Below are 72,089 nucleotides of genomic sequence, written 5' to 3' on the forward strand. Positions count from 1 at the left end.
CAAGCGTCCCCCTTGTTTTCCCCTTTTCGTCTTCACATTTCTCACCTTAGGTATTTAACAATCATTACAAGCATTTTTAGAAAAAAATTTTTCAGAGTCCTCTCTGAACACCTCTACAACCGTCCCTCTTGTTTTCCCCTTTAGTTCTTCGCATTTCCTACCTTAGGTATTTATAAATCACAGCAAGCATTTTTAGAAATCAATTTTTCACAGAGTCCTCTATGAACACCTCTACAAGCGTCCCCCTTGTTTTCCCCTTTTTTCTTCACATTTTTTACCTTAGGATTTTAACAATCATCACAAGCATTTTACAAATCATTTTTTCACAGTGTCCTCTCTAACACCTCTACAAGCGCCCCCCTTGTTTTCTCCTTTACTTCACATTTCCTACCATAGGATTTAAACAATCATCGCAAGCATTTCACAAATCAATTTTTCAGAGTCCTCTCTAACACTTCTACAAGCGTCCCCCTTGTTTTCCCCTTTTCTTCTTCACATATCCTACCTTAGGTTTTTAACAATCATCGCAAGCATTTCACAAATCATTTTTTAACAGAGTCTTCTCTAACACCTCTACAAGCGTCCCCCTTGTTTTCCCCTTTTCGTCTTCACATTTACTAAATTAGGTTTTTAACAATCATTGCAAGCATTTTACAAATCAGTTTTTCAGAGTCCTCTCTGGACACCACTACAAGCGTCGTCCTATTTTTCCCCCTTTTCTTCTTCACATTTTTTACCTTAGGATTTTAACAATCATCGCAAGCATTTTACAAATAAGCTTTTCTCAGAGTCCTCTCTGAACACCTCTACAAGCGTCCCCCTTGTTTTCCCCTTTTCTTCTTCACATTTCCTACCTTAGGTTTATAACATTCAGCGCAAGCATTTTACAAATCAATTTTTCAGAGTCCTCTCTGAAAACCTCTACAAGTGTCCCCGTTGTTTTCCCCTTTTCTTCTTCACATATCCTACCATAGGATTTTTAACAATCATCGCAAGCATTTCACAAATCATTTTTTAACAGAGTCCTCTCTAACACCTCTACAAGTGTCCCCGTTGTTTTCCCCTTTTCTTCTTCACATTTCCTACCTTAGTTTTAACAATCATCGCAAGCATTTTACAAATCAGTTTTTAACAGAGTTATCTCTGAACACCTCTACTAGCGTCCCCCTTGTTTTCCCCTTTTATTCTTCACATTTCCTACCTTAGGTATTTAACAAACATCACAAGCATTTCACAAATCAATTTTTCACAGAGTCCCCTCTGAACACCTCTACAAGTATCGTCTTAGTTTTCCCCTTTTCTTCTTCACATTTCCTACCTTAAATTTTTAATAATCATCGCAAATATTTTACAAATCAATTTTTCACAGAGTGCTCTCTAACACCTCTCCAAGCGTCCCCCTTTTTTTCCCCTTTTCTTCTTCGCATTTCCTACCTTAAGTTTTTAACAATCATGGCAAGCATTTCACAAATCATTTTTTCACAGAGTTATCTCTGAACACCTCTACAAGCGTCGTCCTAGTTTTCCCCTTTTCTCCTTCACATTTCCTACCTTAGGTATTTAACAATCATCGCAAGCATTTCACAAATCAATTTTTCAGAGTCCTCTCTAACACCACTACAAGCGTCCCCCTTGTTTTCCCCTTTTCTTCTTCACATATCCTACCTTAGGTTTTTAAAAATCATCGCAAGCATTTTACAAATGAATTTTTCATGGAGTCCTCTCTGAACACCTCTACAAGCGTCCCCCTTGTTTTCCCCTTTTCTTCTTCATATTTCCTGCCTTAGGTTTTTAATAATCATCGCAAGCATTTTTATAAATCAATTTTTCACAGAGTCCTCTTAGAACATCTCTACAATCGTCCCCCTTGTTTTCCCCTTTTCTTCTTAACATTTCCTACCTTAGGTTTTTATTAATCATGGCAAGCATTTTTACGAATCAATTTTTCAGAGTCCTCTCTAACACCTCTACAAGCGTCCCCCTTGTTTTCCCCTTTACTTCACATTTCCTACCTTAGGATTTTAACAATCATCACAGGCATTTTACAAATAAGTTTTACACAGAGTCCACTCTGAAAACCTCTACAAGCGTAGTCCTAGTTTTCCCCTTTTCTTCTTCACATTTCCTACCTTAGGTTTTTACAATCATCGCAAGCATTTTACAAGTCAATTTTTCAGAGTCCCCTCTGAAAACCTCTACAAGCGTCTCCGTTGTTTTCCCCTTTTCTTCTTCACTTATCCTACCTTAGGATTTAATAATCATCGCAAGCATTTTTACAAATCAATTTTACACAGAGTCAACTCTGAAGAACTCTACTGGCATCCCCCTTGTTTTCCCCTTTTCTTCTTCACATTTACTGCCTTAGGTTTTTGACAATCATCGCAAGCATTTTACAAATATATTTTTCACGGAGTCCTCTCTACCTCCTCTACAAGCGTCACCCTTGTTTTCCCCTTTTCTTCTCCACATTTCCTACCTTAGGTTAATAACAATCATCGCAAGCATTTTACAAATATATTTTTCACGGAATCCTCTCTAATTCCTCTTCAGGCGTCCCCCTTGTTTTCCCCTTTTCTTCTTCACATTTCCTACCTTAGGTTTTTAATAATCATCGCAAGCATTTTACAAATCCATTTTTCAGAGTCCTCTCTGAAAACCTCTACAAGCGTCCCCCTTGTTTTCCTCTTTTCTTCTGCACATATGCTACCTTAGGTCTTTAATAATCATCGCAAGCATTTTTACAAATCAATTTTACACAGAGTCCCCTCTAACACCTCTACAAGCGTCCCCCTTGTTTTCCCCTTTTCGTCTTCACATTTACTAAATTAGGTTTTTAACAATCATCGCAAGCATTTTACAAATCAATTTTTCTCAGAGTCCTCTCTGAACACCTCTACAAGTATCGTCTTAGTTTTCCCCTTTTCTTCTTCACATTTCCTACCTTAAATTTTTAATAATCATCGCAAATATTTTACAAATCAATTTTTAACAGAGTTATCTCTGAACACCTCTACAAGCGTCGTCCTAGTTTTCCCCTTTTCTCCTTCACATTTCCTACCTTAGGTTTTTACAATCATCGCAAGCATTTTATAAATCAATTTTCCAGAGTCCCCTCTGAAAACCTCTACAAGCGTCCCCGTTGTTTTCCCCTTTTCTTCTTCACTTATCCTACCTTAGGATTTAATAATCATCGCAAGCATTTTTACAAATCAATTTTACACAGAGTCAACTCTGAAGAACTCTACTGGCGTCCCCCTTGTTTTCCCCTTTTCTTCTTCACATTTACTACCTTAGGTTATTAACAGTCATCGCAAGCATTTTACAAATAAATAATTCACAGAGTCTTCTCTAACTCTTCTACAGTGGTCCCCCTTTTTTTCCCCTTTTCTTCTTCACATTTCCTACCTTAGGTTTTTAACAATCATCGCAAGCATTTTACAAATCAGTTTGTCTCAGAGTCCTCTCTGAACACCTCTACAAGCGTCCCCCTTGTTTTCCCCTTTTTGTTCACATTACCTACCTTAGGATTTTAACAATCATCACAAGCATTTTACAAATCAGTTTGTCTCAGAGTCCTCTCTGAACACCTCTACAAGCGTCCCCCTTGTTTTACCCTTTACTTCACATTTCCTACCTTAGGATTTTAACAATCATCACAGGCATTTTACAAATAAGTTTTACTCAGAGTCCACTCTGAACACCTCTACAAGCGTAGTCCTAGTTTTCCCCTTTTCTTCTTCACATTTACTACCTTAGGTTTTTACAATCATCGCAAGCATTTTACAAGTCAATTTTTCAGAGTCCCCTCTGAAAACCTCTACAAGCGTCCCCGTTGTTTTCCCCTTTTCTTCTTCACATATCCTACCTTAGGATTTAATAATCATCGCAAGCATTTTTACAAATCAATTTTAAACAGAGTCAACTCTGAAGAACTCTACTGGCGTCCCCCTTGTTTTCCCCTTTTCTTCTTCACATTTACTACCTTAGGTTTTTGACAATCATCGCAAGCATTTTACAAATATATTTTTCACGGAGTCCTCTCTACCTCCTCTACAAGCGTCACCCTTGTTTTCCCCTTTTCTTCTCCACATTTCCTACCTTAGGTTAATAACAATCATCGCAAGCATTTTACAAATATATTTTTCACAGAGTTCTCTCTGAACACCTCTACAAGTGTTCCCCCTGTTTTCCTTTTTTCTTCTTCACATTTCCTACCTTAGGTTATTAACAATCATCGCAAGAATTTTACAAATATATTTTTCACGGAATCCTCTCTAATTCCTCTTCAGGCGTCCCCCTTGTTTTCCTTTTTTCTTCTTCACATTTCCTACCTTAGGTCTTTAATAATCATCGCAAGCATTTTACAAATCCATTTTTCAGAGTCCTCTCTGAAAACCTCTACAAGCGTCCCCGTTGTTTTCCCCTTTTCTTCTGCACATATCCTACCATAGGTCTTTAATAATCATCGCAAGCATTTTTACAAATCAATTTTACACAGAGTCCTCTTTGAACACCTCTACAAGCTTCCCCCTTGTTTTCCCCTTTTCTTCTTCACATTTCCTACCTTAGGTTTTTAACAATCATCGCAAGCATTTTACAAATATATTTTTCACGGAGTCCTCTCTACACTCCTCTACAGGCGATCCCCTTGTTTTCCCCTTTTCTTCTTAACATTTCCTATGTTAGTTTTTAACAATCATCGCAAGTATTTTACAAAAGAATTTTTCACAGAGTCCTCTCTGAACACCTCTTAAAGTGTCCCCCTTTTTTTCCCCTTTTCTTCTTAACATTTCCTACCTTAGGTATTTGACAGTCATCGCAAGCATTTTGCAAATAATTTTTTCACAGAGTCAACTCTGAAAAACACTACAAGCGTCCCCCTTGTTTTCCCCTTTCATTGTTCACATTTCCTACCTTAGGTTTTTAATAATCATCGCAAGCATTTTACAAATCAGTTTTTCAGAGTCCTCTCTGGACACCTCTACAAGCGTCCCCCTTGTTTTCCCCTTTTCGTCTTCACATTTCTCACCTTAGGTATTTAACAATCATTACAAGCATTTTTAGAAAAAAATTTTTCAGAGTCCTCTCTGAACACCTCTACAACCGTCCCTCTTGTTTTCCCCTTTAGTTCTTCGCATTTCCTACCTTAGGTATTTATAAATCACAGCAAGCATTTTTAGAAATCAATTTTTCACAGAGTCCTCTATGAACACCTCTACAAGCGTCCCCCTTGTTTTCCCCTTTTCTTCTTCACATTTCCTACCTTAGGTTTATAACATTCAGCGCAAGCATTTTACAAATCAATTTTTCAGAGTCCTCTCTGAAAACCTCTACAAGTGTCCCCGTTGTTTTCCCCTTTTCTTCTTCACATATCCTACCATAGGATTTTTAACAATCATCGCAAGCATTTCACAAATCATTTTTTAACAGAGTCCTCTCTAACACCTCTACAAGTGTCCCCGTTGTTTTCCCCTTTTCTTCTTCACATTTCCTACCTTAGTTTTAACAATCATCGCAAGCATTTTACAAATCAGTTTTTAACAGAGTTATCTCTGAACACCTCTACTAGCGTCCCCCTTGTTTTCCCCTTTTATTCTTCACATTTCCTACCTTAGGTATTTAACAAACATCACAAGCATTTCACAAATCAATTTTTCACAGAGTCCCCTCTGAACACCTCTACAAGTATCGTCTTAGTTTTCCCCTTTTCTTCTTCACATTTCCTACCTTAAATTTTTAATAATCATCGCAAATATTTTACAAATCAATTTTTCACAGAGTGCTCTCTAACACCTCTCCAAGCGTCCCCCTTTTTTTCCCCTTTTCTTCTTCGCATTTCCTACCTTAAGTTTTTAACAATCATGGCAAGCATTTCACAAATCATTTTTTCACAGAGTTATCTCTGAACACCTCTACAAGCGTCGTCCTAGTTTTCCCCTTTTCTCCTTCACATTTCGTACCTTAGGTATTTAACAATCATCGCAAGCATTTCACAAATCAATTTTTCAGAGTCCTCTCTAACACCACTACAAGCGTCCCCCTTGTTTTCCCCTTTTCTTCTTCACATATCCTACCTTAGGTTTTTAAAAATCATCGCAAGCATTTTACAAATGAATTTTTCATGGAGTCCTCTCTGAACACCTCTACAAGCATCCCCCTTGTTTTCCCCTTTTCTTCTTCATATTTCCTGCCTTAGGTTTTTAATAATCATCGCAAGCATTTTTATAAATCAATTTTTCACAGAGTCCTCTTAGAACATCTCTACAATCGTCCCCCTTGTTTTCCCCTTTTCTTCTTAACATTTCCTACCTTAGGTTTTTATTAATCATGGCAAGCATTTTTACGAATCAATTTTTCAGAGTCCTCTCTGAACACCTCTACAAGCGTCCCCCTTGTTTTCCCCTTTACTTCACATTTCCTACCTTAGGATTTTAACAATCATCACAGGCATTTTACAAATAAGTTTTACACAGAGTCCACTCTGAAAACCTCTACAAGCGTAGTCCTAGTTTTCCCCTTTTCTTCTTCACATTTCCTACCTTAGGTTTTTACAATCATCGCAAGCATTTTACAAGTCAATTTTTCAGAGTCCCCTCTGAAAACCTCTACAAGCGTCTCCGTTGTTTTCCCCTTTTCTTCTTCACTTATCCTACCTTAGGATTTAATAATCATCGCAAGCATTTTTACAAATCAATTTTACACAGAGTCAACTCTGAAGAACTCTACTGGCATCCCCCTTGTTTTCCCCTTTTCTTCTTCACATTTACTGCCTTAGGTTTTTGACAATCATCGCAAGCATTTTACAAATATATTTTTCACGGAGTCCTCTCTACCTCCTCTACAAGCGTCACCCTTGTTTTCCCCTTTTCTTCTCCACATTTCCTACCTTAGGTTAATAACAATCATCGCAAGCATTTTACAAATATATTTTTCACGGAATCCTCTCTAATTCCTCTTCAGGCGTCCCCCTTGTTTTCCCCTTTTCTTCTTCACATTTCCTACCTTAGGTTTTTAATAATCATCGCAAGCATTTTACAAATCCATTTTTCAGAGTCCTCTCTGAAAACCTCTACAAGCGTCCCCGTTGTTTTCCTCTTTTCTTCTGCACATATGCTACCTTAGGTCTTTAATAATCATCGCAAGCATTTTTACAAATCAATTTTACACAGAGTCCTCTCTGAACACCTCTACAAGCTTCCCCCTTGTTTTCCCCTTTTCTTCTTCACATTTCCTACCTTAGGTTAATAACAATCATCGCAAGCATTTTACAAATATATTTTTCACAGAGTTCTCTCTGAACACCTCTACAAGTGTTCCCCTTGTTTTCCTTTTTTCTTCTTCACATTTCCTACCTTAGGTTTTTAACAATCATCGCAAGCATTTTACAAATATATTTTTCACGGAGTCCTCTCTACACTCCTCTACAGGCGATCCCCTTGTTTTCCCCTTTTCTTCTTAACATTTCCTATGTTAGTTTTTAACAATCATCGCAAGTATTTTACAAAAGAATTTTTCACAGAGTCCTCTCTGAACACCTCTAAAAGTGTCCCCCTTTTTTTCCCCTTTTCTTCTTCACATTTCCTACCTTAGGTATTTGACAGTCATCGCAAGCATTTGCAAATAATTTTTTCACAGAGTCAAGTCTGAAAAACACTACAAGCCTCCCCCTTGTTTTCCCCTTTCATTGTTCACATTTCCTACCTTAGGTTTTTAATAATCATCGCAAGCATTTTACAAATCAGTTTTTCAGAGTCCTCTCTGGACACCTCTACAAGCGTCGTCCTATTTTTCCCCTTTTCTTCTTCATATATTTTACCTTAGGATTTTAACAATCATCGCAAGCATTTTACAAATAAGCCTTTCTCAGAGTCCTCTCTGAACACCTCTACAAGCGTCCCCCTTGTTTTCCCCTTTTTTCTTCACATTACCTACCTTAGGTTTTAACGATCATCGCAAGCTTTTTGGAAATCAATTTTTCACAGGATCCTCTATGAACTCCTCTACAAGCGTCCCCCTTGTTTTCCCCTTTGCTTCTTCACATTTCCTACCTTAGGTTTTTAACAATCATCGCAAGCATTTTAAAAATCTTTTTTTCACAGAGTCCTCTCTGAACACCTCTACAAGCGTCCCCCTTGTTTTCCCCTTTTTTCTTCACATTTCTCACCTTAGGTATTTAACAATCATTACAAGCATTTTACAAATAATTTTTTCTCAGAGTCCTCTCTGAACACCTCTACAAGCGTCCCTCTTGTTTTCCCCTTTAGTTCTTCGCATTTCCTACCTTAGGTATTTAAAATTCACAGCAAGCATTTTTAGAAATCAATTTTTCACAGAGTCCTCTCTAACACTTCTACAAGCGTCCCCGTTGTTTTCCCCTTTTCTTCTTCACATTTCCTACCTTAGGTTTATAACATTCATCGCAAGCATTTTACAAATCAATTTTTCAGAGTCCTCTCTAACACCTCTACAAGTGTCCCCGTTGTTTTCCCCTTTTCTTCTTCACATTTCCTACCTTAGTTTTTAACAATCATCGCAAGCATTTTACAAATCAGTTTTTCACAGAGTTATCTCTGAACACCTCTCCTAGCGTCGTCCTAGTTTTCCCCTTTTATTCTTCACATTTACTACCTTAGGTATTTAACAATCATCGCAAGCATTTTACAAATAAGCTTTTCTCAGAGTCCTCTCTGAACACCTCTACAAGCGTCCCCCTTGTTTTCCCCTTTTTTCTTCACATTACCTACCTTAGGACTTTAACAATCATCCCAAGCATTTTACAAATCAGTTTTTCACAGAGTTATCTCTGAACACCTCTCCTAGCGTCATCCTAGTTTTCCCCTTTTATTCTTCACATTTCCTACCTTAGGTATTTAACAACCATCACAAGCATTTCACAAATCAATTTTTCACAGAGTCCCCTCTAACACCTCTACAAGCGTCCCCCTTGTTTTCCCCTTTTCGCCTTCACATTTGCTACCTTAGGTTTTTAACAATCATCGCAAGCATTTTACAATTCAATTTTTCTCAGAGTCCTCTCTGAACACCTCTACAAGTATCGTCTTAGTTTTCCCCTTTTCTTATTCACATTTCCTACCTTAAATTTTTAACAATCATTGCAAATATTTTACAAATCATTTTTTCACAGAGGGCTCTCTAACACCTCTACAAGCGTCCCCCTTGTTTTCCCCTTTTCTTCTTTGCATTTCCTACCTTAAGTTTTTAACAATCATCGCAAGCATTTTACAAATCATTTTTTCACAGAGTTATCTCTGAACACCTCTACAAGCGTCGTCCTAGTTTTCCCCTTTTCTCCTTCACATTTCCTACCTTAGGTATTTAACAATCATCGCAAGCATTTCACAAATCAATTTTTCAGAGTCCTCTCTAACACCACTACAAGCGTCCCCCTTGTTTTCCCCTTTTCTTCTTCACATTTCCTACCTTAGGTTTTTAATAATCATCGCAAGCATTTTAGAAATCAGTTTTTCAGAGTCCTCTCTGGACACCTCTACAAGCGTCGTCCTATTTTTCCCCTTTTCTTCTTCATATTTTTTACCTTAGGATTTTAACAATCATCGCAAGCATTTTACAAATAAGCTTTTCTCAGAGTCCTCTCTGAACACCTCTACAAGCGTCCCCCTTGTTTTCCCCTTTTCGTCTTCACATTTCTCACCTTAGGTATTTAACAATCATTACAAGCATTTTTACAAAAAAATTTTTCAGATTCCTCTCTGAACACCTCTACAACCGTCCCTCTTGTTTTCCCCTTTAGTTCTTCGCATTTCCTACCTTAGGTATTTAAAATTCACAGCAAGCATTTTTAAAAATCAATTTTTCACAGAGTCCTCTCTAACTCCTCTACAAGCGTCCCCCTTGTTTTCCCCTTTTCTTCTTCACATTTCCTACCTTAGGTTTATAACATTCATCGCAAGCATTTTACAAATCAATTTTTCAGAGTCCTCTCTGAAAACCTCTACAAGTGTCCCCGTTGTTTTCCCCTTTTCTTCTTCACATATCCTACCATAGGATTTTTAACAATCATCGCAAGAATTTCACAAATCATTTTTTCACAGAGTCCTCTCTAACACCTCTACAAGTGTCCCCCTTGTTTTCCCCTTTTCTTATTCACATTTCCTACCTTAGTTTTTAACAATCATCGCAAGCATTTTACAAATCAGTTTTTCACAGAGTTATCTCTGAACACCTCTCCTAGCGTCGTCCTAGTTTTCCCCTTTTATTCTTCACATTTCCTACCTTAGGTGTTTAACAACCATCACAAGTATTTTACAAATCAATTTTTCACAGAGTCCCCTCTAACACCTCTACAAGCGTCCCCCTTGTTTTCCCCTTTTCGTCTTCACATTTACTACCTTAGGTTTTTAACAATCATCGCAAGCATTTTACAAATCAATTTTTCTCAGAGTCCTCTCTGAACACCTCTACAAGTATCGTCTTAGTTTTCCCCTTTTCTTCTTCACATTTCCCACCTTAAATTTTTAATAATCATCGCAAATATTTTACAAATCAATTTTTCACAGAGTGCTCTCTAACACCTCTACAAGCGTCCCCCTTGTTTTCCCCTTTTCTTCTTCGCATTACCTACCTTAAGTTTTTAACAATCATCGCAAGCATTTTACAAATCATTTTTTCACAGAGTCCTCTTAGAACATCTCTACAATCGTCCCCCTTGTTTTCCCCTTTTCCTCTTAACATTTCGTACCTTAGGTTTTTATTAATCATGGCAAGCATTTTTACGAATCAATTTTTCAGAGTCCTCTCTGAACACCTCTACAAGCGTCCCCCTTGTTTTCCCCTTTTCTTCTTCACATTTACTACCTTAGGTTATTAACAGTCATCGCAAGCATTTTACAAATAAATAATTCACGGAGTCTTCTCTAACTCTTCTACAGGCGTCCCCCTTTTTTTCCCCTTTTCTCCTTCACATTTACTACCTTAGGTTTTTAACAATCATCGCGAGCATGTTTAAAAATCAATTTTTCACAGAGTCCTCTCTGAGCACCTCTATAAGCATCCCCCTTGTTTTCCCCTTTTCTTCTTCACATTTACTACCTTAGTTATTTGATAATCATCGCAAGGATTTTACAAATATTTTTTTCACACAGTCAACTCTGAAGAACTCTACAAGCGTCCCCCTTGTTTTCCTTTTTTCTTCTTCACATTACCTACCTTAGGTTTTTAACAATCATCGCAAGCATTTTACAAATCAGTTTGTCTCAGAGTCCTCTCTGAACACCTCTACAAGCGCCCCCCTTGTTTTCCCCTTTACTTCTTCACATATCCTACCATAGGATTTTTAACAATCATCGCAAGCATTTCACAAATCATTTTTTAACAGAGTCCTCTCTAACACCTCTACAAGTGTCCCCCTTGTTTTCCCCTTTTCTCCTTCACATTTCCTACCTTAGTTTTTAACAATCATCGCAAGCATTTTACAAATCAGTTTTTCACAGAGTTATCTCTGAACACCTCTCCTAGCGTCGTCCTAGTTTTCCCCTTTTATTCTTCACATTTCCTACCTTAGGTATTTAACAACCATCACAAGCATTTCACAAATCAATTTTTCACAGAGTCCCCTCTAACACCTCTACAAGCGTCCCCCTTGTTTTCCCCTTTTCGTCTTCACATTTACTACCTTAGGTTTTTAACAATCATCGCAAGCATTTTACAAATCAATTTTTCTCAGAGTCCTCTCTGAACACCTCTACAAGTATCGTCTTAGTTTTCCCCTTTTCTTCTTCACATTTCCCACCTTAGATTTTTAATAATCATCGTAAATATTTTACAAATCAATTTTTCACAGAGTGCTCTCTAACACCTCTACAAGCGTCCCCCTTGTTTTCCCCTTTTCTTCTTCGCATTACCTACCTTAAGTTTTTAACAATCATCGCAAGCATTTTACAAATCATTTTTTCACAGAGTTATCTCTGAACACCTCTTCAAGCGTCGTCCTAGTTTTCCCCTTTTCTCCTTCACATTTCCTACCTTAGGTATTTAACAATCATCGCAAGCATTTCACAAATCAATTTTTCAGAGTCCTCTCTAACACCACTACAAGCGTCCCCCTTGGTTTCCCCTTTTCTTCTTCACATATCCTACCTTAGGTTTTTAAAAATCATCGCAAGCATTTTACAAATGAATTTTTCATGGAGTCCTCTCTGAACTCCTCTACAAGCGTCCCCCTTGTTTTCCCCTTTTCTTCTTCATATTTCCTGCCTTAGGTTTTTAATAATCATCGCAAGCATTTTTACAAATCAATTTTTCACAGAGTCCTCTTAGAACATCTCTACAATCGTCCCCCTTGTTTTCCCCTTTTCCTCTTAACATTTCGTACCTTAGGTTTTTATTAATCATGGCAAGCATTTTTACGAATCAATTTTTCAGAGTCCTCTCTGAACACCTCTACAAGCGTCCCCCTTGTTTTCCCCTTTTCTTCTTCACATTTACTACCTTAGGTTATTAACAGTCATCGCAAGCATTTTGCAAATAAATAATTCACGGAGTCTTCTCTAACTCTTCTACAGGCGTCCCCCTTTTTTTCCCCTTTTCTCCTTCACATTTACTACCTTAGGTTTTTAACAATCATCGCGAGCATGTTTAAAAATCAATTTTTCACAGAGTCCTCTCTGAGCACCTCTATAAGCATCCCCCTTGTTTTCCCCTTTTCTTCTTCACATTTACTACCTTAGTTATTTGATAATCATCGCAAGGATTTTACAAATATTTTTTTCACACAGTCAACTCTGAAGAACTCTACAAGCGTCCCCCTTGTTTTCCTTTTTTCTTCTTCACATTACCTACCTTAGGTTTTTAACAATCATCGCAAGCATTTTACAAATCAGTTTGTCTCAGAGTCCTCTCTGAACACCTCTACAAGCGCCCCCCTTGTTTTCCCCTTTACTTCTTCACATATCCTACCATAGGATTTTTAACAATCATCGCAAGCATTTCACAAATCATTTTTTAACAGAGTCCTCTCTAACACCTCTACAAGTGTCCCCCTTGTTTTCCCCTTTTCTCCTTCACATTTCCTACCTTAGTTTTTAACAATCATCGCAAGCATTTTACAAATCAGTTTTTCACAGAGTTATCTCTGAACACCTCTCCTAGCGTCGTCCTAGTTTTCCCCTTTTATACTTCACATTTCCTAACTTAGGTATTTAACAACCATCACAAGCATTTCACAAATCAATTTTTCACAGAGTCCCCTCTAACACCTCTACAAGCGTCCCCCTTGTTTTCCCCTTTTCGTCTTCACATTTACTACCTTAGGTTTTTAACAATCATCGCAAGCATTTTACAAATCAATTTTTCTCAGAGTCCTCTCTGAACACCTCTACAAGTATCGTCTTAGTTTTCCCCTTTTCTTCTTCACATTTCCCACCTTAAATTTTTAATAATCATCGCAAATATTTTACAAATCAATTTTTCACAGAGTGCTCTCTAACACCTCTACAAGCGTCCCCCTTGTTTTCCCCTTTTCTTCTTCGCATTTCCTACCTTAAGTTTTTAACAATCATCGCAAGCATTTCACAAATCATTTTTTAACAGAGTCCTCTCTAACACCTCTTCAAGCGTCGTCCTAGTTTTCCCCTTTTCTCCTTCACATTTCCTACCTTAGGTATTTAACAATCATCGCAAGCATTTCACAAATCAATTTTTCAGAGTCCTCTCTAACACCACTACAAGCGTCCCCCTTGGTTTCCCCTTTTCTTCTTCACATATCCTACCTTAGGTTTTTAAAAATCATCGCAAGCATTTTACAAATGAATTTTTCATGGAGTCCTCTCTGAACTCCTCTACAAGCGTCCCCCTTGTTTTCCCCTTTTCTTCTTCATATTTCCTGCCTTAGGTTTTTAATAATCATCGCAAGCATTTTTACAAATCAATTTTTCACAGAGTCCTCTTAGAACATCTCTACAATCGTCCCCCTTGTTTTCCCCTTTTCCTCTTAACATTTCGTACCTTAGGTTTTTATTAATCATGGCAAGCATTTTTACGAATCAATTTTTCAGAGTCCTCTCTGAACACCTCTACAAGCGTCCCCCTTGTTTTCCCCTTTTCTTCTTCACATTTACTACCTTAGGTTATTAACAGTAATCGCAAGCATTTTGCAAATAAATAATTCACGGAGTCTTCTCTAACTCTTCTACAGGCGTCCCCCTTTTTTTCCCCTTTTCTCCTTCACATTTACTACCTTAGGTTTTTAACAATCATCGCGAGCATGTTTAAAAATCAATTTTTCACAGAGTCCTCTCTGAGCACCTCTATAAGCATCCCCCTTGTTTTCCCCTTTTCTTCTTCACATTTACTACCTTAGTTATTTGATAATCATCGCAAGGATTTTACAAATATTTTTTTCACACAGTCAACTCTGAAGAACTCTACAAGCGTCCCCCTTGTTTTCCTTTTTTCTTCTTCACATTACCTACCTTAGGTTTTTAACAATCATCGCAAGCATTTTACAAATCAGTTTGTCTCAGAGTCCTCTCTGAACACCTCTACAAGCGCCCCCCTTGTTTTCCCCTTTACTTCTTCACATATCCTACCATAGGATTTTTAACAATCATCGCAAGCATTTCACAAATCATTTTTTAACAGAGTCCTCTCTAACACCTCTACAAGTGTCCCCCTTGTTTTCCCCTTTTCTCCTTCACATTTCCTACCTTAGTTTTTAACAATCATCGCAAGCATTTTACAAATCAGTTTTTCACAGAGTTATCTCTGAACACCTCTCCTAGCGTCGTCCTAGTTTTCCCCTTTTATTCTTCACATTTCCTACCTTAGGTATTTAACAACCATCACAAGCATTTCACAAATCAATTTTTCACAGAGTCCCCTCTAACACCTCTACAAGCGTCCCCCTTGTTTTCCCCTTTTCGTCTTCACATTTACTACCTTAGGTTTTTAACAATCATCGCAAGCATTTTACAAATCAATTTTTCTCAGAGTCCTCTCTGAACACCTCTACAAGCGTCGTCTTAGTTTTCCCCTTTTCTTCTTCACATTTCCCACCTTAAATTTTTAATAATCATCGCAAATATTTTACAAATCAATTTTTCACAGAGTGCTCTCTAACACCTCTACAAGCGTCCCCCTTGTTTTCCCCTTTTCTTCTTCGCATTTCCTACCTTAAGTTTTTAACAATCATCGCAAGCATTTCACAAATCATTTTTTCACAGAGTTATCTCTGAACACCTCTTCAAGCGTCGTCCTAGTTTTCCCCTTTTCTCCTTCACATTTCCTACCTTAGGTATTTAACAATCATCGCAAGCATTTCACAAATCAATTTTTCAGAGTCCTCTCTAACACCACTACAAGCGTCCCCCTTGTTTTCCCCTTTTCTTCTTCACATATCCTACCTTAGGTTTTTAAAAATCATCGCAAGCATTTTACAAATGAATTTTTCATGGAGTCCTCTCTGAACTCCTCTACAAGCGTCCCCCTTGTTTTCCCCTTTTCTTCTTCATATTTCCTGCCTTAGGTTTTTAATAATCATCGCAAGCATTTTTACAAATCAATTTTTCACAGAGTCCTCTTAGAACATCTCTACAATCGTCCCCCTTGTTTTCCCCTTTTCCTCTTAACATTTCGTACCTTAGGTTTTTATTAATCATGGCAAGCATTTTTACGAATCAATTTTTCAGAGTCCTCTCTGAACACCTCTACAAGCGTCCCCCTTGTTTTCCCCTTTTCTTCTTCACATTTACTACCTTAGGTTATTAACAGTCATCGCAAGCATTTTACAAATAAATAATTCACGGAGTCTTCTCTAACTCTTCTACAGGCGTCCCCCTTTTTTTCCCCTTTTCTCCTTCACATTTACTACCTTAGGTTTTTAACAATCATCGCGAGCATGTTTAAAAATCAATTTTTCACAGAGTCCTCACTGAGCACCTCTATAAGCATCCCCCTTGTTTTCCCCTTTTCTTCTTCACATTTACTACCTTAGTTATTTGATAATCATCGCAAGGATTTTACAAATATTTTTTTCACACAGTCAACTCTGAAGAACTCTACAAGCGTCCCCCTTGTTTTCCTTTTTTCTTCTTCACATTACCTACCTTAGGTTTTTAACAATCATCGCAAGCATTTTACAAATCAGTTTGTCTCAGAGTCCTCTCTGAACACCTCTACAAGCGCCCCCCTTGTTTTCCCCTTTACTTCTTCACATATCCTACCATAGGATTTTTAACAATCATCGCAAGCATTTCACAAATCATTTTTTAACAGAGTCCTCTCTAACACCTCTACAAGTGTCCCCCTTGTTTTCCCCTTTTCTCCTTCACATTTCCTACCTTAGTTTTTAACAATCATCGCAAGCATTTTACAAATCAGTTTTTCACAGAGTTATCTCTGAACACCTCTCCTAGCGTCGTCCTAGTTTTCCCCTTTTATTCTTCACATTTCCTACCTTAGGTATTTAACAACCATCACAAGCATTTCACAAATCAATTTTTCACAGAGTCCCCTCTAACACCTCTACAAGCGTCCCCCTTGTTTTCCCCTTTTCATCTTCATATTTACTACCTTAGGTTTTTAACAATCATCGCAAGCATTTTACAAATCAATTTTTTTCTCAGAGTCCTCTCTGAACACCTCTACAAGCGTCGTCTTAGTTTTCCCCTTTTCTTCTTCACATTTCCCACCTTAAATTTTTAATAATCATCGCAAATATTTTACAAATCAATTTTTCACAGAGTGCTCTCTAACACCTCTACAAGCGTCCCCCTTGTTTTCCCCTTTTCTTCTTCGCATTACCTACCTTAAGTTTTTAACAATCATCGCAAGCATTTCACAAATCAATTTTTCAGAGTCCTCTCTAACACCACTACAAGCGTCCCCCTTGTTTTCCCCTTTTCTTCTTCACATATCCTACCTTAGGTTTTTAAAAATCATCGCAAGCTTTTTACAAATGAATTTTTCATGGAGTCCTCTCTGAACTCCTCTACAACCGTCCCTCTTGTTTTCCCCTTTAGTTCTTCGCATTTCCTACCTTAGGTATTTAAAATTCACAGCAAGCATTTTTAAAAATCAATTTTTCACAGAGTCCTCTCTAACTCCTCTACAAGCGTCCCCCTTGTTTTCCCCTTTTCTTCTTCACATTTCCTACCTTAGGTTTATAACATTCATCGCAAGCATTTTACAAATCAATTTTTCAGAGTCCTCTCTGAAAACCTCTACAAGTGTCCCGGTTGTTTTCCCCTTTTCTTCTTCACATATCCTACCATAGGATTTTTAACAATCATCGCAAGCATTTTACAAATCAGTTTGTCTCAGAGTCCTCTCTGAACACCTCTACAAGCGTCCCCCTTGTTTTCCCCTTTTTGTTCACATTACCTACCTTAGGATTTTAACAATCATCACAAGCATTTTACAAATCAGTTTGTCTCAGAGTCCTCTCTGAACACCTCTACAAGCGTCCCCCTTGTTTTCCCCTTTACTTCACATTTCCTACCTTAGGATTTTAACAATCATCACAGGCATTTTACAAATAAGTTTTACTCAGAGTCCTCTCTGAACACCTCTACAAGTATCGTCTCAGTTTTCCCCTTTTCTTCTTCACATTTCCTACCTTAAATTTTTAATAATCATCGCAAGTATTTTACAAATCAATTTTTCACAGAGTGCTCTCTAACACCTCTACAAGCGTCCCCCTTGTTTTCCTTTTTTCCTCCTTCACATTTCCTACCTTAGGATTTTAACAATCATCGCAAGCATTTTACAAATATATTTTTCACGGATTCCTCTCTGAACACCTCTACAAGCGTCCCCCTTGTTTTCCCCTTTTCTTCTTCACATTTCCTACCTTAGGTTAATAACAATCATTGCAAGCATTTTACAAATATATTTTTCACAGAGTTCTCTCTGAACACCTCTACAAGTGTTCCCCTTGTTTTCCTTTTTTCTTCTTCACATTTCCAACCTTAGGTTATTAACAATCATCGCAAGAATTTTACAAATATATTTTTCACGTAGTCCTCTCTAATTCCTCTTCAGGCGTCCCCCTTGATTTCCCCTTTTCTTCTTCACATTTCCTACCTTAGGTTTTTAATAATCATCGCAAGCATTTTACAAATCCATTTTTCAGAGTCCTCTCTGAAAACCTCTACAAGCGTCCCCGTTGTTTTCCCCTTTTCTTCTGCACATATCCTACCTTAGGTTTTTAACAATCATCGCAAGCATTTTACAAATATATTTTTCACAGAGTTATCTCTGAACACCTCTACAAGCGTCGTCCTAGTTTTCCCCTTTTCTTCTTCACATTTCCTACCTTAGGATTTTAACAATCATCGCAAGTATTTTACAAAAGAATTTTTCACAGAGTCCTCTTTGAACACCTCTAAAAGTGTCCCCCTTGTTTTCCCCTTTTCTTCTTAACATTTCCTACCTTAGGTATTTGACAGTCATCGCAAGCATTTTGCAAATAATTTTTTCACAGAGTCAACTCTGAAAAACACTACAAGCGTCCCCCTTGTTTTCCCCTTTCATTGTTCACATTTCCTACCTTAGGTTTTTAATAATCATCGCAAGCATTTTACAAATCAGTTTTTCAGAGTCCTCTCTGGACACCTCTACAAGTGTCGTCCTATTTTTCCCCTTTTCTTCTTCATATTTTTTACCTTAGGATTTTAAGAATCATCGCAAGCATTTTACAAATAAGCTTTTCTCAGAGTCCTCTCTGAACACCTCTACAAGCGTCCCCCTTGTTTTCCCCTTTTCGTCTTCACATTTCTCACCTTAGGTATTTAACAATCATTACAAGCATTTTTACAAAAAAATTTTTCAGAGTCCTCTCTGAACACCTCTACAAGTATCGTCTTAGTTTTCCCCTTTTCTTCTTCACATTTCCCACCTTAAATTTTTAATAATCATCGCAAATATTTTACAAATCAATTTTTCACAGAGTGCTCTCTAACACCTCTACAAGCGTCCCCCTTTTTTTCCCCTTTTCTTCTTTGCATTTCCTACCTTAGGTTTTTAAAAATCATCGCAAGCATTTTACAAATGAATTTTTCACAGAGTCCTCTCTGAACACCTCTACAAGCGTCCCCCTTGTTTTCCCCTTTTCTTCTTCATATTTCCTACCTTCGGTTTTTAATAATCATCGCAAGCATTTTTACAAATCAATTTTTCACAGTCCTCTTAGAACATCTCTACAATCGTCCCCCTTGTTTTCCCCCTTTTCCTCTTAACATTTCCTACCTTAGGTTTTTATTAAACATGGCAAGCATTTTTACGAATCAATTTTTCAGAGTCCTCTCTGAACACCTCAACAAGCGTCCCCCTTGTTTTCCCCTTTTCTTCTTCACATTTACTACCTTTAGGTTATTAACAGTCATCGCAAGCATTTTACAAATAAATAATTCACGGAGTCTTCTCTAACTCTTCTACAGGCGTCCCCCTTTTTTTCCCCTTTTCTTCTTCACATTTCCTACCTTAGGTTTTTAATAATCATCGCAAGCATTTTAGAAATCAGTTTTTCAAAGTCCTCTCTGAACACCTCTACAAGCATCGTCCTAGTTTTCCCCTTTTCTTCTTCACATTTTTTACCTTAGGATTTTAACAATCATCGCAAGCATTTTACAAATGTGTTTGTCTCAGAGTCCACTCTGAACACCTCTACAAGCGTCCCCCTTGTTTTCCCCCTTTTCGTCTTCACATTACCTACCTTAGGTTTTTAACAATCATCGCAAGCATTTTACAAATCAGTTTTTCTCAGAGTCCTCTCTGAAAACCTCTAGAAGCGTCCCCCTTGTTTTCCCCTTTTTTCTTCACATTACCTACCTTAGCTTTTTTACAATCATCGCAGGCATTTTACAAATAAGTTTTTCTCAGAGTCCTCTCTTAACTCCTCTACAAGCGTCCCCCTTGTTTTCCCCTTTTCTTCTTCGCATTTCCTACCTTCAGTTTTTAACAATCATCGCAAGCATTTTACAAATCATTTTTTCACAGAGTTATCTCTGTACACCTCTAAAAGCGTCGTCCTAGTTTTCCCCTTTCCTCCTTCACATTTCCTACCTTAGGTATTTAACAATCTTCGCAAGCATTTCACAAATCAATTTTTCACAGAGTCCTCTCTAACACCTCTACAAGTGTCCCCCTTGTTTTCCTTTTTTCTTCTTCACATTACCTTCCTTAGGATTTAACAATCATCGCAAGCATTTTACGAATCAATTTTTCACAGAGTCCTCTCTGAACACCTCTACAAGCGTCCTCCTTGTTTTCCCTTTTCTCCTTCACATTTCCTTTATTAGGTTTTTAATAATCATCGCAAGTATTTTACAAATCAATTTTTCAAAGGGTCCTCTCTGAACTCCTCTACAAGTGTCCCCCTTGTTTTCCCCTTTTCTTCTTCACATTTCCTACCTTAGGTATCTAACAATCATCGCAAGAATTTTACAAATCAATTTTTCACAGTGTCCGCTCTGAACACCTCTACAAGCGTCCCCCTTGTTTTCCCCTTTACTTCACATTTCCTACCTTAGGTATCTAACAATCATCGCAAGAATTTTACAAATCAATTTTTCACAGAGTCCTCTCTGAAAACCTCTACAAGCGTCCCCCTTGCTTTCCCCTTTTCTTCTTCACATTACCTACCTTAGGTTTTTAACAATCATCGCAGGCATTTTACAAATAGGTTTTTCTCAGAGTCCTCTCTTAACTCCTCTACAAGCGTCCCCCTTGTTTTCCCCTTTTCTTCTTCGCATTTCCTACCTTAAGTTTTTAACAATCATCGCAAGCATTTTACAAATCATTTTTTCACAGAGTTATCTCTGTACACCTCTACAAGCGTCGTCCTAGTTTCCCCTTTCCTCCTTCACATTTCCTACCTTAGGTATTTAACAATCATTGCAAGCATTTCACAAATCAATTTTTCACAGAGTCCTCTCTAACACCTCTACAAGCGTCCCCCTTGTTTTCCTTTTTTCCTCCTTCACATTTCCTACCTTAGGATTTTAACAATCATCGCAAGCATTTTACAAATAAGTTTTTCTCAGAGTCCTCTCTGGACACCTCTACAAGCATCCCCTTGTTTTCCCCTTTTATTCCTCACATTTCACACCTTAGGTATTTAACAATCATCGCAAGCATTTTACAAATAAGTTTTTCTCAGAGTCCTCTCTTAACTCCTCTACAAGCATCCGCCTTGTTTTCCCCTTTTCTTCTTCGCGTTTCCTACCTTAAGTTTTTAACAATCATCGCAAGCATTTTACAAATCATTTTTTCACAGAGTTATCTCTGAACACCTCTACAAGCGTCGTCCTAGTTTTCCCCTTTCCTCCTTCACATTTCCTACCTTAGGTATTTAACAATCATTGCAAGCATTTCACAAATCAATTTTTCACAGAGTCCTCTCTAACACCTCTACAAGCGTCCCCCTTGTTTTCCTTTTTTCTTCTTCACATTACCTTCCTTAGGATTTAACAATCATCGCAAGCATTTTAAAAATCAATTTTTCACAGAGTCCTCTCTGAACACCTCTACAAGCGTCCCCCTTGTTTTCCCCTTTTCTTCTTCACATTTCCTTTATTAGGTTTTTAATAATCATCGCAAGTATTTTACAAATCAATTTTTCACAGAGTCCTCTCTGAACTCCTCTGCAAGCGGCCCCCTTGTTTTCCCCTTTTCTTCTTCACATTTCCTACCTTAGGTATTTAACAATCATCGCAAGCATTTCACAAATCAATTTTTCACAGAGTCCTCTCTAACACTTCTACAAGCGTCCCCCTTGTTTTCCTTTTTTCTTCTTCACATTACCTACCTTAGGTATTTAACAATCATCGCAAGCATTTCACAAATCATTTTTTAACAGAGTCCTCTCTAACACCTCTACAATTGTCCCCCATTTTTTCCCCTTTTCTTCTTCACATTTCTTACCATAGTTTTTAACAATCATCGCAAGCATTTTACAAATCAGTTTTTCACAGAGTTATCTCGGAACACCTCTACAAGCGTCGTCCTAGTTTTCCCCTTTTCTTCTTCACATTTCCTACCTTAAATTTTTAATAATCATCGCAAGTATTTTACAAATCAGTTTTTCACAGAGTGCTCTCTAACACCTCTACAAGCGTCCCCCTTGTTTTCCCCTTTTATTCTTCACATTTCCGACCTTAGGTATTTAACAATCTTCGCAAGCATTTCACAAATCAATTTTTCACAGAGTCCTCTGTAACACCTCTACAAGTGTCCCCCTTGTTTTCTCCTTTTTTTTCACATTACCTACCTTAGGATTTTAACAATCATCGCAAGCATTTTACAAATCAGTTTGTCTCAGAGTCCACTCTGAACACCTCTACAAGCGTCCCCCTTGTTTTCCCCTTTTCGTCTTCACATTTCCTACCTTAGGTTTTTTACAATCATCACAAGCATTTTACAAATAAGTTTTTCTCAGAGTCCTCTCTGAACACCTCTACAAGCGTCCCCCTTCTTTTCCCTTCTCTCGTTAACATTTCCTGCCTTAGGTATTTAACAATCATCGCAAGCGTTTTACAAATCAGTTTTTCTCAGAGTCCTCTCTGAACTCCTCTACAAGCGTCCCCCTTGTTTTCCCCTTTTCTTCTTCGCATTTCCTACCTTAAGTTTTTAACAATCATCGCAAGCATTTTACAAATCATTTTTTCACAGAGTAATCTCTGTACACCTCTACAAGCGTCGTCCTAGTTTTCCCCTTTCCTCCTTCACATTTCCTACCTTAGGTATTTAACAATCATTGCAAGCATTTTACAAATCAATTTTTCACAGAGTCCTCTGTAACACCTCTACAAGCGTCCCCCTGGTTTTCCCCTTTTTTATTCACATTACCTACCTTAGGTATTTAACAATCATCGCAAGCATTTTGCAAATCATTTTTTCACAGATTTAGCTCTGAACACCTCTCAAGCGTCGTCCTAGTTTTCCCCTTTTCTTCTTTACATTACCTACCTTAGGTTTTTAACAATCATCGCAGGCATTTTACAAATAAGTTTTTCTCAGAGTCCTCTCTAACACCTCTACAAGCGTCCCCCTTGTTTTCCCGTTGTCTTCTTCACATATCCTACCTTAGGTTTTTAAAAATCATCGCAAGCATTTTACAAATCAATTTTTCTCAGAGTCCTCTCTGAACACCTCTACAAGTATCGTCTTAGTTTTCCCCTTTTCTTCTTCACATTTCCCACCTTAGATTTTTAATAATCATCGTAAATATTTTACAAATCAATTTTTCACAGAGTGCTCTCTAACACCTCTACAAGCGTCCCCCTTGTTTTCCCCTTTTCTTCTTCGCATTACCTACCTTAAGTTTTTAACAATCATCGCAAGCATTTTACAAATCATTTTTTCACAGAGTTATCTCTGAACACCTCTTCAAGCGTCGTCCTAGTTTTCCCCTTTTCTCCTTCACATTTCCTACCTTAGGTATTTAACAATCATCGCAAGCATTTCACAAATCAATTTTTCAGAGTCCTCTCTAACACCACTACAAGCGTCCCCCTTGGTTTCCCCTTTTCTTCTTCACATATCCTACCTTAGGTTTTTAAAAATCATCGCAAGCATTTTACAAATGAATTTTTCATGGAGTCCTCTCTGAACTCCTCTACAAGCGTCCCCCTTGTTTTCCCCTTTTCTTCTTCATATTTCCTGCCTTAGGTTTTTAATAATCATCGCAAGCATTTTTACAAATCAATTTTTCACAGAGTCCTCTTAGAACATCTCTACAATCGTCCCCCTTGTTTTCCCCTTTTCCTCTTAACATTTCGTACCTTAGGTTTTTATTAATCATGGCAAGCATTTTTACGAATCAATTTTTCAGAGTCCTCTCTGAACACCTCTACAAGCGTCCCCCTTGTTTTCCCCCTTTTCTTCTTCACATTTACTACCTTAGGTTATTAACAGTCATCGCAAGCATTTTGCAAATAAATAATTCACGGAGTCTTCTCTAACTCTTCTACAGGCGTCCCCCTTTTTTTCCCCTTTTCTCCTTCACATTTACTACCTTAGGTTTTTAACAATCATCGCGAGCATGTTTAAAAATCAATTTTTCACAGAGTCCTCTCTGAGCACCTCTATAAGCATCCCCCTTGTTTTCCCCTTTTCTTCTTCACATTTACTACCTTAGTTATTTGATAATCATCGCAAGGATTTTACAAATATTTTTTTCACACAGTCAACTCTGAAGAACTCTACAAGCGTCCCCCTTGTTTTCCTTTTTTCTTCTTCACATTACCTACCTTAGGTTTTTAACAATCATCGCAAGCATTTTACAAATCAGTTTGTCTCAGAGTCCTCTCTGAACACCTCTACAAGCGCCCCCCTTGTTTTCCCCTTTACTTCTTCACATATCCTACCATAGGATTTTTAACAATCATCGCAAGCATTTCACAAATCATTTTTTAACAGAGTCCTCTCTAACACCTCTACAAGTGTCCCCCTTGTTTTCCCCTTTTCTCCTTCACATTTCCTACCTTAGTTTTTAACAATCATCGCAAGCATTTTACAAATCAGTTTTTCACAGAGTTATCTCTGAACACCTCTCCTAGCGTCGTCCTAGTTTTCCCCTTTTATACTTCACATTTCCTAACTTAGGTATTTAACAACCATCACAAGCATTTCACAAATCAATTTTTCACAGAGTCCCCTCTAACACCTCTACAAGCGTCCCCCTTGTTTTCCCCTTTTCGTCTTCACATTTACTACCTTAGGTTTTTAACAATCATCGCAAGCATTTTACAAATCAATTTTTCTCAGAGTCCTCTCTGAACACCTCTACAAGTATCGTCTTAGTTTTCCCCTTTTCTTCTTCACATTTCCCACCTTAAATTTTTAATAATCATCGCAAATATTTTACAAATCAATTTTTCACAGAGTGCTCTCTAACACCTCTACAAGCGTCCCCCTTGTTTTCCCCTTTTCTTCTTCGCATTTCCTACCTTAAGTTTTTAACAATCATCGCAAGCATTTCACAAATCATTTTTTAACAGAGTCCTCTCTAACACCTCTTCAAGCGTCGTCCTAGTTTTCCCCTTTTCTCCTTCACATTTCCTACCTTAGGTATTTAACAATCATCGCAAGCATTTCACAAATCAATTTTTCAGAGTCCTCTCTAACACCACTACAAGCGTCCCCCTTGGTTTCCCCTTTTCTTCTTCACATATCCTACCTTAGGTTTTTAAAAATCATCGCAAGCATTTTACAAATGAATTTTTCATGGAGTCCTCTCTGAACTCCTCTACAAGCGTCCCCCTTGTTTTCCCCTTTTCTTCTTCATATTTCCTGCCTTAGGTTTTTAATAATCATCGCAAGCATTTTTACAAATCAATTTTTCACAGAGTCCTCTTAGAACATCTCTACAATCGTCCCCCTTGTTTTCCCCTTTTCCTCTTAACATTTCGTACCTTAGGTTTTTATTAATCATGGCAAGCATTTTTACGAATCAATTTTTCAGAGTCCTCTCTGAACACCTCTACAAGCGTCCCCCTTGTTTTCCCCTTTTCTTCTTCACATTTACTACCTTAGGTTATTAACAGTAATCGCAAGCATTTTGCAAATAAATAATTCACGGAGTCTTCTCTAACTCTTCTACAGGCGTCCCCCTTTTTTTCCCCTTTTCTCCTTCACATTTACTACCTTAGGTTTTTAACAATCATCGCGAGCATGTTTAAAAATCAATTTTTCACAGAGTCCTCTCTGAGCACCTCTATAAGCATCCCCCTTGTTTTCCCCTTTTCTTCTTCACATTTACTACCTTAGTTATTTGATAATCATCGCAAGGATTTTACAAATATTTTTTTCACACAGTCAACTCTGAAGAACTCTACAAGCGTCCCCCTTGTTTTCCTTTTTTCTTCTTCACATTACCTACCTTAGGTTTTTAACAATCATCGCAAGCATTTTACAAATCAGTTTGTCTCAGAGTCCTCTCTGAACACCTCTACAAGCGCCCCCCTTGTTTTCCCCTTTACTTCTTCACATATCCTACCATAGGATTTTTAACAATCATCGCAAGCATTTCACAAATCATTTTTTAACAGAGTCCTCTCTAACACCTCTACAAGTGTCCCCCTTGTTTTCCCCTTTTCTCCTTCACATTTCCTACCTTAGTTTTTAACAATCATCGCAAGCATTTTACAAATCAGTTTTTCACAGAGTTATCTCTGAACACCTCTCCTAGCGTCGTCCTAGTTTTCCCCTTTTATTCTTCACATTTCCTACCTTAGGTATTTAACAACCATCACAAGCATTTCACAAATCAATTTTTCACAGAGTCCCCTCTAACACCTCTACAAGCGTCCCCCTTGTTTTCCCCTTTTCGTCTTCACATTTACTACCTTAGGTTTTTAACAATCATCGCAAGCATTTTACAAATCAATTTTTCTCAGAGTCCTCTCTGAACACCTCTACAAGCGTCGTCTTAGTTTTCCCCTTTTCTTCTTCACATTTCCCACCTTAAATTTTTAATAATCATCGCAAATATTTTACAAATCAATTTTTCACAGAGTGCTCTCTAACACCTCTACAAGCGTCCCCCTTGTTTTCCCCTTTTCTTCTTCGCATTTCCTACCTTAAGTTTTTAACAATCATCGCAAGCATTTCACAAATCATTTTTTCACAGAGTTATCTCTGAACACCTCTTCAAGCGTCGTCCTAGTTTTCCCCTTTTCTCCTTCACATTTCCTACCTTAGGTATTTAACAATCATCGCAAGCATTTCACAAATCAATTTTTCAGAGTCCTCTCTAACACCACTACAAGCGTCCCCCTTGTTTTCCCCTTTTCTTCTTCACATATCCTACCTTAGGTTTTTAAAAATCATCGCAAGCATTTTACAAATGAATTTTTCATGGAGTCCTCTCTGAACTCCTCTACAAGCGTCCCCCTTGTTTTCCCCTTTTCTTCTTCATATTTCCTGCCTTAGGTTTTTAATAATCATCGCAAGCATTTTTACAAATCAATTTTTCACAGAGTCCTCTTAGAACATCTCTACAATCGTCCCCCTTGTTTTCCCCTTTTCCTCTTAACATTTCGTACCTTAGGTTTTTATTAATCATGGCAAGCATTTTTACGAATCAATTTTTCAGAGTCCTCTCTGAACACCTCTACAAGCGTCCCCCTTGTTTTCCCCTTTTCTTCTTCACATTTACTACCTTAGGTTATTAACAGTCATCGCAAGCATTTTACAAATAAATAATTCACGGAGTCTTCTCTAACTCTTCTACAGGCGTCCCCCTTTTTTTCCCCTTTTCTCCTTCACATTTACTACCTTAGGTTTTTAACAATCATCGCGAGCATGTTTAAAAATCAATTTTTCACAGAGTCCTCTCTGAGCACCTCTATAAGCATCCCCCTTGTTTTCCCCTTTTCTTCTTCACATTTACTACCTTAGTTATTTGATAATCATCGCAAGGATTTTACAAATATTTTTTTCACACAGTCAACTCTGAAGAACTCTACAAGCGTCCCCCTTGTTTTCCTTTTTTCTTCTTCACATTACCTACCTTAGGTTTTTAACAATCATCGCAAGCATTTTACAAATCAGTTTGTCTCAGAGTCCTCTCTGAACACCTCTACAAGCGCCCCCCTTGTTTTCCCCTTTACTTCTTCACATATCCTACCATAGGATTTTTAACAATCATCGCAAGCATTTCACAAATCATTTTTTAACAGAGTCCTCTCTAACACCTCTACAAGTGTCCCCCTTGTTTTCCCCTTTTCTCCTTCACATTTCCTACCTTAGTTTTTAACAATCATCGCAAGCATTTTACAAATCAGTTTTTCACAGAGTTATCTCTGAACACCTCTCCTAGCGTCGTCCTAGTTTTCCCCTTTTATTCTTCACATTTCCTACCTTAGGTATTTAACAACCATCACAAGCATTTCACAAATCAATTTTTCACAGAGTCCCCTCTAACACCTCTACAAGCGTCCCCCTTGTTTTCCCCTTTTCATCTTCATATTTACTACCTTAGGTTTTTAACAATCATCGCAAGCATTTTACAAATCAATTTTTCTCAGAGTCCTCTCTGAACACCTCTACAAGCGTCGTCTTAGTTTTCCCCTTTTCTTCTTCACATTTCCCACCTTAAATTTTTAATAATCATCGCAAATATTTTACAAATCAATTTTTCACAGAGTGCTCTCTAACACCTCTACAAGCGTCCCCCTTGTTTTCCCCTTTTCTTCTTCGCATTACCTACCTTAAGTTTTTAACAATCATCGCAAGCATTTCACAAATCAATTTTTCAGAGTCCTCTCTAACACCACTACAAGCGTCCCCCTTGTTTTCCCCTTTTCTTCTTCACATATCCTACCTTAGGTTTTTAAAAATCATCGCAAGCTTTTTACAAATGAATTTTTCATGGAGTCCTCTCTGAACTCCTCTACAACCGTCCCTCTTGTTTTCCCCTTTAGTTCTTCGCATTTCCTACCTTAGGTATTTAAAATTCACAGCAAGCATTTTTAAAAATCAATTTTTCACAGAGTCCTCTCTAACTCCTCTACAAGCGTCCCCCTTGTTTTCCCCTTTTCTTCTTCACATTTCCTACCTTAGGTTTATAACATTCATCGCAAGCATTTTACAAATCAATTTTTCAGAGTCCTCTCTGAAAACCTCTACAAGTGTCCCGGTTGTTTTCCCCTTTTCTTCTTCACATATCCTACCATAGGATTTTTAACAATCATCGCAAGCATTTTACAAATCAGTTTGTCTCAGAGTCCTCTCTGAACACCTCTACAAGCGTCCCCCTTGTTTTCCCCTTTTTGTTCACATTACCTACCTTAGGATTTTAACAATCATCACAAGCATTTTACAAATCAGTTTGTCTCAGAGTCCTCTCTGAACACCTCTACAAGCGTCCCCCTTGTTTTCCCCTTTACTTCACATTTCCTACCTTAGGATTTTAACAATCATCACAGGCATTTTACAAATAAGTTTTACTCAGAGTCCTCTCTGAACACCTCTACAAGTATCGTCTCATTTTTCCCCTTTTCTTCTTCACATTTCCTACCTTAAATTTTTAATAATCATCGCAAGTATTTTACAAATCAATTTTTCACAGAGTGCTCTCTAACACCTCTACAAGCGTCCCCCTTGTTTTCCTTTTTTCCTCCTTCACATTTCCTACCTTAGGATTTTAACAATCATCGCAAGCATTTTACAAATATATTTTTCACGGATTCCTCTCTGAACACCTCTACAAGCGTCCCCCTTGTTTTCCCCTTTTCTTCTTCACATTTCCTACCTTAGGTTAATAACAATCATTGCAAGCATTTTACAAATATATTTTTCACAGAGTTCTCTCTGAACACCTCTACAAGTGTTCCCCTTGTTTTCCTTTTTTCTTCTTCACATTTCCAACCTTAGGTTATTAACAATCATCGCAAGAATTTTACAAATATATTTTTCACGTAGTCCTCTCTAATTCCTCTTCAGGCGTCCCCCTTGATTTCCCCTTTTCTTCTTCACATTTCCTACCTTAGGTTTTTAATAATCATCGCAAGCATTTTACAAATCCATTTTTCAGAGTCCTCTCTGAAAACCTCTACAAGCGTCCCCGTTGTTTTCCCCTTTTCTTCTGCACATATCCTACCTTAGGTTTTTAACAATCATCGCAAGCATTTTACAAATATATTTTTCACAGAGTTATCTCTGAACACCTCTACAAGCGTCGTCCTAGTTTTCCCCTTTTCTTCTTCACATTTCCTACCTTAGGATTTTAACAATCATCGCAAGTATTTTACAAAAGAATTTTTCACAGAGTCCTCTTTGAACACCTCTAAAAGTGTCCCCCTTGTTTTCCCCTTTTCTTCTTAACATTTCCTACCTTAGGTATTTGACAGTCATCGCAAGCATTTTGCAAATAATTTTTTCACAGAGTCAACTCTGAAAAACACTACAAGCGTCCCCCTTGTTTTCCCCTTTCATTGTTCACATTTCCTACCTTAGGTTTTTAATAATCATCGCAAGCATTTTACAAATCAGTTTTTCAGAGTCCTCTCTGGACACCTCTACAAGTGTCGTCCTATTTTTCCCCTTTTCTTCTTCATATTTTTTACCTTAGGATTTTAAGAATCATCGCAAGCATTTTACAAATAAGCTTTTCTCAGAGTCCTCTCTGAACACCTCTACAAGCGTCCCCCTTGTTTTCCCCTTTTCGTCTTCACATTTCTCACCTTAGGTATTTAACAATCATTACAAGCATTTTTACAAAAAAATTTTTCAGAGTCCTCTCTGAACACCTCTACAAGTATCGTCTTAGTTTTCCCCTTTTCTTCTTCACATTTCCCACCTTAAATTTTTAATAATCATCGCAAATATTTTACAAATCAATTTTTCACAGAGTGCTCTCTAACACCTCTACAAGCGTCCCCCTTTTTTTCCCCTTTTCTTCTTTGCATTTCCTACCTTAGGTTTTTAAAAATCATCGCAAGCATTTTACAAATGAATTTTTCACAGAGTCCTCTCTGAACACCTCTACAAGCGTCCCCCTTGTTTTCCCCTTTTCTTCTTCATATTTCCTACCTTCGGTTTTTAATAATCATCGCAAGCATTTTTACAAATCAATTTTTCACAGTCCTCTTAGAACATCTCTACAATCGTCCCCCTTGTTTTCCCCTTTTCCTCTTAACATTTCCTACCTTAGGTTTTTATTAAACATGGCAAGCATTTTTACGAATCAATTTTTCAGAGTCCTCTCTGAACACCTCAACAAGCGTCCCCCTTGTTTTCCCCTTTTCTTCTTCACATTTACTACCTTTAGGTTATTAACAGTCATCGCAAGCATTTTACAAATAAATAATTCACGGAGTCTTCTCTAACTCTTCTACAGGCGTCCCCCTTTTTTTCCCCTTTTCTTCTTCACATTTCCTACCTTAGGTTTTTAATAATCATCGCAAGCATTTTAGAAATCAGTTTTTCAAAGTCCTCTCTGAACACCTCTACAAGCATCGTCCTAGTTTTCCCCTTTTCTTCTTCACATTTTTTACCTTAGGATTTTAACAATCATCGCAAGCATTTTACAAATGTGTTTGTCTCAGAGTCCACTCTGAACACCTCTACAAGCGTCCCCCTTGTTTTCCCCTTTTCGTCTTCACATTACCTACCTTAGGTTTTTAACAATCATCGCAAGCATTTTACAAATCAGTTTTTCTCAGAGTCCTCTCTGAAAACCTCTAGAAGCGTCCCCCTTGTTTTCCCCTTTTTTCTTCACATTACCTACCTTAGCTTTTTTACAATCATCGCAGGCATTTTACAAATAAGTTTTTCTCAGAGTCCTCTCTTAACTCCTCTACAAGCGTCCCCCTTGTTTTCCCCTTTTCTTCTTCGCATTTCCTACCTTCAGTTTTTAACAATCATCGCAAGCATTTTACAAATCATTTTTTCACAGAGTTATCTCTGTACACCTCTAAAAGCGTCGTCCTAGTTTTCCCCTTTCCTCCTTCACATTTCCTACCTTAGGTATTTAACAATCTTCGCAAGCATTTCACAAATCAATTTTTCACAGAGTCCTCTCTAACACCTCTACAAGTGTCCCCCTTGTTTTCCTTTTTTCTTCTTCACATTACCTTCCTTAGGATTTAACAATCATCGCAAGCATTTTACGAATCAATTTTTCACAGAGTCCTCTCTGAACACCTCTACAAGCGTCCTCCTTGTTTTCCCTTTTCTCCTTCACATTTCCTTTATTAGGTTTTTAATAATCATCGCAAGTATTTTACAAATCAATTTTTCAAAGGGTCCTCTCTGAACTCCTCTACAAGTGTCCCCCTTGTTTTCCCCTTTTCTTCTTCACATTTCCTACCTTAGGTATCTAACAATCATCGCAAGAATTTTACAAATCAATTTTTCACAGTGTCCGCTCTGAACACCTCTACAAGCGTCCCCCTTGTTTTCCCCTTTACTTCACATTTCCTACCTTAGGTATCTAACAATCATCGCAAGAATTTTACAAATCAATTTTTCACAGAGTCCTCTCTGAAAACCTCTACAAGCGTCCCCCTTGCTTTCCCCTTTTCTTCTTCACATTACCTACCTTAGGTTTTTAACAATCATCGCAGGCATTTTACAAATAGGTTTTTCTCAGAGTCCTCTCTTAACTCCTCTACAAGCGTCCCCCTTGTTTTCCCCTTTTCTTCTTCGCATTTCCTACCTTAAGTTTTTAACAATCATCGCAAGCATTTTACAAATCATTTTTTCACAGAGTTATCTCTGTACACCTCTACAAGCGTCGTCCTAGTTTCCCCTTTCCTCCTTCACATTTCCTACCTTAGGTATTTAACAATCATTGCAAGCATTTCACAAATCAATTTTTCACAGAGTCCTCTCTAACACCTCTACAAGCGTCCCCCTTGTTTTCCTTTTTTCCTCCTTCACATTTCCTACCTTAGGATTTTAACAATCATCGCAAGCATTTTACAAATAAGTTTTTCTCAGAGTCCTCTCTGGACACCTCTACAAGCATCCCCTTGTTTTCCCCTTTTATTCCTCACATTTCACACCTTAGGTATTTAACAATCATCGCAAGCATTTTACAAATAAGTTTTTCTCAGAGTCCTCTCTTAACTCCTCTACAAGCATCCGCCTTGTTTTCCCCTTTTCTTCTTCGCGTTTCCTACCTTAAGTTTTTAACAATCATCGCAAGCATTTTACAAATCATTTTTTCACAGAGTTATCTCTGAACACCTCTACAAGCGTCGTCCTAGTTTTCCCCTTTCCTCCTTCACATTTCCTACCTTAGGTATTTAACAATCATTGCAAGCATTTCACAAATCAATTTTTCACAGAGTCCTCTCTAACACCTCTACAAGCGTCCCCCTTGTTTTCCTTTTTTCTTCTTCACATTACCTTCCTTAGGATTTAACAATCATCGCAAGCATTTTAAAAATCAATTTTTCACAGAGTCCTCTCTGAACACCTCTACAAGCGTCCCCCTTGTTTTCCCCTTTTCTTCTTCACATTTCCTTTATTAGGTTTTTAATAATCATCGCAAGTATTTTACAAATCAATTTTTCACAGAGTCCTCTCTGAACTCCTCTGCAAGCGGCCCCCTTGTTTTCCCCTTTTCTTCTTCACATTTCCTACCTTAGGTATTTAACAATCATCGCAAGCATTTCACAAATCAATTTTTCACAGAGTCCTCTCTAACACTTCTACAAGCGTCCCCCTTGTTTTCCTTTTTTCTTCTTCACATTACCTACCTTAGGTATTTAACAATCATCGCAAGCATTTCACAAATCATTTTTTAACAGAGTCCTCTCTAACACCTCTACAATTGTCCCCCATTTTTTCCCCTTTTCTTCTTCACATTTCTTACCATAGTTTTTAACAATCATCGCAAGCATTTTACAAATCAGTTTTTCACAGAGTTATCTCGGAACACCTCTACAAGCGTCGTCCTAGTTTTCCCCTTTTCTTCTTCACATTTCCTACCTTAAATTTTTAATAATCATCGCAAGTATTTTACAAATCAGTTTTTCACAGAGTGCTCTCTAACACCTCTACAAGCGTCCCCCTTGTTTTCCCCTTTTATTCTTCACATTTCCGACCTTAGGTATTTAACAATCTTCGCAAGCATTTCACAAATCAATTTTTCACAGAGTCCTCTGTAACACCTCTACAAGTGTCCCCCTTGTTTTCTCCTTTTTTTTCACATTACCTACCTTAGGATTTTAACAATCATCGCAAGCATTTTACAAATCAGTTTGTCTCAGAGTCCACTCTGAACACCTCTACAAGCGTCCCCCTTGTTTTCCCCTTTTCGTCTTCACATTTCCTACCTTAGGTTTTTTACAATCATCACAAGCATTTTACAAATAAGTTTTTCTCAGAGTCCTCTCTGAACACCTCTACAAGCGTCCCCCTTCTTTTCCCTTCTCTCGTTAACATTTCCTGCCTTAGGTATTTAACAATCATCGCAAGCGTTTTACAAATCAGTTTTTCTCAGAGTCCTCTCTGAACTCCTCTACAAGCGTCCCCCTTGTTTTCCCCTTTTCTTCTTCGCATTTCCTACCTTAAGTTTTTAACAATCATCGCAAGCATTTTACAAATCAATTTTTCACAGAGTCCTCTGTAACACCTCTACAAGCGTCCCCCTGGTTTTCCCCTTTTTTATTCACATTACCTACCTTAGGTATTTAACAATCATCGCAAGCATTTTGCAAATCATTTTTTCACAGATTTAGCTCTGAACACCTCTCAAGCGTCGTCCTAGTTTTCCCCTTTTCTTCTTTACATTACCTACCTTAGGTTTTTAACAATCATCGCGAGCATGTTTAAAAATCAATTTTTCGCAGAGTCCTCTCTGAACACCTCTATAAGCATCCCCCTTGTTTTCCCCTTTTCTTCTTCACATTACCTACCTTAGGTTTTTAACAATCATCGCAGGCATTTTACAAATAAGTTTTTCTCAGAGTCCTCTCTGAACTCCTCTACAAGCGTCCCCCTTGTTTTCCCCTTTACTTCACATTTCCTGCCATAGGTATCTAAAAATCATCGCAAGCGTTTTAGCAATCAATTTTTCACAGAGTCTCCTCTGAAAACCTCTACAAGTGTCCCTCTTGTTTTCCACTTTTCTTCTTCACATTTCCTACCTTAGGTATCTAACAATCATCGCAACCATTTTACAAATAAGTTTTTCTCAGAGTCCTCTCGGTACACCTCTAGAAGCGTCCCCCTTCTTTTCCCCTTTACTTCACATTTCCTACCTTAGGTATCTAACAATAATCGCAAGCATTTTACAAATAAGTTTTTCTCAGAGTCCTCTCTGAACACCTCTACAAGCGTCCCCCTTGTTTTCCCCTTTTTTCTTAACATTTTTTACCTTAGGATTTTAGCAATCATCGCAAGCATTTTACAAATCATTTTTCCACAGTGGCCGCTCTAACACCTCTACAAGCATCCCCCTTGTTTTCCCCTTTTTCTTCACATTTCCTACCTTAGGTATTTAACAATCATCGCAAGCATTTTACAAATAAGTTTTTCTCAGAGTCCTCTCTGAACACCTCTACAAGGGTCCCCCTTTTTTTGCCCTTTTCGTCTTCACATTTCCTACCTTAGGTTTTTAACAATCATCGCAAGCGTTTTACAAATCAATTTTTCACAGAGTCCTCTCTGAAAACCTCTAGAAGCGTCCCCCTTGTTTTCCCCTTTTCTCCTTCACATTTCCTACCTTAGGTATTTAACAATCATCGCAAGCATTTTACAAATAAGTTTTTCTCAGAGTCCTCTCTGAACACCTCTACAAGCGTCCCCCTTGCTTTCCCCTTTTCTTCTTCACATTACCTACCTTATGTTTTTAACAATCATCGCAGGCATTTTACAAATAAGTTTTTCTCAGAGTCCTCGCTGAACTCCTCTACAAGCGTCCCCCTTGTTTTCCCCTTTTCTTCTTCACATTTCCTACGTTAAGTTTTTAACAATCATCGCAAGCATTTTACAAATAAGTTTTTCTCAGAGTCCTCGCTGAACGCCTCTACAGGCGTCCCCCTTAATTTGCCCTTTTCGTCTTCACATTTCCTATCTTAGGTTTTTAACAATCATCGCAAGCGTTTTACAAATCAATTTTTCACAGAGTCCTCTCTGAAAACCTCTACAAGCGTCCCCCTTGTTTTCCCGTTTTCTTCTTCACATTACCTACCTTAGGTTTTTAACAATCATCGCAGGCATTTTACAAATAGGTTTTTCTCAGAGTCCTCTCTGAACTCCTCTACAAGCGTCCCCCTTGTTTTCCCCTTTACTTCACATTTCCTACCATAGGTGTCTAAAAATCATCGCAAGCATTTTACAAATCAATTTTTCACAGAGTCTTCTCTGAAAACCTCTACATGTCTCCCCCTTGTTTTCCCCTATTCTTCTTTACATTTCCTGCCTAGGTATTTAACAATCATCGCAAGCATTATACAAATCAATTTTTCACAGAGTGTTCTCTGAAAACCTCTAGAAGTGTCCCCCTTGTTTTCCCCTTTTCTCCTTCACATTTCCTACCTTAGTTTTTAACAATCATCGCAAGCATTTTACAAATCAGTTTTCACAGAGTTATCTCTGAACACCTCTACAAGCGTCGTCCTAGTTTTCCCCTTTTCTCCTTCACATTTCCTACCTTAGGTATTTAACAATCATCGCAAGCTTTTTAAAAATCAATTTTTCACACTGTCCTCTCTAACACCTCTACAAGCGTCCTCCTTGTTTTCCTTTTTTCTTCTTTACATTACCTACCTTAGGTTTTTAACAATCATCGGAAGCATTTTACAAATCAATTTTTCAGTGTCCTTTCTGAACACCTCTACAAGCGTCCCCCTTGTTTTCCCCTTTTTTGTTCGCAATACCTACCTTAGGATTTTAACAATCATCGCAAGCATTTTACAAATAAGTTTTTCTCAGAGTCCTCTCTGAACACCTCTACAAGCGTCCCTCTTGTTTTCCCCTTTTTTCCTTCACATTTCCTACCGTAGTTATTTAACAATCATCGCAAGCATTTTACAAATCATTTTTTCACAGAGTCCGCTCTAACACCTCTACAAGCGTCCCCCTTCTTTTTCCCTTTATTCACATTTCCTACCTTAGGTATCTAACAATCATCGCAAGCATTTTACAAATCATTTTTTCTCAGAGTCCTCTCTAAACTCCTCTACAAGCGTCGTCCTAGTTTTCCCCTTTTTTTCTTCACATTTCCTACCGTAGCTATTTAACAATCATCGCAAGCATTTTACAAAGAAGTTTTTCTCAGAGTCCTCTCTGAACACCTCTACAAGCGTCCCCCTAGTTTTCCCCTTTACTTCACATTTCCTACCATAGGTATCTAAAAATCATCGCAAGCATTTTACAAATCTATTTTTCACAGAGTCTTCTCTGAAAACCTCTACAAGTGTCACCCTTGTTTTCCCCTTTTCTTCTTCACATTTCCTACCTTAGTTTTTAACAATCATCGCAAGCATTTTACAAATCATTTTTTCACAAAGTTATCTCTGAACACCTCTACAAGCGTCGTCCTAGTTTTCCCCTTTTATTCTTCACATTACCTACCTTAGGTATTTAACAATCATCGCAAGCATTTCACAAATCAATTTTTCACAGAGTCCTCTTTAACACCTCTACAAGCGTCCCCCTTGTTTTCCTTTTTTCTTCTTCACATTACCTAATTTAGGTTTTTAACAATCATCGGAAGCATTTCACAAATAAGTTTTTCTCAGAGTCCGCTCTGAACACCTCTACAAGTGTCCCCCTTGTTTTCCCCTTTTCTTCTTCACATTTCCTACCTTAAGCTTTTAACAATCAACGCAGGCATTTTACAAATAAGTTTTTCTCAGAGTCTTCTCTGAAAACCCCTACAAGGGTCCCCCTTATTTTGCCCTTTTCATCTTCACATTTCCTACCTTAGTTTTTAACAATCATCGCAAGCGTTTTACAAATCAATTTTTCACAGAGTCGTCCCTGAAAACCTCTACAAGCGTCCCCCTTGTTTTCCCCTTTTCTCCTTCACATTTCCTACCGTAGGTATTTAACAATCATCGCAAGCATTTTACAAATAAGTTTTTCTCAGAGTCCTCTCTGAACACCTCTACAAGCGTCCCCCTTGTTTTCCCCTTTTCTTCTTCACATTACCTACCTTAGGTTTTTAACAATCATTACAAGCATTTTACAAATCAGTTTTTCACAGAGTCCTCTCTGAACACCTCTACAAGCTTCCCCATTGTTTTCCCCTTTTCGTCTTCACATTTCCTACCTTAGGTTTTTAACAATCATCACAAGCATTTTACAAATCAGTTTTTCTCAGAGTCCTCTCTGAACTCCTCTACAAGCGTCCCCCTTGTTTTCCCCTTTACTTCACATTTCCTACCATCGGTATCTAAAAATCATCGCAAGCATTTTACAAATCAATTTTTCACAGAGTCTTCTCTAAAAACCTCTGCAAGTGTCACCCTTGTTTTCCCCTTTTCTTCTCCACATTTCCTACCTTAGTTTTTAACAATCATCGCAAGCATTTTACAAATCATTTTTTCTCAAAGTTATCTCTGAACACCTCTACAAGCGTCGTCCTAGTTTTCCCCTTTTATTCTTCACATTTCCGACCTTAGGTATTTAACAATCTTCGCAAGCATTTCACAAATCAATTTTTCACAGAGTCCTCTGTAACACCTCTACAAGTGTCCCCCTTGTTTTCCCCTTTTCTTCTTCACATTTCCTTCCTTAGTTTTTAACAATCATCGCAAGCATTTTACAAATCAGTTTTTCACAGTTATCTCTGAACACCTCTACAAGCGTCGTCCTAGTTTTCCCCTTCTATTCTTCACTTTTCCTACCTTAGGTATTTAACAACCATCGCAAGCATTTTACAAATCAATTTTTCAAAGGGTCCTCTCTGAAAACCTCTAGAAGCGTCCCCCTTGTTTTCCCCTTTTCTCCTTCACATTTCCTACCTTAGGTATCTAACAATCATCGCAAGCATTTTACAAATAAGTTTTTCTCAGAGTCCTCTCTGAACACCTCTACAAGCATCCCCCTTTTTTTCCCCTTTTTTCTTCACATTTTTTACCTTAGGATTTTAGCAATCATCGCAAGCATTTTACAAATCATTTTTCCACAGTGGCCGCTCTAACACCTCTACAAGCATCCCCCTTGTTTTCCCCTTTTTCTTCACATTTCCTACCGTAGGTATTTAACAATCATCGCAAGCATTTTACAAATCAATTTTTCACAGAGTCCTCTTTGAACACCTCTACAAGCGTCGCCCTTGTTTTCCTTTTTTCTCCTTCACATTACCTACCGTAGGTTTTTAACGGTCATCGCATGTATTTTACAAATCAGTTTTTCACAGAGTCCTCTCTGAACACCTCTACAAGCGTCCCCCTTGTTTTCCCCTTTTCTTCTTCACATTTCCTACCTTAGGTTATTAACAGTCATCGCAAGCATTTTACAAATAAATAATTCACGGAGTCTTCTCTAACTCTTCTACAGGCGTCCCCCTTTTTTTCCCCTTTTCTCCTTCACATTTACTACCTTAGGTTTTTAACAATCATCGCGAGCATGTTTAAAGATCAATTTTTCACAGAGTCCTCTCTGAACACCTCTATAAGCATCCCCCTTGATTTCCCCTTTTCTTCTTCACATTTACTACCTTAATTATTTGATAATCATCGCAAGGATTTTACAAATAATTTTTTCACACAGTCAGCTCTGAAGAACTCTACAAGCGTCCCCCTTGTTTTCCCCTTTTCTTCTTCACATTTCCTACCTTAGGTATCTAACAATCATCGCAAGCATTTTAGAAATCAGTTTTTCAAAGTCCTCTCTGAACACCTCTACAAGCGTCGTCCTAGTTTTCCCCTTTTCTTCTTCACATTTTTTGCCTTAGGATTTTAACAATCATTGCAAGATTTTACAAATCAATTTTTCAAAGGGTCCTCTCTGAACTCCTTTACAAGCGTCCCCCTTGTTTTCTCCTTTTTGTTCACATTACCTACCTTAGGATTTTAACAATCATCGCAAGCATTTTACAAATCAGTTTGTCTCAGAGTCCACTCTGAACACCTCTACAAGCGTCCCCCTTGTTTTCCCCTTTTCGTCTTCACATTTCCTACCTTAGGTTTTTAACAATCATCGCAAGCATTTTACAAATCATTTTTTCACAGAGTAATCTCTGTACACCTCTACAAGCGTCGTCCTAGTTTTCCCCTTTCCTCCTTCACATTTCCTACCTTAGGTATTTAACAATCATTGCAAGCATTTTACAAATCAATTTTTCACAGAGTCCTCTGTAACACCTCTACAAGCGTCCCCCTGGTTTTCCCTTTTTTTATTCACATTACCTACCTTAGGTATTTAACAATCATCGCAAGCATTTTGCAAATCATTTTTTCACAGATTTAGCTCTGAACACCTCTCAAGCGTCGTCCTAGTTTTCCCCTTTTCTTCTTTACATTACCTACCTTAGGTTTTTAACAATCATCGCAGGCATTTTACAAATAAGTTTTTCTCAGAGTCCTCTCTAACACCTCTACAAGCGTCCCCCTTTTTTTCCCCTTTTCTTCTTTGCATTTCCTACCTTAAGTTTTTAACAATCATCGCAAGCATTTTACAAATCATTTTTTCACAGAGTTATCTCTGAACACCTCTTCAAGCGTCGTCCTAGTTTTCCCCTTTTCTCCTTCACATTTCCTACCTTAGGTATTTAACAATCATCGCAAGCATTTCACAAATCAATTTTTCAGAGTCCTCTCTAACACCACTACAAGCGTCCCCCTTGTTTTCCCCTTTTCTTCTTCACATATCCTACCTTAGGTTTTTAAAAATCATCGCAAGCATTTTACAAATGAATTTTTCACAGAGTCCTCTCTGAACACCTCTACAAGCGTCCCCCTTGTTTTCCCCTTTTCTTCTTCATATTTCCTACCTTCGGTTTTTAATAATCATCGCAAGCATTTTTACAAATCAATTTTTCACAGTCCTCTTAGAACATCTCTACAATCGTCCCCCTTGTTTTCCCCTTTTCCTCTTAACATTTCCTACCTTAGGTTTTTATTAAACATGGCAAGCATTTTTACGAATCAATTTTTCAGAGTCCTCTCTGAACACCTCAACAAGCGTCCCCCTTGTTTTCCCCTTTTCTTCTTCACATTTACTACCTTTAGGTTATTAACAGTCATCGCAAGCATTTTACAAATAAATAATTCACGGAGTCTTCTCTAACTCTTCTACAGGCGTCCCCCTTTTTTTCCCCTTTTCTTCTTCACATTTCCTACCTTAGGTTTTTAATAATCATCGCAAGCATTTTAGAAATCAGTTTTTCAAAGTCCTCTCTGAACACCTCTACAAGCATCGTCCTAGTTTTCCCCTTTTCTTCTTCACATTTTTTACCTTAGGATTTTAACAATCATCGCAAGCATTTTACAAATCAGTTTGTCTCAGAGTCCACTCTGAACACCTCTACAAGCGTCCCCCTTGTTTTCCCCTTTTCGTCTTCACATTACCTACCTTAGGTTTTTAACAATCATCGCAAGCATTTTACAAATAAGTTTTTCTCAGAGTCCTCTCTGAACACCTCTACAAGCGTCCCCCTTGTTTTCCCTTTTCTCCTTCACTTTTCCTGCCTTAGGTATTTAACAATCATCGCAAGCGTTTTACAAATAAGTTTTTCTCAGAGTCCTCTTTGAACTCCTCTACAAGCGTCCCCCTTGTTTTCCCCTTTTCTTCTTCGCATTTCCTACCTTCAGTTTTTAACAATCATCGCAAGCATTTTACAAATCATTTTTTCACAGAGTTATCTCTGTACACCTCTAAAAGCGTCGTCCTAGTTTTCCCCTTTCCTCCTTCACATTTCCTACCTTAGGTATTTAACAATCATTGCAAGCATTTCACAAATCAATTTTTCACAGAGTCCTCTCTAACACCTCTACAAGTGTCCCCCTTGTTTTCCTTTTTTCTTCTTCACATTACCTTCCTTAGGATTTAACAATCATCGCAAGCATTTTACGAATCAATTTTTCACAGAGTCCTCTCTGAACACCTCTACAAGCGTCCTCCTTGTTTTCCCTTTTCTCCTTCACATTTCCTTTATTAGGTTTTTAATAATCATCGCAAGTATTTTACAAATCAATTTTTCAAAGGGTCCTCTCTGAACTCCTCTACAAGCGTCCCCCTTGTTTTCCCCTTTACTTCACATTTCCTACCTTAGGTATCTAACAATCATCGCAAGAATTTTACAAATCAATTTTTCACAGAGTCCTCTCTGAAAACCTCTACAAGCGTCCCCCTTGCTTTCCCCTTTTCTTCTTCACATTACCTACCTTAGGTTTTTAACAATCATCGCAGGCATTTTACAAATAGGTTTTTCTCAGAGTCCTCTCTTAACTCCTCTACAAGCGTCCCCCTTGTTTTCCCCTTTTCTTCTTCGCATTTCCTACCTTAAGTTTTTAACAATCATCGCAAGCATTTTACAAATCATTTTTTCACAGAGTCCTCTCTGAACACCTCTACAAGCGTCCCCCTTGTTTTCCCCTTTTCTTCTTCACATTTCCTTTATTAGGTTTTTAATAATCATCGCAAGTATTTTACAAATCAATTTTTCACAGAGTCCTCTCTGAATTCCTCTGCAAGCGGCCCCCTTGTTTTCCCCTTTTCTTCTTCACATTTCCTACCTTAGGTATTTAACAATCATCGCAAGCATTTCACAAATCAATTTTTCACAGAGTCCTCTCTAACACTTCTACAAGCGTCCCCCTTGTTTTCCTTTTTTCTTCTTCACATTACCTACCTTAGGTATTTAACAATCATCGCAAGCATTTCACAAATCATTTTTTAACAGAGTCCTCTCTAACACCTCTACAATTGTCCCCCATTTTTTCCCCTTTTCTTCTTCACATTTCTTACCATAGTTTTTAACAATCATCGCAAGCATTTTACAAATCAGTTTTTCACAGAGTTATCTCGGAACACCTCTACAAGCGTCGTCCTAGTTTTCCCCTTTTCTTCTTCACATTTCCTACCTTAAATTTTTAATAATCATCGCAAGTATTTTACAAATCAGTTTTTCACAGAGTGCTCTCTAACACCTCTACAAGCGTCCCCCTTGTTTTCCCCTTTTATTCTTCACATTTCCGACCTTAGGTATTTAACAATCTTCGCAAGCATTTCACAAATCAATTTTTCACACAGTCCTCTGTAACACCTCTACAAGTGTCCCCCTTGTTTTCTCCTTTTTTTTCACATTACCTACCTTAGGATTTTAACAATCATCGCAAGCATTTTACAAATCAGTTTGTCTCAGAGTCCACTCTGAACACCTCTACAAGCGTCCCCCTTGTTTTCCCCTTTTCGTCTTCACATTTCCTACCTTAGGTTTTTTACAATCATCACAAGCATTTTACAAATAAGTTTTTCTCAGAGTCCTCTCTGAACACCTCTACAAGCGTCCCCCTTCTTTTCCCTTCTCTCGTTAACATTTCCTGCCTTAGGTATTTAACAATCATCGCAAGCGTTTTACAAATCAGTTTTTCTCAGAGTCCTCTCTGAACTCCTCTACAAGCGTCCCCCTTGTTTTCCCCTTTTCTTCTTCGCATTTCCTACCTTAAGTTTTTAACAATCATCGCAAGCATTTTACAAATCATTTTTTCACAGAGTAATCTCTGTACACCTCTACAAGCGTCGTCCTAGTTTTCCCCTTTCCTCCTTCACATTTCCTACCTTAGGTATTTAACAATCATTGCAAGCATTTTACAAATCAATTTTTCACAGAGTCCTCTGTAACACCTCTACAAGCGTCCCCCTGGTTTTCCCCTTTTTTATTCACATTACCTACCTTAGGTATTTAACAATCATCGCAAGCATTTTGCAAATCATTTTTTCACAGATTTAGCTCTGAACACCTCTCAAGCGTCGTCCTAGTTTTCCCCTTTTCTTCTTTACATTACCTACCTTAGATTTTTAACAATCATCGCAGGCATTTTACAAATAAGTTTTTCTCAGAGTCCTCTCTAACACCTCTACAAGCATCCCCCTTGTTTTCCCGTTGTCTTCTTCACATATCCTACCTTAGGTTTTTAAAAATCATCGCAAGCATTTTACAAATGAATTTTTCATGGAGTCCTCTCTGAACACCTCTACAAGCGTCCCCCTTGTTTTCCCCTTTTCTTCTTCACATTTCCTGCCTTAGGTTTTTAACAATCATCGCGAGCATGTTTAAAAATCAATTTTTCGCAGAGTCCTCTCTGAACACCTCTATAAGCATCCCCCTTGTTTTCCCCCTTTTCTTCTTCACATTACCTACCTTAGGTTTTTAACAATCATCGCAGGCATTTTACAAATAGGTTTTTCTCAGAGTCCTCTCTGACCTCCTCTACAAGCGTCCCCCTTGTTTTCCCCTTTACTTCACATTTCCTGCCATAGGTATCTAAAAATCATCGCAAGCGTTTTAGCAATCAATTTTTCACAGAGTCTCCTCTGAAAACCTCTACAAGTGTCCCTCTTGTTTTCCACTTTTCTTCTTCACATTTCCTACCTTAGGTATCTAACAATCATCGCAACCATTTTACAAATAAGTTTTTCTCAGAGTCCTCTCGGTACACCTCTAGAAGCGTCCCCCTTCTTTTCCCCTTTACTTCACATTTCCTACCTTAGGTATCTAACAATAATCGCAAGCATTTTACAAATAAGTTTTTCTCAGAGTCCTCTCTGAACACCTCTACAAGCGTCCCCCTTGTTTTCCCCTTTTTTCTTAACATTTTTTACCTTAGGATTTTAGCAATCATCGCAAGCATTTTACAAATCATTTTTCCACAGTGGCCGCTCTAACACCTCTACAAGCATCCCCCTTGTTTTCCCCTTTTTCTTCACATTTCCTACCTTAGGTATTTAACAATCATCGCAAGCATTTTACAAATAAGTTTTTCTCAGAGTCCTCTCTGAACACCTCTACAAGGGTCCCCCTTTTTTTGCCCTTTTCGTCTTCACATTTCCTACCTTAGGTTTTTAACAATCATCGCAAGCGTTTTACAAATCAATTTTTCACAGAGTCCTCTCTGAAAACCTCTAGAAGCGTCCCCCTTGTTTTCCCCTTTTCTCCTTCACATTTCCTACCTTAGGTATTTAACAATCATCGCAAGCATTTTACAAATAAGTTTTTCTCAGAGTCCTCTCTGAACACCTCTACAAGCGTCCCCCTTGCTTTCCCCTTTTCTTCTTCACATTACCTACCTTATGTTTTTAACAATCATCGCAGGCATTTTACAAATAAGTTTTTCTCAGAGTCCTCGCTGAACTCCTCTACAAGCGTCCCCCTTGTTTTCCCCTTTTCTTCTTCACATTTCCTACGTTAAGTTTTTAACAATCATCGCAAGCATTTTACAAATAAGTTTTTCTCAGAGTCCTCGCTGAACGCCTCTACAGGCGTCCCCCTTAATTTGCCCTTTTCGTCTTCACATTTCCTATCTTAGGTTTTTAACAATCATCGCAAGCGTTTTACAAATCAATTTTTCACAGAGTCCTCTCTGAAAACCTCTACAAGCGTCCCCCTTGTTTTCCCGTTTTCTTCTTCACATTACCTACCTTAGGTTTTTAACAATCATCGCAGGCATTTTACAAATAGGTTTTTCTCAGAGTCCTCTCTGAACTCCTCTACAAGCATCCCCCTTGTTTTCCCCTTTACTTCACATTTCCTACCATAGGTGTCTAAAAATCATCGCAAGCATTTTACAAATCAATTTTTCACAGAGTCTTCTCTGAAAACCTCTACATGTCTCCCCCTTGTTTTCCCCTATTCTTCTTTACATTTCCTGCCTAGGTATTTAACAATCATCGCAAGCATTATACAAATCAATTTTTCACAGAGTGTTCTCTGAAAACCTCTAGAAGTGTCCCCCTTGTTTTCCCCTTTTCTCCTTCACATTTCCTACCTTAGTTTTTAACAATCATCGCAAGCATTTTACAAATCAGTTTTCACAGAGTTATCTCTGAACACCTCTACAAGCGTCGTCCTAGTTTTCCCCTTTTCTCCTTCACATTTCCTACCTTAGGTATTTAACAATCATCGCAAGCTTTTTAAAAATCAATTTTTCACACTGTCCTCTCTAACACCTCTACAAGCGTCCTCCTTGTTTTCCTTTTTTCTTCTTTACATTACCTACCTTAGGTTTTTAACAATCATCGGAAGCATTTTACAAATCAATTTTTCAGTGTCCTTTCTGAACACCTCTACAAGCGTCCCCCTTGTTTTCCCCTTTTTTGTTCGCAATACCTACCTTAGGATTTTAACAATCATCGCAAGCATTTTACAAATAAGTTTTTCTCAGAGTCCTCTCTGAACACCTCTACAAGCGTCCCTCTTGTTTTCCCCTTTTTTCCTTCACATTTCCTACCGTAGTTATTTAACAATCATCGCAAGCATTTTACAAATCATTTTTTCACAGAGTCCGCTCTAACACCTCTACAAGCGTCCCCCTTCTTTTTCCCTTTATTCACATTTCCTACCTTAGGTATCTAACAATCATCGCAAGCATTTTACAAATCATTTTTTCTCAGAGTCCTCTCTAAACTCCTCTACAAGCGTCGTCCTAGTTTTCCCCTTTTTTTCTTCAGATTTCCTACCGTAGCTATTTAACAATCATCGCAAGCATTTTACAAAGAAGTTTTTCTCAGAGTCCTCTCTGAACACCTCTACAAGCGTCCCCCTTGTTTTCCCCTTTACTTCACATTTCCTACCATAGGTATCTAAAAATCATCGCAAGCATTTTACAAATCTATTTTTCACAGAGTCTTCTCTGAAAACCTCTACAAGTGTCACCCTTGTTTTCCCCTTTTCTTCTTCACATTTCCTACCTTAGTTTTTAACAATCATCGCAAGCATTTTACAAATCATTTTTTCACAAAGTTATCTCTGAACACCTCTACAAGCGTCGTCCTAGTTTTCCCCTTTTATTCTTCACATTACCTACCTTAGGTATTTAACAATCATCGCAAGCATTTCACAAATCAATTTTTCACAGAGTCCTCTTTAACACCTCTACAAGCGTCCCCCTTGTTTTCCTTTTTTCTTCTTCACATTACCTAATTTAGGTTTTTAACAATCATCGGAAGCATTTCACAAATAAGTTTTTCTCAGAGTCCGCTCTGAACACCTCTACAAGTGTCCCCCTTGTTTTCCCCTTTTCTTCTTCACATTTCCTACTTTAAGCTTTTAACAATCAACGCAGGCATTTTACAAATAAGTTTTTCTCAGTCTTCTCTGAAAACCCCTACAAGGGTCCCCCTTATTTTGCCCTTTTCATCTTCACATTTCCTACCTTAGTTTTTAACAATCATCGCAAGCGTTTTACAAATCAATTTTTCACAGAGTCGTCCCTGAAAACCTCTACAAGCGTCCCCCTTGTTTTCCCCTTTTCTCCTTCACATTTCCTACCTTAGGTATTTAACAATCATCGCAAGCATTTTACAAATAAGTTTTTCTCAGAGTCCTCTCTGAACACCTCTACAAGCGTCACCCTTGTTTTCCCCCTTTTCTTCTCCACATTTCCTACCTTAGGTTTTTAACAATCATTACAAGCATTTTACAAATCAGTTTTTCACAGAGTCCTCTCTGAACACCTCTACAAGCTTCCCCATTGTTTTCCCCTTTTCGTCTTCACATTTCCTACCTTAGGTTTTTAACAATCATCACAAGCATTTTACAAATCAGTTTTTCTCAGAGTCCTCTCTGAACTCCTCTACAAGCGTCCCCCTTGTTTTCCCCTTTACTTCACATTTCCTACCATCGGTATCTAAAAATCATCGCAAGCATTTTACAAATCAATTTTTCACAGAGTCTTCTCTAAAAACCTCTGCAAGTGTCACCCTTGTTTTCCCCTTTTCTTCTCCACATTTCCTACCTTAGTTTTTAACAATCATCGCAAGCATTTTACAAATCATTTTTTCTCAAAGTTATCTCTGAACACCTCTACAAGCGTCGTCCTAGTTTTCCCCTTTTATTCTTCACATTTCCGACCTTAGGTATTTAACAATCTTCGCAAGCATTTCACAAATCAATTTTTCACAGAGTCCTCTGTAACACCTCTACAAGTGTCCCCCTTGTTTTCCCCTTTTCTTCTTCACATTTCCTTCCTTAGTTTTTAACAATCATCGCAAGCATTTTACAAATCAGTTTTTCACAGTTATCTCTGAACACCTCTACAAGCGTCGTCCTAGTTTTCCCCTTCTATTCTTCACATTTCCTACCTTAGGTATTTAACAACCATCGCAAGCATTTTACAAATCAATTTTTCAAAGGGTCCTCTCTGAACACCTCTACAAGGGTCCCCCTTTTTTTGCACTTTTCGTCTTCACATTTCCTACCTTAGTTTTTAACAATAATCGCAAGCGTTTTACAAATCAATTTTTCACAGAGTCCTCTCTGAAAACCTCTAGAAGCGTCCCCCTTGTTTTCCCCTTTTCTCCTTCACATTTCCTACCTTAGGTATCTAACAATCATCGCAAGCATTTTACAAATAAGTTTTTCTCAGAGTCCTCTCTGAACACCTCTACAAGCATCCCCCTTTTTTTCCCCTTTTTTCTTCACATTTTTTACCTTAGGATTTTAGCAATCATCGCAAGCATTTTACAAATCATTTTTCCACAGTGGCCGCTCTAACACCTCTACAAGCATCCCCCTTGTTTTCCCCTTTTTCTTCACATTTCCTACCGTAGGTATTTAACAATCATCGCAAGCATTTTACGAATCAATTTTTCACAGAGTCCTCTTTGAACACCTCTACAAGCGTCGCCCTTGTTTTCCTTTTTTCTCCTTCACATTACCTACCGTAGGTTTTTAACGGTCATCGCATGTATTTTACAAATCAGTTTTTCACAGAGTCCTCTCTGAACACCTCTACAAGCGTCCCCCTTGTTTTCCCCTTTTCTTCTTCACATTTCCTACCTTAGGTTATTAACAGTCATCGCAAGCATTTTACAAATAAATAATTCACGGAGTCTTCTCTAACTCTTCTACAGGCGTCCCCCTTTTTTTCCCCTTTTCTCCTTCACATTTACTACCTTAGGTTTTTAACAATCATCGCGAGCATGTTTAAAGATCAATTTTTCACAGAGTCCTCTCTGAACACCTCTATAAGCATCCCCCTTGATTTCCCCTTTTCTTCTTCACATTTACTACCTTAATTATTTGATAATCATCGCAAGGATTTTACAAATAATTTTTTCACACAGTCAGCTCTGAAGAACTCTACAAGCGTCCCCCTTGTTTTCCCCTTTTCTTCTTCACATTTCCTACCTTAGGTATCTAACAATCATCGCAAGCATTTTAGAAATCAGTTTTTCAAAGTCCTCTCTGAACACCTCTACAAGCGTCGTCCTAGTTTTCCCCTTTTCTTCTTCACATTTTTTGCCTTAGGATTTTAACAATCATTGCAAGATTTTACAAATCAATTTTTCAAAGGGTCCTCTCTGAACTCCTTTACAAGCGTCCCCCTTGTTTTCTCCTTTTTGTTCACATTACCTACCTTAGGATTTTAACAATCATCGCAAGCATTTTACAAATCAGTTTGTCTCAGAGTCCACTCTGAACACCTCTACAAGCGTCCCCCTTGTTTTCCCCTTTTCGTCTTCACATTTCCTACCTTAGGTTTTTAACAATCATCGCAAGCATTTTACAAATCATTTTTTCACAGAGTAATCTCTGTACACCTCTACAAGCGTCGTCCTAGTTTTCCCCTTTCCTCCTTCACATTTCCTACCTTAGGTATTTAACAATCATTGCAAGCATTTTACAAATCAATTTTTCACAGAGTCCTCTGTAACACCTCTACAAGCGTCCCCCTGGTTTTCCCCTTTTTTATTCACATTACCTACCTTAGGTATTTAACAATCATCGCAAGCATTTTGCAAATCATTTTTTCACAGATTTAGCTCTGAACACCTCTCAAGCGTCGTCCTAGTTTTCCCCTTTTCTTCTTTACATTACCTACCTTAGGTTTTTAACAATCATCGCAGGCATTTTACAAATAAGTTTTTCTCAGAGTCCTCTCTAACACCTCTACAAGCGTCCCCCTTGTTTTCCCGTTGTCTTCTTCACATATCCTACCTTAGGATTTAACAATCATCGCAAGCATTTTACAAATGAATTTTTCATGGAGTCCTCTCTGAACACCTTTACAAGCGTCCCCCTTGTTTTCCCCTTTTCTTCTTCACATTTCCTGCCTTAGGTTTTTAACAATCATCGCGAGCATGTTTAAAAATCAATTTTTCGCAGAGTCCTCTCTGAACACCTCTATAAGCATCCCCCTTGTTTTCCCCTTTTCTTCTTCACATTACCTACCTTAGGTTTTTAACAATCATCGCAGGCATTTTACAAATAGGTTTTTCTCAGAGTCCTCTCTGAACTCCTCTACAAGCGTCCCCCTTGTTTTCCCCTTTACTTCACATTTCCTGCCATAGGTATCTAAAAATCATCGCAAGCGTTTTAGCAATCAATTTTTCACAGAGTCTCCTCTGAAAACCTCTACAAGTGTCCCTCTTGTTTTCCACTTTTCTTCTTCACATTTCCTACCTTAGGTATCTAACAATCATCGCAACCATTTTACAAATAAGTTTTTCTCAGAGTCCTCTCGGTACACCTCTACAAGCGTCCCCCTTCTTTTCCCCTTTACTTCACATTTCCTACCTTAGGTATCTAACAATCATCGCAAGCATTTTACAAATAAGTTTTTCTCAGAGTCCTCTCTGAACACCTCTACAAGCGTCCCCCTTGTTTTCCCCTTTTTTCTTAACATTATTTACCTTAGGATTTTAGCAATCATCGCAAGCATTTTACAAATCATTTTTCCACAGTGGCCGCTCTAACACCTCTACAAGCATCCCCCTTGTTTTCCCCTTTTTCTTCACATTTCCTACCTTAGGTATTTAACAATCATCGCAAGCATTTTACAAATAAGTTTTTCTCAGAGTCCTCTCTGAACACCTCTACAAGGGTCCCCCTTTTTTTGCCCTTTTCGTCTTCACATTTCCTACCTTAGGTTTTTAACAATCATCGCAAGCGTTTTACAAATCAATTTTTCACAGAGTCCTCTCTGAAAACCTCTAGAAGCGTCCCCCTTGTTTTCCCCTTTTCTCCTTCACATTTCCTACCTTAGGTATTTAACAATCATCGCAAGCATTTTACAAATAAGTTTTTCTCAGAGTCCTCTCTGAACACCTCTACAAGCGTCCCCCTTGCTTTCCCCTTTTCTTCTTCACATTACCTACCTTATGTTTTTAACAATCATCGCAGGCATTTTACAAATAAGTTTTTCTCAGAGTCCTCGCTGAACTCCTCTACAAGCGTCCCCCTTAATTTGCCCTTTTCGTCTTCACATTTCCTACCTTAGGTATTTAACAATCATCGCAAGCGTTTTACAAATCAATTTTTCACAGAGTCCTCTCTGAAAACCTCTACAAGCGTCCCCCTTGTTTTCCCGTTTTCTTCTTCACGTTACCTACCTTAGGTTTTTAACACTCATCGCAGGCATTTTACAAATAGGTTTTTCTCAGAGTCCTCTCTGAACTCCTCTACAAGCGTCCCCCTTGTTTTCCCCTTTACTTCACATTTCCTACCATAGGTGTCTAAAAATCATCGCAAGCATTTTACAAAACAATTTTTCACAGAGTCTTCTCTGAAAACCTCTACATGTCTCCCCCTTGTTTTCCCCTATTCTTCTTTACATTTCCTGCCTAGGTATTTAACAATCATCGCAAGCATTATACAAATCAATTTTTCACAGAGTGTTCTCTGAAAACCTCTGCAAGTGTCCCCCTTGTTTTCCCCTTTTCTCCTTCACATTTCTACCTTAGGTATTTAAAAATCATCGCAAGCATTTTGCAAATCAGTTTTCACAGAGTTATCTCTGAACACCTCTACAAGCGTCGTCCTAGTTTTCCCCTTTTCTCCTTCACATTTCCTACCTTAGGTATTTAACAATCATCGCAAGCTTTTTAAAAATCAATTTTTCACACTGTCCTCTCTAACACCTCTACAAGCGTCCTCCTTGTTTTCCTTTTTTCTTCTTTACATTACCTACCTTAGGTTTTTAACAATCATCGGAAGCATTTTACAAATCAATTTTTCAGTGTCCTTTCTGAACACCTCTACAAGCGTCCCCCTTGTTTTCCCCTTTTTTGTTCGCAATACCTACCTTAGGATTTTAACAATCATCGCAAGCATTTTACAAATAAGTTTTTCTCAGAGTCCTCTCTGAACACCTCTACAAGCGTCCCTCTTGTTTTCCCCTTTTTTCCTTCACATTTCCTACCGTAGTTATTTAACAATCATCGCAAGCATTTTACAAATCATTTTTTCACAGAGTCCGCTCTAACACCTCTACAAGCGTCCCCCTTCTTTTTCCCTTTATTCACATTTCCTACCTTAGGTATCTAACAATCATCGCAAGCATTTTACAAATCATTTTTTCTCAGAGTCCTCTCTAAACTCCTCTACAAGCGTCGTCCTAGTTTTCCCCTTTTTTTCTTCACATTTCCTACCGTAGCTATTTAACAATCATCGCAAGCATTTTACAAAGAAGTTTTTCTCAGAGTCCTCTCTGAACACCTCTACAAGCGTCCCCCTTGTTTTCCCCTTTACTTCACATTTCCTACCATAGGTATCTAAAAATCATCGCAAGCATCTTACAAATCTATTTTTCACAGAGTCTTCTCTGAAAACCTCTACAAGTGTCACCCTTGTTTTCCCCTTTTCTTCTTCACATTTCCTACCTTAGTTTTTAACAATCATCGCAAGCATTTTACAAATCATTTTTTCACAAAGTTGTCTCTGAACACGTCTACAAGCGTCGTCCTAGTTTCCCCCTTTTATTCTTCACATTACCTACCTTAGGTATTTAACAATCATCGCAAGCATTTCACAAATCAATTTTTCACAGAGTCCTCTTTAACACCTCTACAAGCGTCCCCCTTGTTTTCCTTTTTTCTTCTTCACATTACCTAACTTAGGTTTTTAACAATCATCGGAAGCATTTCACAAATAATTTTTTCTCAGAGTCCGCTCTGAACACCTCTACAAGCGTCCCCCTTGCTTTCCCCTTTTCTCTTCACATTACCTACCTTAGGTTTTTAACAATCATCGCAGGCATTTTACAAATACGTTTTTCTCAGAGTCCTCTCTGAACTCCTCTACAGGCGTCCCCCTTGTTTTCCCCTTTTCTTCTTCACATTTCCTACCTTAAGCTTTTAACAATCAACGCAGGCATTTTACAAATAAGTTTTTCTCAGAGTCCGCTCTGAACACCTCTAGAAGCGTCCCACTTGCTTTCCCCTTTTCTCTTCACATTTCCTACCTTAAGCTTTTAACAATCAACGCAGGCATTTTACAAATAAGTTTTTCTCAGAGTCCTCTCTGAAAACCTCTACAACCGTCCCCCTTATTTTGCTCTTTTCATCTTCACATTTCCTACCTTAGTTTTTAACAATCATCGCAAGCGTTTTACAAATCAATTTTTCACAGAGTCGTCCCTGAAAACCTCTACAAGCGTCCCCCTTGTTTTCCCCTTTTCTCCTTCACATTTCCTACCGTAGGTATTTAACAATCATCGCAAGCATTTTACAAATAAGTTTTTCTCAGAGTCCTCTCTGAACACCTCTACAAGCGTCCCCCTTGTTTTCCCCTTTTCTTCTTCACATTACCTACCTTAGGTTTTTAACAATCATTACAAGCATTTTACAAATCAATTTTTCACAGAGTCTTCTCTAAAAACCTCTGCAAGTGTCACCCTTGTTTTCCCCTTTTCTTCTCCACATTTCCTACCTTAGGTATTTAACAATCATCGCAAGCATTTCACAAATCAATTTTTCAGAGTCCTCTCTAACACCATTACAAGCGTCCCCCTTGTTTTACTTTTTTCTTCTTCACATTACCTACCTTAGGTTTTTAACAATCAACGCAGGCATTTTACAAATAAGTTTTTCTTAGAGTCCTCTCTGAACTCCTCTACAAGCGTCCCCCTTGTTTTCCCCTTTTTTTCTTCACATTTCCTACCGTAGCTATTTAACAATCATCGCAAGCATTTTACAATAAGTTTTTCTCAGAGTCCTCTCTGAACACCTCTACAAGGGTCCCCGTTTTTTTGCCCTTTTCGTCTTCACATTTCCTACCTTAGGTTTTTAACAATCATCGCAAGCGTTTTACAAATCAATTTTTCACAGAGTCCTCTCTGAACACCTCTAGAAGCGTCCCCCTTGTTTTCCCCTTTTCTCCTTCACATTTACTACCTTAAGTATTTAACAATCATCTCAAGCATTTTCTAAATAAGTTTTTCTCACAGTCCTGTCTGAACACCTCTACAAGCGTCCCCCTTGTTTTCCCCTTCACTTCACATTTCCTACCTTAGTTATCTAACAATCATCGCAAGCATTTTACAAATAAGTTTTTCTCAGAGTCCTCTCTGAACACCTCTACACGCGTGCCCCTTGTTTTCCCCTTTTTTCTTCACCTTTTTTACCTTAGGATTTTAACAATCATCGCAAGCATTTTACAAATCATTTTTCCACAGTGGCCGCTCTAACACCTCTACAAGCATCCCCCTTGTTTTCCCCTTTTTCTTCACATTTCCTACCGTAGGTATTTAACAATCATCGCAAGCATTTTACGAATCAATTTTTCACAGAGTCCTCTCTGAACACCTCTACAAGTGTTCCCCTTGTTTTCCCCTTTTCTTCTTCACATTACCTACCTTAGGTTTTTAACAATCATCGCAGGCATTTTAAAAGTAGGTTTTTCTCAGAGTCCTCTCTGAACATTTCTACAAGCGTCCCCCTTGTTTTCCCCTTTACTTCACATTTCCTACCATAGGTATCTATAAATCATCGCAAGCATTTTACAAATGTATTTTTCACAGAGTCTCCTCTGAAAACCTCTACAAGTGTCACCCTTGTTTTCCCCTTTTCTTCTTCACATTTCCTACCTTAGTTTTGAACAATCATTGCAAGCATTTTACAAATCATTTTTTCACAAAGTTGTCTCTGAACACGTCTACAAGCGTCGTCCTAGTTTCCCCCTTTTTTATTCACATTACCTACCTTAGGTATTTAACAATCATCGCAAGCATTTCACAAATCAATTTTTCACAGAGTCCTCTTTAACACCTCTACAAGCGTCCCCCTTGTTTTCCTTTTTTCTTCTTCACATTACCTAACTTAGGTTTTTAACAATCATCGGAAGCATTTCACAAATAAGTTTTTCTCAGAGTCCGCTCTGAACACCTCTACAAGCGTCCCCCTTGCTTTCCCCTTTTCTCTTCACATTACCTACCTTAGGTTTTTAACAATCATCGCAGGCATTTTACAAATACGTTTTTCTCAGAGTCCTCTCTGAACACCTCTACAGGCGTCCCCCTTGTTTTCCCCTTTTCTTCTTCACATTTCCTACCTTAAGCTTTTAACAATCAACGCAGGCATTTTACAAATAAGTTTTTCTCAGAGTCCGCTCTGAACACCTCTAGAAGCGTCCCACTTGCTTTCCCCTTTTCTCTTCACATTTCCTACCTTAAGCTTTTAACAATCAACGCAGGCATTTTACAAATAAGTTTTTCTCAGAGTCCTCTCTGAAAACCTCTACAACCGTCCCCCTTATTTTGCCCTTTTCGTCTTCACATTTCCTACCTAAGGTTTTTAACAATCATCGCAAGCGTTTTACAAATCAATTTTTCACAGAGTCGTCCTTGAAAACCTCTAGAAGCGTCCCCCTTGTTTTCCCCTTTTCTCCTTCACATTTCTAACTTAGGTATTTAACAATCATCGCAAGCATTTTACAAATAAGTTTTTCTCAGAGTCCTCTCTGAACACCTATACAAGCGTCCCCCTTGTTTTCCCCTTTTTTTCTTCACATTTCCTACCGTAGATATTTAACAATCATCGCAAGTATTTTACAAATCAGTTTTTCACAGAGTCCTCTCTGAACACCGCTAGAAGCGTCCCCCTTGTTTTCCCCTTTTTTTCTTCACATTTCCTACCTTAGGTTTTTTATAATCATCGCAAGCATTTTACAAATCAATTTTTCACAGAGTCCTCTCTGAACACCTCTACAAGCGCCCCCCTTATTTTCCTCTTTTGTTCTTCACATTTCCTATCTTAGGTATTTAACAATCATCGCAGGCAATTTACAAATAAATTTTTCACAGACTCCTCCCTGAACACCTCTACAAGCCTCCCCCTTGCTTTCCCCTTTTCTTCACATTTCCTCCCTTAGGTTTTTAGCAATCATCACAAGCATTTTACAAATCAATTTTTCAGAGTCCTCTCTGAACAACTCTACAATCGTCCCCCTTGTTTTCCCCTTTTTTCTTCACTTATCCTACCTTAGGATTTTAACAATCATCGCAAGCATTTTACAAATAAGTTTTTCTCAGAGTCCTCTCTGAACACTTCTACACGTGTCCCCTTGTTTTCCCCTTTTCTTCTTCACACTACCTACCTTAGGTTTTTAACAATCATGACAAGTGTTTTACAAATCAGTTTTTCACAGAGTCCTCTCTGAAAACCTCTACAAGTGTCCCCCTTGTTTTCCCTTTTCTCCTTCACATTTCCTGCCTTAGGTATTTAACAATCATCACAAGCATTTTACTAATCATTTTTTCACAGAGTCCTCTCTGAACACCTCTACAAGCGTCCCCCTTGCTTTCCCCTTTTCGTCTTCACATTTCCTACCTTAGGTATTTAACAATCATCGGAAGCATTTTACAAATAATTTTTTCTCAGAGTCCTCTCTGAACACCTCTACAGGCGATCCCCTTGTTTTCCCCTTTTTGTCTTCACATTTCCTACCTTAGGTTTTTAACAGTCATTCCAAGCATTTTACAAATGAATTTTTCACAGAGTCCTCTCTGAAAACCTCTACAAGTGTCCCCCTTCTTTTCCCCTTTTTATCTTCACATTTCCTACCGTAGTTATTTAACAATCATCACAAGTTTTTTACAACTAAGTTTTTCTCAGAGTCCTCTCTGAAAACCTCTGGAAGCGTCCCTCTTGTTTTCCCCATTTTATCTTCACATTTCCTGTGGATAACTGGCTAGCTGAAAAAGTTCACATAGACATAGTCCAGCTGGCTGGACAAAAATACACATCGCTCTCAGCTTATCTGAAGTAAAGCAAAATACACTGTCTTTGGCTGTCCTTGTTACACAATAACAGGAAGATTTTGGTGGGAAAAGAATGTTGCAGGTGGGAACAGAAAACTACAGAAGAGAAACTAGGGGTGGGCTTGGTATTTAGGCAACTAACCAATAATGAGCTTAACTTTTGTAATATGTATGAGCTAATTATAACAAGGCATAAAAGGTGACTGTAAGGGACAATAAACGAAGTCTGCTGATCACTCATATTGAGCGACTGTGTCTTCCCTCCGTCGCGACAAATGGCGCCCGAACAGGGACCAGAGGACATAGGACCGGCGACCCGATAGCGGAGTCCGGACCCGGCGACCCGATAGCGGAGTCCGGGAGCCACGGTCGGCGGAGAAGTTGAGTGCGGTCCTGTAAGCAGCGCAGGAGGCGAAAGGGATATCTTCCCCGCGCCCGGGAGCACCTATAGAGGCTGGCCCGCCTGCTACGCGCCGCCGAAGTCTGCAAAGGCTGCAATTGTGCACAAATAGAGGTATGAACAGACAAGCGACGTATAATTTGCTCAAAGGCTTTTTAGAAAAGCGGAGCATTCGGGGCATAGATTGTAAAAAGGAATTACCAGGGTTATTAGCTTATGGGGTAGCGAGGGGTCATTTTGGGAATCCAGATACGGTTTTCGAGCATGCAGAGTGGCGTAATTATGGGGACACGCTGTTTGCCGAAGTAATAGCCGACAATAAAACTGCCAAAAAAACTGATGAAACCGTGGCAGGCTGTCACTAATGCCCTTTTGCAACATCGAGCCGAACAGAGAGCGGCTGCTGCTGCCTCTGGGCGGCTGGGAGTTGCAAGCGGGACTGCAGTAGCCGCACGGCAGCGGGAATCGGCTTCCCCCCCCGATTGCCCGCTGCCTCCCTCGGTGCGTACGCTGACGGTTCAGCAGGGGGCTGCGGGAAGCTGGGACCAGTCGCCCTTCCCGTCGCCGCCCTCGTTGAATCCCTCAGCCCCCCCCCCGTCGGGGAATGATGACGTAAGCGAAGAGATAGACCGTAAAAACCCCGTAGAGAGTAGGGAATGTATGAATCCTTCTGCAGAATGCCTTCAGGTTGCCCAAAATAGGCAAAAGGTCTGGAAGCAGATAGCAGACAGTGCTATGCTTGAGGGTGAACGCGATTTTGCCGCGGGAATCGTGCATGAGGCTTTCCCGGTCACGTATTCACAGCCAGATGCGCAGGGGAATATCACGGTTTCTCTTACTAACTTAGATTGGAAATTATTAACTCAGCTACGGGCTACGGTAAGTGAGTCAGGTTTAAAAGGGGAACCCACCAGGCAAATGTTAGATTATCTTTGGGGAACTAATATCTTACTCCCGAGTGACATACGCAGTATAATGAAGTTAATCTTGAGCCAACATCAGCAGCTTCTGTTTAACGCTCATTGGCAGGCTGCTTGTCAGGAATCGGTAGCAGTGGTTAGACAGCCAGGGGACCCACTGCATGGGGTTACTTTACAGGAGCTGATGGGTTTAGGACCCTATTTTAGAACCGAAGCGCAGGCACTGATGGGACCGGATAAGGCAAAGGAAGCGATGAGGCTAGCTAGACTAGCGCTTGACCGTATAAAGGAGCCCGGGGGAATCCCTTCCTATATGGGAATCAAACAGGGAAGAGAGGAGCCATTTGGGTTATTTATTGATCGGGTAGCAAACGCCATACAGGCGGCTGGGGTGCAAGACTATCTCAAAGGCTCCATTTTAAAGCAGTGTGCCATACAGAATTGTAACCCAGCCACACGTAACATCCTAGCTACGCTACCAGGGACATGGACCATAGAAGAAGCTTTGGAAAGAATGGCACAAGTGCCAGTCGGGCCCCAGGCTATGTTAGTCGAGGCAATAAAAGAACTAGGGAGTGCTTTAAAGGAGCAGGCGCAGTCTACCCAGAGTCAGGTCTTAGCAGCCCTTGCTCCTTTGCAAGCCTTTGCTGGGCGATTAAATGACCGCGGCCCATCTCGTCTACGGTGCTTCCGTTGCGGTGCCACCGGACACGTGAGACGGGACTGCAATGCCAACTCCGTATGGTGCCGAAACTGCCGCTCGGACACTCACAATGAAGCTGCTTGTCGTCGATCGGGAAACGGGCAACCCAGCGGGAAGAGCCGCCCCGCGCTGACACAAAAAGCGGCTGCCTGCCCAGCAGCACAAAATCCTTTCCTCTCCGACCTGCAACCAGCGGAAGCCTCGGCTTGGACCTGGCAACAACAGTAGATTGTACCCTCTTGGACTCAAAGCCTACAAAACTTGCTACTGGCATACAAGGCCCAGTTTGTATACGCGGACAAGCTGTTGGAGCATTACTCATCGGGCGTTCATCAGCCACCATGTTGGGACTCAATGTTTTGGTGGGACTGATTGATAAGGACTTTCACGGAGAAATTCATATTATGGCTCAGACGCTGTTTCCCCCACTCTTTATACCTAAAGGGACCAAGATAGCCCAGCTGATTCCACTACCGCATCTTGCAGGCACCCTCCAACCACTGCAAGAGCAACCTCGAGGACAAGGTAACTTTGGGTCTACAGGGCAAATGGCTTTATTGACTATTGGCTTGCAACAACGACCACGGCGATCGGTCACAGTGCAGTATGGAGACCAGACTCTCTCGATTACTGCGCTGTTGGATACTGGCGCTGATGTCTCTATAATCAGTACACACAAATGGCCGGCGCATTGGCCAACCTGTACGACCAATGCTACAGTTGCAGGAGTGGGGGGATTGACCCTCGCTCGCAAATCCCCCCTTCTGCGATGGACTATAGCTGACAAAGTTATAAACTGTTGTGTCTCAATTATTCCGTTGCCTGAGGGGGTGCATGCTTTGATTGGCCGCGATATCTTGGCCCAAATGGGGATGGTCCTCACTTCGACCTCCCTTTCTAGGGGCGGCCATTGCTTGGACTTTCCCGATCCCACTCCGATGGAAGACAGAGGAACCAGTGTGGATAGAGCAGTGGCCGTTAAAAAGGGAAAGTCTAGAACAGGCGCATGAACTGGTTAAAGAGCAGTATCAACAAGGTCATTTGCGTCTGTCAACGAGCCCCTGGAATACCCCCATCTTTGTTATCAAGAAAAAGTCTGGAAAATATCGATTGCTTCATGATCTGCGAGCGGTAAATAAACAGATGCATGATATGGGGGCCTTACAACCCGGTTTACCCAACCCAGCTATGATACCGGAAGGGTGGCATTTACTCATTGTAGATTTGAAAGACTGCTTTTTCACAATTGCTTTACATGAAGATGATCAGCGCAGATTTGCCTTTACCTTACCCGCGATCAACCGGGAGGGACCGGACCAACGCTTTGAATGGACGGTCCTCCCGCAAGGAATGAGAAATTCGCCCACCTTGTGTCAACTCTATGTTGCTGCCACACTACAACCTTTGCGACAACGCTGGGCTAAGACTTTAATCTACCATTATATGGATGACATCTTGTTAGCCCAGCCAACACCCTTCTCTTTGCGACAAAAACAGGTTTTAATTGAACAACTCAAGCTTAGGGGATTGGTAGTAGCACCCGAAAAGGTGCAAGAATCAAGCCCCTGGAAGTATCTGGGGTGGCGCATCACTGATACAACAATTCAGCCTCAAAAGTTGTCACTCCACTTGGATATCCAAACCCTTCACGACGCCCAACGACTGCTCGGTGATCTGCAATGGCTCCGACCTGTAGTGGGCATCCCCAATGAACTGTTAAATCAACTACGCCCCCTGTTGAGAGGGACAGATCCTTCAACCCCAGTACAGCTTACTGAACAGCAAGAACAAACGTTACAACAAATAGCTTCAATGGTGACTGCGCGCTCCACGCATCGGCGTGTTGTAGGGTTACCCATCGATTTGACTATCTTGTGTGGCACTCAGTACCTCATGGGTGCTCTAACACAGCAAAAAATAAAAACGGGGGAGAAAGGGGAGTACTCCACCATCGTATTGGAATGGATAGCTCCCCCACTGCAACCACGACGCACAATACAAGACAAGATCTCGACGCTGACGGAGCTGATCAAGAAAGGTCGCTGTCGTATTTTACAGGTGGATGGCACTCCTCCTGGCACGATATGGGTGCCGATGAGACAGATCGACTTGGAGTGGTACTTGCAGAACTCCGAGGAACTGCAGGCTGCATTACTCCACGATGGAGCAGCAATAATAGTGAAACCACTCCCATCGCCCATCCTGTCGTGGATGGAGAACATGGGCTGGATTGTTAAGCCGAAGCGATCCAGCCAGCCTATCCCACACGCTCTCACGGCCTTTACTGATGCGGGTCGACGCTCTAGGACCGCTGCCATAACATGGAAAGATGAGCAAGGGTGGCAACACCAAATTCTACAAGCGCAGCCAAAGGATTCTCTACAGACGCTAGAACTCTATGCAGTGGTCTGGACATTTATTAGATGGAGAGATGTCCCACTGAATGTAGTCACAGATTCTCTCTATGTTGCCGGCATAGTCAGCCGGATTGAAGATGCAAGCGTGCGTGAATTAAAGAATCAACGCTTGACAGATCTACTTGTGAGCTTGCAGCTTGCAATCGCACAGAGATCAGAATCGTATGCGGTGATCCATATTCGAAGCCACCAGTGGGAAGAAGGCCTCGGAGAGGGCAATGCTCGAGCTGATCGTCTCGTCGCAATCACTACTGAACCCCCATTAGCACCACATTGTCGAGCCCGAGAAGCCCATTCGATCTTCCATCAAAATGCGAAGGGATTGGCACGAGCCTACAAACTGTCTATGGAGGAGGCTCGGGCCATTGTGAAGGCTTGCCCTATATGTAGTCACCATAACTCAGGCTTAGGGCTCGGTTGCGGGGTCAACCCGCGAGGACTACAGTCTAATGATGTTTGGCAGATGGATGTTACTCATGTTCCTGCATTCGGTCGATTGAAATATGTGCATGTTACTATAGACACCTATAGCCATATGTTATGGGCCACACCACAGCCCGGGGAAAAGGTCCGGGACGTGCGCCGGCATTTAACTAGTTGCTTTGCTGTTTTAGGGGTACCTATTACTATTAAAACTGATAACGGTCCTGCATATGGTAGCGGACTACTCAAACGCTTTATGCAAATGTGGAATATTAAACATGTTACTGCAATCCCTCATTCTCCAACTGGACAAGCAATTGTAGAGCGGGCTAACGGGACGCTAAAACGCTATATAGAAAAGTTCAAAGAGATTCAGGATGTAAGAGAAAGGGTGGTGAAAGCCCTTTTTGTGCTTAATCATTTGTGTGTGTTTGGGGACAGTAATGAGCCGCCTATAATAAGGCACCACGCTGGCTCAGAACCCCCCAGGCCACCACACATGAAAGTACTGTATAAGGATGCAAAAACAGGACAATGGGTAGGTCCTGTGGAGGTGATTTATGTGGGGCGTGGTTATGTCTGTATTTCTACCAATTCAGGCACTATTTGGGTTCCCAGCCGTTGGGTGAAACCTGCTGTAGAGCACGCTGGAGGAGCTCGATGCGAGAACGCTGCTTTGCCAGCGCTTTGCGATGGGCCCTGTTCTGGAATCTATTCGACATCTGTTCCAATCCCACACACAGAGGACCATGCATAAAAAACTCGAACTTTTGACAGCAAAGATACAATCTCATAGCAAACGGGATTATTATTATTATTCTTTTTTTTGATCATTATGGTAATAGTTTTAGTAGTGCTTAGATATGTAGTTTTCTTGTGTTAAAACGCTGTTATTGAAGATGGTCAACCAAGCCTATGTCGCCCAAAATAAAAACGGGGGAATTGTGGATAACTGGCTAGCTGAAAAAGTTCACATAGACATAGTCCAGCTGGCTGGACAAAAATACACATCGCTCTCAGCTTATCTGAAGTAAAGCAAAATACACTGTCTTTGGCTGTCCTTGTTACACAATAACAGGAAGATTTTGGTGGGAAAAGAATGTTGCAGGTGGGAACAGAAAACTACAGAAGAGAAACTAGGGGTGGGCTTGGTATTTAGGCAACTAACCAATAATGAGCTTAACTTTTGTAATATGTATGAGCTAATTATAACAAGGCATAAAAGGTGACTGTAAGGGACAATAAACGAAGTCTGCTGATCACTCATATTGAGCGACTGTGTCTTCCCTCCGTCGCGACAATTTCCTAACTTAGGATTTTAACAATCATCACAAGCATTTTAGAAATCAATTTTTCACAGAGTCCTCTCTAACACCTCTACAAGCGTCCCCCTTGTTTTCCCGTTTTCTTCTTCACATTTCCTTTCACAGGTTTTTACCAATCTTCGCAAGCATTTTACGAATATGTTTTTCACATAGTCCTCTCTAACTCCTCTACTAGTGTGTGTCCCTTCATCCCCCCCGCTAATTTTTTCTCTTTTTCTCCTTCACATTCCATACCTTAGGTATTTAACAATCATCACAAGTTTTTTACAAATAAGTTTTCTCAGAGTCCTCTCTGAACACCTCTGGAAGCGTCCCTTTTGTTTTCCCCTTTTTATCTTCACATTTCCTACCTTAGGTTTTTAACAATCATCGCAAGCATTTTACAAACCATTTTTTCTCAAAGTCCTCTCTGAACACCTCTACAAGCGTTCCCCTTGTTTTCCTCTTTTCCTCTTCACAATTCCCACCTTAGTTTTTTAACAATCATCGCAAGCATTTTACAAATCAATTTTTTCACACAGTCCTCTCTAACACCTCTACAAGCGTCCCCCTTGTATTCCCTCTTTCTTCTTCACATTTCCTACCTTAGGTATTAAACAATCATCGCAAGCATTTTAGAAATCAATTTTTAGGAGTCCTCTCTGAACACCTCTGGAAGCGTCCCCCTTATTTTCCCTTTTTCTTCTTCACATTTAATACCTTAGGTATTTAACAATCATCACAACCTTTTTACAAATAAGTTTTTCACATAGTACTCTCAATCTTTGCTACAAGTGTGTCGTGTCCCCCCAAACCCCTCCCTTGTTTTCCCTTTTTCCCTTTCACATTTCATACTATAGGTATTTAACAATCATCACAACCTTTTTACAAATAATTTTTTCACATAGTCCTCTCTAACTCCTCTACAAGTGTGTCCGGTTGTCCCCCCGCCCTTGTTTTCCCATTTTCTCCTTAACATTTCATACCATAGGTGTTTAACAATCATAACAACCTTTTTACAAATAAGTTTGTCACACAGTGCTCTCTAACTCCTCTACAAGAGCCTGGGTGCGAGTGTGTCCCCGAACTTGTTTTCCCTTTTTCTCCTTCACATTTCATACCTTAGGTATTTAATAATCATCATAACCTTTTTACAAATAATTTTTTCACATAGTCCTCTCTATACTCCTTTACTAGTGTTTGTCCCTTCGTCCCCCCCGCCCTTCTTTTCCCTTTTTCTTCTTCACATTCCATACCTTAGGTATTTAAAAATCATCGCTAGCATTTTACAAGTCAATTTTTCACATAGTCCTCTCTAACTCCTCTACTAGTGTGTGTCCCTTCGTCCCGCCCGCCGTTGTTTTCCCTTTTTCTTCTTCACATTTCCTACCTTAGGTATTTAACAATCATCGCAAGCTTTTTACAAATCAATTTTTCACAGAGTCCTCTCTGAACACCTCTACAAGCGTCCCCCTTGTTTTCCCCTTTTCTCTTTCACATTTCCTACCTTAGGTATTAAACAATCATCGCAAGCATTTTACAAATCAATTTTTCACAGAGTCCTCTCTGAACACCTCTACAAGTGTCCCCCTTGTTTTCCCTTTTTCTCCTTCACATTTCATGCCTTATTTATTTAACAATCATCACAACCTTTTTACAAATAAGTTTTTCACATAGTCCTCTCTAACTCTTCTACAAGAGCACGCATGTGTGTGTGTGTCCTCGCCCCTTGTTTTCCCATTTTCTTCTTCACATTTCATACCTTAGGTATTTAACAATCATCACAACCTTTTTACAAATAATTTTTCCACATAGTCCTCTCTACCTCCTCTAAAAATGTGTCCCGTTGTCCCCCCCGCCCTTGTTTTCTTTTTTTCTCTTGCGCATTTCATACCTTAGGTATTTAACAATCATCACCTTTTTACAAATAAATTCTTCATATATTCCTCCTCTCCATCAACTCCTCTTCGAGTGCAGTCCACCATCACAACCTTTTTTACAAATAAAGTCTTCACATAGTCCTCCTCTCCAACAGCTCCTCTATGCTTGCGGGCCCCCCCTTTTTTTTTTCTGGTTTTTTTTTTCTCTTCTTCACCACACTTCATACCTTAGGCATTTAACAATCATCACAACCTTTTTACAAATAAAGTCTTCATATAGTCCTCCTCTCCAACAAGTCCTCTACGCATGCGGCCCTGTCGCGAAGTAGGGAAGACACAGTCACTCAATATGAGTGATCAGCAGACTACCATTATTGTCCCTTACAGTCACCTTTTATGCCTTGTTATAATTAGCTCATACATATTACAAAAGTTAAGCTCATTATTGGTTAGTTACCTAAATACCAAGCCCGCCCCTAGTTTCTCTTCTGTAGTTATCTATTCCCACCTGTAACATTCTTTTCCCACCGCGATCTTCCTGTTATTGTGTAACAAGAACATCCAAGTATAGTGTATTTTTGCTTTACTTCATATAAGCTGAGAGCGATGTGCATTTTTGTCCAGCCAGCTGGACATGCATCTTCACGCATATTCAATCCAGCTGACTATGCCGGCAACATAGAGAGAATCTGTTACTACGTTCACTGGGACATCTCTCCACCTAATAAATGTCCAGACCACTGCAAAGAGTTCTAGCGTCTGTAGGGAATCTTTTGGCTGCGCTTGTAGAATTTGGTGTTGCCACCCTTGCTCATCTTTCCACGTTATGGCAGCGGTCCTAGAGCATCAACCCTCATCAGTAAAGGCCGTGAGAGCGTGCAGGATAGGCTGGCTGGATCGCTTTGGCTTAACAATCCAGCCCATGTTCTCCATCCACGACAGGATGGGCGATGGGAGTGGTTTCACTATTATTGCTGCCCCATCGTGGAGTAATGCAGCCTGCAGTTCCTCGGAGTTCTGCAAGACCACTCCAAGTCGATCTGTCTAATCGGCACCCATATCATGCCAGGAGGAGTGCCATCCACCTGTAAGATACGACAGCGACCTTTCTTGATCAGCTCCGACAGCGTAGAAATTTTGTCTTGTATTGTGCGTCGTGGTTGCAGCGGGGAGCTATCCATTCCAGTACGATGGTGGTGTACTCCCCTTTCTCCCCCGTTTTTATTTTTTGCTGTGTTAAAGCACCCATGAGGCACTGAGTGCCACATAAGATAGTCAAATTGATGGGTAACCCTACAACACGCCGATGCGTGGAGCGCGTAGTCACCATTGATGCTATTTGTTGTAACGTTTGTTCTTGCTGTTCAGTAAGCTGTAATGGGGTTGAGGGATCTGTCCCTCTCAACAGGGGGCGTAGTTGATTTAATAGTTCATTGGGGATGCCCACTACAGGTCGGAGCCATTGCAGATCACCGAGCAGTTGTTGGGCATTGTGAAGGGTTTGGATATCCAGATGGAGTGACAATTTTTGAGGCTGAATTGTTGTATCAGTAATGCACCACCCCAGATACTTTCAAGGGCTTGATTCTTGCACCTTTTCGGGTGCTACTACCAAGCCTCTGTGCTTGAGTTGTTCTGTTAAAACCTGATTTTGTTGTAAAGAGAAGGGTGTCGGCTGTGCTAACAAGATGTCATCCATATAATGGTAGATTAAAGTCTTAGCCCAGCGTTGTCGCAAAGGTTGTAGTGTGGCAGCAACATTAAGTTGACACAAGGTGGGCGAATTTCTCATTCCTTGCGGGAGGACCGTCCATTCAAAGCATTGATCCGGTCCCTCCCGGTTGATCGCGGGTAAGGTAAAGGCAAATCTGCGCTGATCATCTTCATGTAAAGCAATTGTGAAAAAGCAGTCTTTCAAATCTACAATGAGTAAATGCCACCCTTCCGGTATCATAGCTGGGTTGGGTAAACCGGGTTGTAAGGCCCCCATATCATACATCTGTTTGTTTACTGCTCGCAGATCATGAACCAATTGATATTTTTCAGACTTTTTCATGATAACAAAGATGGGGGTATTCCAGGGGCTCGTTGACAGACGCAAATGACCTTGTTGATACTGCTCTTTAACCAGTTCATGCGCCTGTTCTAGACTTTCCCTTTTTAACGGCCACTGCTCTATCCACACTGGTTCCTCTGTCTTCCATCAGAGTGGGATCGGGAAAGTCCAAGCAATGGCCACTCCTAGAAAGGGAGGTCTGAAGTGAGGACCATCCCCATTTGGGCCAAGATATCACGACCTACCAAAGCATGCACCCCCTCAGGCAGTGGAATAATTGAGACACAACAATTTATAACTTTGTCAGCTATAGTCCATCGTAGAAGGGGGGATTTGCGAGCGAGGGTCAATCCTCCTACTCCTGCAACTGTGGCATTGGTCGTACAGGTTGACCAAAGCGCCGGCCATTTGTGTGCGCTGATTATAGAGACATCAGCGCCAGTATCCAACAGCGCAGTAATTGAGAGTGTCTGGTCTCCATACTGCACCGTGACTGATCGCCGTGGTCGTTGATGCAAGCCAATAGTCAATAAAGCCATTTGCCCTGTAGACCCAAAGTTACCTTGTCCTCGAGGTTGTTCTTGCAGTCGTTGGAGGGTGCCTGCAAGATGCCGTAGTGGAATCAACTGGGCTATCTTGGTCCCTTTAGGTATAAAGAGTGGGGGAAACAGCGTCTGAGCCATAATATGAATTTCTCAGTGAAAGTCCTTATCAATCAATCCCACCAAAACATTGAGTCCCAACATGGTGGCTGATGAATGCCCTATGAGTAATGCTCCAACAGCTTGTCCGCTTATACAAATTGGTCCTTGTATGCCAGTAGCAAGTTTTGTAGGCTTTGAGTCCAAGAGGGTACAATCTACTGTTGTTGCCAGGTCCAAGCCGAGGCTTCTGCTGGTTGCAGGTCGGAGAGGAAAGTATTTTGTGCTGCTGGGCAAGCAGCCGCTTTTTGTGTCAGCGCGGGGTGGCTCTTCCCGCTGGGTCGCCCGTTTTCCGATCGACGACAAGCAGCTTCGTTGTGAGTGTCTGAGCGGCAGTTTCGACACCATACGGAGTTGACATTGCAGTTCCGTCTCACGTGTCCGGTGACACCGCAACGAAAGCACCGTAGATGAGATGGGCCGCGGGCATTTGATCGCCCAGCAAAGGCTTGCAAAGGAGCAAGGGCTGCCAAGACCTGACTTTGGGTAGCCTGCGCCTGCTCTTTTAAAGCACTCCCTAGTTCTTTTATTGCCTCGACTAACATAGCCTGGGGCCCGACTGGCACTTGTGCCATTCTTTCCAAAGCTTCTTCTATGGTCCATGTCCCTGGTAGCGTAGCTAGGATGTTACGTGTGGCTGGGTTACAATTCTGTATGGCACACTGCTTTAAAATGGAGCCTTTGAGATAGTCTTGCACCCCAGCCGCCTGTATGGCGTTTGCTACCCGATCAATAAATAACCCAAATGGCTCCTCTCTTCCCTGCTTGATTCCCATATAGGAAGGGATTCCCCCAGGTTCCTTTATATGGTCAAGCGCTAGTCTAGCTAGCCTCATCGCTTCCTTTGCCTTATCCTGTCCCATCAGTGCCTGAGCTTCGGTTCGAAAATAGGGTCCTAAACCCATCAGCTCCTGTAGAGTAACCCCATGCAGTGGGTCCCCTGGCTGTCTAACCACTGCTATCGATTCCTGACAAGCAGCCTGCCAATGAGCGTTAAACAGAAGCTGCTGATGTTGGCTCAAGATTAACTTCATTATACTGCGTATGTCACTCTGGAGTAAGATATTAGTTCCCCAAATATAATCTAACATTTGCCTGGTGGGTTCCCCTTTCAAGCCTGACTCACTCACCATAGCCCGTAGCTGAGTTAATAATTTCCAATCTAAGTTAGTGATAGAAACCATGATATTCCCCTGCGCATCTGGCTGTGAATACGTGACTGGGAAAGCCTCATGCACGATTCCTGCGGCAAAATCGTGTTCACCCTCAAGCATAGCGCTTTCTGCTATCTGCTTCCAGACCTTTTGCCTATTTTGGGCAACCTGAAGACATTCTGCAAAAGGATTCGTACATTCCCTACTCTCTACCAGGTTTTTACGGTCTATGTACTTGCATACATCATCATTCCCCGACGGAGGGGCTGAGGGATTCGAAGAGGGCGGCGACGGGAAGGGCAACTGGTCCCACCTTCATGCAGTCCCCTGTTGAACCGTCAGCATATGCACCGAGGGAGGCAACGGGCAATCGGGGGGGGGAAGCCAATTCCCCCTGCCGTGTGGCTATTGCAGTCCCGCTTGCAACTCCCAGCCGCTCAGAGGCAGCAGCAGCCGCTTTTTGTTCGGCTCGATGTTGCGAAAGGGCATTAGTGACAGCTTGCCACGGTTTCATCAGGTTTTGGCTGTTTTATTGTCGGCTATTACTTCGGCAAACAGTGTGTTCTCATAATTACACCACTCTGCATGCTAGAAATCCGTATCCGGATTCCCAAAATGACCCCTCGCTACCCCATACGCTAATAACCCTGGTAATTCCTTTATACAATCTATGCCCCGAATGCTCCGCTTTTTCTAAAAAGCATTTGAGCAAATCATACATCCCTTGTCTCTCCATACCGTCGTCAGCGCTGTTGCAGCCTTTGCGAGATTTCGGCGACGCGTGGCGACAGAGGGAAGACACAGCCACTCAATATGAGTGATCAGCAGACTTCCTTTATTGTCCCTTACAGTCACCTTTTATGCCTTGTTATAATCAGCTCATACATATTACAAAACTTAAGCTCATTATTGGTTAGTTACCTAAATACCAAGCCCGCCCCTAGTTTCTCTTCCGTAGTTATCTGTCCCCACCTGTAACATTCTTTTCCAATCGTGATCTTCCTGTTATTGCGTAACAAGAACAGCCAAGGACAGTGTATTTTTGCTTTACTTCAGATAAGCTGAGAGCGATGTGCATTTTTGTCCAGCCACCTGGACTATGTCTATATGAACTTATTCAGCTAGCCAGTTATCCACAAGGCCACCACCTTTTTTTTGGTTTTTTTTTTTCTTATTCACCACCCTTCATACCTTAGGTATTCAACAATCATCACAACCTTTTAACAAATAAAGTCTTCATATAGTCCTCCTCTCCAACAGCTCCTCTACGCTTGCACCCCCCCCCCCTTTTTTTTTTTTTTTTTTTTTCTTCTTCGCCACCCTCATACCTCAAGGTATTTAACAATCATCACAACCTTTATACAATTAAGTCTTCATATAGTCCTACTATCCAGCAACGACTCTACGCGTGCGGCCTGCCATCACATCCTTTCTACAAATAAAGTCTTCATATGTTCCTCCTCTCCAGCAACTCATCTACGCGTGCGGCCCTCCATCAAAACCTTTTTAAGAATAAAGTCTTACCATGCCGTGCCTATAGGCATTTAACAACCATTCATCACAACCTTTGACAAAGGCCTAACGTTTTTCCGTCCCGCTGGACAACTGGTCCGAAATCTCTATTTTGGTTTGGTTTTTATTTTTTTTCCTTCCTTCTTAACATGTCATGCCTATAGGCATTTGAATAACCATTCATCACAACCTTTGACAAAGGCGTAACGTTTTCCCATCCTGACTGGACAACTTGTCCCCAAAATCTTTTTTGTTTTGTTTTGTTTTTTATTTTTCCTTTCTTCTTACCATGTCATGCCTATAGGCATTTAACAACCATTCATAACAACCTTTGACAAAGGTGTAACGTTTTTCCGTCAAGACTGGACAACTTGTCCCAAATTCTGTTTTTGGTTTTGGTTTTGGTTTTTTTTTTCCTTCCTTCTTACCATGTCATGTCTATAGGCATTCAACAATCATTCATCACAACCTTTGACAAAGGCCTTAACGTTTTCCCGTCCCGACTGGACAACTGGTCCCCAAACTTTTTTTTGTTTGTTTTGGTTTTTTTTTTTTCCTTCCTTCTTACCATGTCATGCCTATAGGCATTTAACAACCATTCATCACAATCTTTGACAAAGACGTAATGTTTTACCGTCCCGACTGGACAACTTGTTCCTAAACACTGTTTTTGCGTTTTTTTGTGGGTTTTTTTTTAAGTCTTTCTTACCATGTCATGCCTATAGGCATTTAACAACCATTCATCACAGCCTCTGACAAAGGCGTAACGTTTTCATTGTCCTAACTGGACAACTTGCCCAAAAAGTCTGTTTTTGGTTTGTTTTTGTTTTTTTCTTCCTTCTTACCATGTCATGCCTATTGGCATTTAAAAACCATTCCACACAACCTTTGTCAAAGGCGTAACGTTTCTCTGTGAAGACCTGACAACTGGTTCCTAAACTGTGTTTTTGTGGTTTTTAGGGTTTTTTTTCCTTCCTTCTTACCATGTCATGCCCATAGGCATTTAACAACCATTCATTACAACCTTTGACAAAGGCCTTAACGTTTTCCTGTCCCGACTGGACAACTTGTCCGAAAGCTCTCTTTTTGTTTTTGGGGTTTTTTTGGTTTTTTTGTTTTTTCCTTCTTTCTTACCATGTCGTGCTTATAGGTGTTTAACAACCATTCATCACAACCTTTGCAAAGGCTTAACGTTTTTACGTCCCGACTGGACAGCTTACCTCAAATTCTCTTTTTGTTTTTGGTTGTTTTTTTTTCCTTCCTTCCTTCTTATCATGTTATGCCTATAGGCATTTAGCAACCATTCATCACAGTCTTTGATGATGGCTTAACGTTTTTCCGTCCCGACTAGACAAATGGTCCCCATACTGTGTTTTTGAGTTTTTTTGGGTTTTTTTCCTTCCTTCTTACCACGTCATGCCTATAGGCATTTAAAAACCATTCAACACAACCTTTGACAAAGGCGTAACGTTTTTCCGTCCTGACTGGACAACTTGTCCCCAAAATCTTTTTTTTCTTTTTTTTTTTTTTTTCCTTCCTTCTTCACATGTCATGTCTATAGGCATTTAACAACCATTCCACACAACCTTTGACAAAGGCGTAATGTTTTTCCGTCCCGACTGGACAACTGGTTCCCAAACTCTGTTTTTCTGTTTTTTAGGGTTGTTTTTCCTTCCTTCTTACCATGTCATGCCTATAGGCATTTAACAACCATTCATAAAAACCTTTGACAAAGGCCTTAACAATTTCCTGTCCCGACTGGACAACTTGTCCGAAAACTCTATTTTTGTTTTTGTTTTTGTTTTTGTTTTTGTTTTTTCCTTCCTTCTTACCATATCATGCCTATAGGCGTTTAAAAACCGTTCATCACAACCTTTGACAAAGGCTTAAAGTTTTTCCGTCCCGACTGGACAACTAATCTCCAAATTCTGTTTTTATTTTCGGTTTTGGTTTTTTTTCTTCCTTCTTACCATGTCACGCCTATAGGCATTTAGCAACCATTCATCACAACCTTTGACAAAGGCCTTAACGTTT

This window comes from Falco biarmicus, chromosome W (assembly GCF_023638135.1).
Source record: "Falco biarmicus isolate bFalBia1 chromosome W, bFalBia1.pri, whole genome shotgun sequence".
NCBI lineage: Eukaryota > Metazoa > Chordata > Aves > Falconiformes > Falconidae > Falco > Falco biarmicus.